At 45.6% G+C, this 72,089-nt stretch overlaps 1 protein-coding gene across 2 annotated transcripts; it reads left to right on the top strand.

The window, feature by feature from the left end:
* The first annotated feature begins 23,850 nt into the window (after positions 1 to 23,850).
* Positions 23,851 to 40,155, top strand: C2H1orf216 (chromosome 2 C1orf216 homolog). Of its 2 annotated transcripts, XM_040337315.1 has the most exons (3): positions 23,851 to 24,049; positions 31,537 to 31,602; positions 37,784 to 40,155. In XM_040337315.1, the coding sequence occupies exon 3, from the start codon at positions 37,807 to 37,809 to the stop codon at positions 38,647 to 38,649; it is 843 nt and encodes a 280-aa protein (XP_040193249.1). In that variant the 5' UTR covers positions 23,851 to 24,049; positions 31,537 to 31,602; positions 37,784 to 37,806; the 3' UTR covers positions 38,650 to 40,155. The 2 variants fall into 2 exon arrangements, with proteins under 2 accessions (XP_040193249.1, XP_040193248.1); XM_040337314.1 differs by lacking the exon at positions 31,537 to 31,602 and having other exon boundaries at positions 23,853 to 24,049.
* Positions 40,156 to 72,089: the final 31,934 nt, after the last annotated feature.

Raw genomic sequence — 72,089 nt, 5'->3', positions numbered from 1 at the left:
ACTATGGTCAGAGCATGTTAATTGTGAACACATGGGGATGTTCCTGTGTCCCAGACATGTCCCCAAACCTATGAAAAGAAAAGGCTTCCTTCAAAACTACAGATGGGGGAAGCAACTTCAGTAAGTCACTTACTACTAGGTGGTTAACTGTAAGAGGGAAGGAAAATAAAGAGAGGGGGTGTAAAGTGGCTAGGGGGAGACAGAGAAAGGGATACCGAGAGTGAAGAAAAAGGTTCAGAGGAAAGAAAGGAAGAGGACAGTAAAAAAGAGCGATAGGAAAGAAGAGTAAAATTAAATTAATTTGAGAGAAAATAGGTAAACTAGGTTCTACATTAAGGGACACAGCTTGTGGTAGATTCTGAAGAGAAAGCCCCTTAGGGCCCTTTCACATGTGCGGACCTTGGCCCGGATTCAGAAACGAGATACGACGGCGTATCTCCTGATACGCCGTCGTATCTCTGAGTGCGGGCCGTCGTACCTATGCGCCTGATTCAGAGAATCAGTTACGCATAGATTTCCCTAAGATCCGACTGGTGTAAGTGTCTTACACCGTCGTATCTTAGGCTGCATATTAACGCTGGCCGCTAGGTGGCGCTTCCGTATAGTTACGCGATGAATATGCTAATTAGGTAGATACGCCTATTCAGAAACCAACGTCCGCCCGGCGCATTTTTTTTACGTCGTTTGCGTTAGGCTTTTTCCGGCGTAAAGTAACCCCTGCTATATGAGGGGTATATGCGGCGTATCCTATGTTAAGTATGGCCGTTGTTCCCGCGTCGAATTTTGGAAATTTTACGTCGTTTGCCTAAGTCATTCGCGAATAGGGCTTTTCGTAAGTTACAATCACGTCTAAACCAATGAGGTTTTGCGGCGTAATTTCGAGCATGCGCACTCAGATTTTTTCACGAACGTCGAATACGTGGGGTCACAGTGTACTTACATAAAACACGCCCACATCATCCCCATTTGAATTAGGCGGGCTTACGCCGGACCAAATACGTTACGCCGCAAGTTCTTTCTGAATACGGAACTTGCGCCCAAATTTACGGCGGCGTAACGTATCTGAGATACGTTACGCCGGCACATAGATAGACCATTCTATCTGAATCTAGCCCCGTATGTCCGCATTTTCATCCATCTGTTTGCGGATGAAAACGGGACATACATTGGTCCCTATGTGATTGCGGGTGTCAGCGGATGAACATTCACTGACACCCGTAATCACCCGCCTCCGCAAAGCTCCGATTTTGCGGGTGAATACGGTCCGTGTTCATCCGATCCCCCCATAGGGGACAGTGTGCGGGGACCGCCCTGTCAGCCGACGGCTCAGCGGGGATCTTACGGAGGATCCCCGCTGAGCTGATGGACACACGGAGGTGGATCATTACTGATCCGCCCCGTGTGAAAGGGCCCTTAGGCCTCGTACACACGACCGAGGAACTCATCGGAAAAGACACATTGTATTCCTCGACGAGCTTGTCAAGAAACTCGACAAGTTTCTTTGCGTACACACAGTCAAGACCAAATCTCGTCGTTCTCAAACGCGGTGACGTACAACACATACAACGGCAGGGGAAGTTCGATTCCACTGGCACAACCCTTGGGGCTGCTTTTGCTAATCTCATGTTACTGCGTGTTAAGTAAAAGTTTGGTAAGAGACTATTTGCACTTTTCAGTCTGTTACAGCGTGACAAATGTGCTATCTCCATTACAAACGCTACTTTTACCGAAGGTGCGCTTTCGTCTCATACTTTATTCTGAGCATGCGCGGGTTTCTTAGCATACACACGATCGTGTTTCTCGTCGAAAACCAGCCCCACAAGGAACACGACGAGGAAATTGAGACTCCCGTTGAGGAAAAAGAGAACTTGTTCTCTTTTTTCCTCGTCGAGTTCCTCGACAGTTTTCTTGATGAAAAGCATACACACGATCGTTTTCCTCGGCAAAAAAGCTCTACCACCAAGTTTCTTGATGGATTCTGTCGAGGAAAACGGTTGTGTGTATGAGGCCATACACACTATAGCCCCATACACACTATCAGTTTTCCTGCAGGTTTTTCTCTTCAGGTTTACCAAAACTATGAAGTGCAAGGGCCTGCCTGACTGCATACAAATTGAAACTCTTATGCCGCGTACACACGATCATTTTTCGGGTTCTAAAAAACAAAGTTTTTCAGGCTCTAGAAAAAAACATATTTTTTTTCAACTTCATCATTAAAACGGCGTTGCCTACACACAATCGTTAAAAAAAATGCTCTAGCAAAAGCGCGGTGACGTACAACACGTACGACGGCACTATAAAGGGGAAGTTCCATGCGGATGGCGCCACCCTTTGGGCTGTTTTAGCTGATTCCGTGTTAGTAAAAGACGATTTGCGCTTTTCTGTCTGTTAAAGCGTGATGAATGTGCTTACTCCATTACGAACGCTGGTTTTACCAGAACGAGCGTTCCCGTCTCATAACTTGCTTCTGAGCATGCGCGGATTTTTCACGTCGTTAAAGCCCACACATGATCATTTTTTACAACACGAAAAACGACATCATTTAAAACGTCGTTAAAAAATAGAGCATGTTTGGGAAAAAATTTGCCCGTTTTTCAGAACCCGAAAAAAAGGCTCTGAAGCCCACACACGATCGTTTTAAATGACATTTTTAAAAAACTTTGTTTTTTACAACCCAAAAAATTATCGTATGTACGCGGCATTAAGGTTTGACCTCATACTAGATAGTTTTGGTAAACCTGAAGAGAAAAACCTGCAGGAAAACTAATAGTGTGTATTGGGCTTTAACCACTTGACAACTGGGCACTTAAACCCCCTTAATAACCAGACCAATTTTCAGCTTTCGGTACTCTCACATTTTGAATGACAATTACTCAGTCAAACAACATTGTACTCAAATGAAATGTTCGTCCTTTTTTTCACACAAATAGAGCTTTCTTTTGGTGGTATTTAATCATCGTTGGGTTTTTTATTTTTTGTGCTATAAGAGAAAAAAGACTGAAAATTCTGTTAAAAAAATGATTTTTTTCTTGGTTTCTGTTATAAAATTTAGCAAATTACTGTATTTGCTGGCGTATAAGACTACCTTTTACACTTAAAAAAACTGTCTAAAAAGCAGGGGTCGTCTTATACGCCGGGTCAGCTGCTTGGATGCCTGCTGGATGTGCAGTAATACTGTATGTAGCTTTGGCTACATACAGTATATACCACTAAGGGCTCGTACAGACGGACGGACTGTCCGCTCAAAACGGTCCGCCGGACCGTTTTGAGCGGACATGTCCGCCTGGAGATTTCTGTCTGATGGTTGTACACACCATCAGACAGAAATCCGCTTGTACACGATACGCGGGGACGTGGCCGCGCCGTCGCCGTGACGATGACGCGGCGACGTGCGCGGCCCTGGAAGTTCAAAACTTCCACCCATGCATCGAATCACTTCGATGCATGCGAGGGATGGCGGCCGATCAGACATGTACGGTGAGTCTGTACAGACGACCGAACATGTCCGACGGACAGGCTTCCAGCGGACATGTTTCTTAGCATGCTATGAAACATTTGTCCGCTGCAAAACGGTCAGCTGGACAAATGTCCGCTGCAAACCTGTCCGGTCGGCCGTACACACAACCGAACATGTCTGCTAAAACTGGTCCGCGGACCAGTTTCAGCAGACATGTTCGGTCGTGTGTACAAGGCCTTAGCCAATCCCGATGAGCGATGTATTCAAATAAATACAGAGCCTTCTCAGATTGGAGTAACAACCATCTACCATACATACAGTAGCCTGCTCGGATTGGCTTTGAGAGTCAGAAAGGCGTGGGCTGATGATGTTACAGCCTCTACCAATCCAAGCAGGCTTTGTATTCATTAATAGAATACATCGCTCGCCGTGATTGGCTCCAGCTGAAGCAAGAATGAAGAAGAATATGGCTCCATAAGGAAGAAATATGAAGCGTCGGAAGCCTCGGAAGGGGGGTCGTCTTATATGGTGAGTACAGGGAAAAAATCTTAAAAAACTGTAAAATTAGGGGGTCGTCTTATACGCCCGGTCGCCTTATACACCGGCAAATACGGTAGTATTTTTTCTTCATAAATGTTGTCCAAATTTTATACTGCTACATATCTTTGGTAAAAATAAGTACAAATTGGTGCATATTATGTGGTCTTTGTGAAAGTTATAGAGTCCACAAGCTATGCCAATATCTGAAAATTGATCACACCTGAAGTACTGACAGCCTATCTAATTTCTTGCAAAATCAAGATTTTTTTTCTTTTCTTTTCTTTTCACAAAATTTTCATATTAGGAGGTTATTTCTCACACACAGCATATGCATACCACAAATTACACCCCAAAACACATTCTGCTATTCCTCCTGAGTATGGCTATACCACATGTGTGAGACTTTTACACAGTGTGACCACATAGAGAGGCCCAACATGCAGGGAGCACCTTCATGCGTTCTGGAGCACCCAGGTCAATTCTGACATTTCTCTCCTACATGTAAAAATCATCCGTATGGAGCTTCCCCTGATGGAGGAGGAGGGTTGGGAGGGTTCACTGATGGGGGAGGAGGGTTGTGAGGGTCCCATGATGGGGGAGGAGGGTTGAGAGGGTTCAGGGATGGGGGAGGAGGGTTGAGAGGGTTCAGGGTAGGGTTGTCCAGATACCGATACCAGTATCGGTATCGGGACCGATACCGAGTATTTGCGGGAGTACTCGTACTCGCGCAAATACCCCCGATACCTAAATAGAATACTTTCCCCCCCCTTTCCCCCCCCGCCGCTGCATCACGCCGCCGCATCGAGGGACATGGCTAGAGGGACATTGCTGCATATGTGAGGGACATGGCTAGAGGGACATGGCTGCATATGTGAGGGACATGGCTAGAGGGACATGGCTGCATATGTGGGGGACATGGCTGCATATGGGGGGGGACATGGCTGCATTTGGGGACACATTTAAAAAAAGTATCGGTATTCGGTATCGGCGACTACTTGAAAAAAAGTATCGGTACTTGTACTCGGATCTAAAAAAGTGGTATCGGGACAACCCTAGTTCAGGGATGCTGGGATTTTCTTCAAGGATAAATATGGCATCCTCCAGGTCCCCGTGCCCCTCCTCTACTTCCTCCAGGGGAGAGGTATGGGCACTCTCAACCCTGGATGGCGTGGGTCACCCTGCAGCCGACGACGGCCCAGCTCCCTCCTGCACATCTGTGGATGACACAAAGCATTCACATGTTGGTGGACCCACACACTTGTCACATGTTCCCTTCCACCCCCTCACATGCTACACACCGTATAGGAGATAAAACACACTCACCTGTCCTCAAGGCCTGGTGTCCGGAGTCGTACCCCTCCATGCCCTCCACCTGCTCACGCTGCAGGCATTGGGCGATCATCTCGTCCTCCGGGGTCAACCGCACAGTACAGGGTGGTCCTCCTCCTGTGCCCCTGGCATGACTTGATATTGCACCCAACTTCTCACGGACCTTCCTTTTAAGATCATTGATCTTCTTTTGGATGTCTTGTGTGGTCCTGGTGGCATTGCCCATGGCACTGACCTGCAGGCTGAGCTCCGTCAGGATCTCCTTTTTACGGGCCTTGCTTGTCTGGTTACTGAGGGCACCATGGGGAAACTTATCATGTTCCAACAATAATTGCCCTCTCCTCCGGGCAATAGTTTCTCTTCCTCCGATCCTTCTTCTTGGTATTTGCACCAGCCGCCACTGCTTAGCAAAAGTACTTTCCCTATAGTGGGGGGGAAATCAGTATGTACTTTTGCGCCGGACGGGCGCATGTCTGGGCGTATTTATAGGCTCGGCGTATCCCAGGAAGTTGGGCCGGCGTAGTTGTGAGCATGCGCACAGGGGAGCGATCATACGTCCACTTCACTGCGCATGCTCCATTCAGGATACGCTGGGCGTATATCACTACTACACGTTCCGACCATCATTTGCATAAGGTCACACCCACTTACACTTACGCCGACGAAATTAAGTTACGCCGGCGCAACGTTAGGAGCAAGTGCATTGTGAATATTGTACTTGCCTCTCTGATATACGTTGGCGTATCGTCAATTGCGTACTGTGCAAGCTCTGGCCAGTGATCCATCCTCAAGACCCAGTAAGCCAGAGGATTTTCGGTGGGGAAGGTGTCCAAGTCTGATCTTGCCCCTAGGTATTCACGCACCATGTAAACCAAACGCTGGTGATGGTTGCTGGAACCGGTCATACCTTGGGGCTGCGGACTAAAAAATTGTCTGAACGCATCGGTCAGACGGCCACCTTCTCCACCGCTCCTTCTGTGACTTACCGAAGCCTCAGCAACACGTTGTCCAGGAACAGGATTTGGTAATCCCCCAGGTTCTGGGAACGCGTTGCACAGACCCTTCTGCAAGGCCTCCCGAAGATGTTTCATCTTCTGCTCCCTCTGCGACGGCAAGATAAGCTCCGCAACCTTACTCTTGTAAGGTGGATCAAGGAGAGTTGCCAGCCAGTAATGATCCCTCTCCTTGATACCACGAACACAAGGATCCTTACGCAGGCTTTGCAGGATCAGGGAGGCCATGCAGCGTAGGTTTGCTGAGGCATTTGGGGCACAGTCCTCTGGGTCACTGAGGACGACAGGATCCGCAGCCACCTCATCCCAGCCACATAAAAGTCCACGGGATCCTTGGGACTGTAAGTGATCCCTTGAAGACTGCTGCTGATGCTGAGTGCTAGGCTCCACCTCCATGCTGCTGATACAATCATCCTCCTCCTCCTTGTCCACCTCCACCTCATCCTCCTCGTGCTCTTCCTGTGTGCTAGGCGGGCATGCAGGACCACTGTCTGGATAAAGGGGGCCTTGAGAGGTAATTAAGTCCTCCTCTTCCTCCTTCTGTTCTGCCTCAAGGGCCCTGTCCATTATTCCACGTAGCGTGGAATAAGAGGGACAGTCTCACTGATGCATGCACTGTCACTGCTCACCATCCTTGTGGCCTCCTCAAATGGTGACAGGACAGTGCATGCATCCCTGATCAAGGCCCACTGGCGTGGGAAAAAAAAACAAGCTCCCCTGACCCAGTTCTGCTGCCATATTGGCACAGGTACTCATTAATGGCCCTCTGCCTCGTGTGCAGCCGCTGCAGCATGGCCAATGTAGAGTTCCATCTGGTGGGCATGTGACAGATTAGGCGGTTCTTGGGCAGGTTGTATTCCCTTTGGAGGTCTGTCAGCCGAGCAGTGGCATTGTATGACCTTCGGAAATGCACACAGACTTTCCTGGCCTGCTTCAGGACATACTGTAAGTCCGGGTACCTGCCCAAGAACTGCTGCACCACCAAATTGAGAACATGAGCAAAACAGGGCACATGGGTCAGTTTTCCCTGTCGCAGGGCACAGAGGAGGTTGGTGCCATTGTCGCTAACCACCATTCCTGGCTTAAGCTGGCGTGGTGTCAACCACCTCTGAGCCTGCCCCTGTAGAGCTGACAGAACCTCTGCCCCAGTGTGGCTCCTGTCTACCAAGCACACCAGCTCTAGCACCGCATGGCATCTCTTGGCCTGCATTCCTGTGTAGCCCCTCGTTCGCCTACGGAGCACGGCTGGTTCAGAGGAAACATCAGCACAGGAAGAGGCCACAGAGGAAGAAGAAGAGGAGGGGGTGGAGGTGAGAAGTGTGTCACAACCGGTAGGAGTGTTTTGGAGTCGTGGTGGCAGAACAACCTCCAACACTACTGTACCTTGCCTTGCGTCCTTCCCAGCTGCCAGCAGAGTCACCCAATGCGCCGTGAAAGAGAGGTAACATCCCTGTCCATGCCTGCTGGACCATGAGTCAGCGGTAAGATGCACCTTACCACTGACCGCCCTGTCCAGCGAGGCAAGGACATTGCCTTCCACATGCCGGTAGAGAGGGGAATCGCCTTCCGTGAGAAAAAGTGGCGTTTGGGTACTTGCCACTGAGGTACCGCACATTCCACAAACTCACAGAAGGGGGCAGAATCTACCAACTGCTAAGGTAGCAGTTGAAGTGCTAGCAATTTCGCTAAGCTAGAATTCAACCGCTGGTCATGTGGATGGCTGGGAGGGTACTTCTTTCGGCGCTACAGCAGCTGGGTCAGGGAAATTTGTCTGCTACCATCAGTAGATTTCCTGCATGTACTACTAGGTTGTGACACACCTATTTCTACACCTTCAGTCCTATCAGTGCAGGCTTCAGAGAGGACTGAGGGTCTAGTGGGGTTGGAGCTCCCAGCTGATGAGGGGCAAGGGGAGGTCCGCTTTGTTCTTTGGTGTGGGTCTTTCAGGTATGCTTGCCAACGAACTGCATGGCAGGTCGACATATGTCTGATTAAGCATGTGGTGCCCAAGCGGGTGATGTTTTGGCCACGTGAGATACGCTTGAGACATATGTTGCAAATAGCAACAGGGGGATCTGATGCACATGTCTCAAAAAAGGCCCACACCAAAGAACTTTTGCAGTACCGTTGAGACACAGCAGCGCCCTGCACAGGCGTAGCTCTGCGATGTAATGCAGTTGGTGTGCTGCCCTTAAGCTGTCCCCTGGAGGGCATCCTGCCTCTTTGGAGATGTGCCTGTGCCTCTTCCTCCTCCTCCTCCTCTTCCTCCTCCTCTCTCCTATCAGGCACCAATGTAGAGTCAGTGACCTCATCATCCCCTCCCTCCTCATCACTGTCGAAAACCTGGCAGTATGCTGCAGCTGGGGGAACATGAGTGCTAGATTGCTGTCCCTCTCGGGCACCCGCTCTCTCTGGGCTCACATCAATGCCTTCCTCTATCTGTGTTCCGTCATCGGAGCCTTCAAAACGCTGTGCATCTTCATGTAGCATGTACCCAACACTGTGTTGAAACAGTTCGGGGGACTCCTCAGGAGGACATGGTGGGACTAGGGAAGGATTGTGTGATGCCATTGTGCAGAGGGAAGAGGACGCCTTGGCAGCTGCTTTGCCAGATAAACTAAGCTCAGCCTGGGTGAGAGAAGATGAGGAGGATGAGGACGGCTTGGTCATCCACTCTACTAATTTCTCTGCATGTTGAGGCTCAACACGGCCAGCTCCCGAAAAGAAGGACGAGCGTGTCAGACGGCCACATCCTGAGGAGGATGCACCGTGTCCACCACCAGCGTTGCCTCTAGATGCAGAGCTTGCTTGCCCTCGTGACTCTCTGCCTTTCTTTGTTGTCCTTCCAGACATTTTAATAGCCTGCACAGGACAAAATCAGAAATAAACAGCACCTGTCCAGTAAGAGCGACTGCGTTTATGGGCAAAAACACAGCAAACATGCAGTAAGATCGACTGCGTTTATGGGCAAAAACACACCAAACGTGCAGTAAGATCGACTGCGTTTATGGGCAAAAACACACCAAACGTGCAGTAAGATCGACTGCATTTATGGGCAAAAACACAGCAAACGTGCACTAACAGGAACTGCGTTTATGGGCAAAACCACAGCAAATGTGCACTAACAGCTACTGCGTTTATGGGCAAAAACACAGCAAATGTGCACTAACAGCTACTGCGTTTATGGGCAAAAACACAGCAAACGTGCAGTAAGATCAACTGCGTTTATGGGCAAAAACACAGCAAACATGCACTAACAGCAACTGCGTTTATGGGCAAAACCACAGCAAACGTGCAGTAAGATCGACTGCGTTTATGGGCAAAAACACAGCAAACGTGCACTAACAGCAACTGCATTTATGGGCAAAAACACAGCAAACTTGCAGTATGATCGACTGCGATTATGGGCTAACACACAGCAAACGTGCACTAACAGCTACTGCGTTTATGGGCAAAAACACAGCAAACATGCAGTAAGATCGACTGCGTTTATGGGCAAAAACACACCAAACGTGCAGTAAGATTGACTGCGTTTATGGGAAAAAACACAGCAAACGTGCAGTAAGATCGACTGCATTTATGGGAAAAAACACACCAAACGTGCAGTAAGATCGACTACGTTTATGGGCAAAAACACAGCAAACGTGCACTAACAGGAACTGCGTTTATGGGCAAAAACACAGCAAACGTGCAGTAAGATCGACTGCGTTTATGGGCAAAAACACAGCAAACGTGCAGTAACAGGAACAGAGTTTATGGGCAAAAACACAGCAAACGTGCAGTAAGATCGACTGCGTTTATGGGCAAAAACACAGCAAACGTGCAGTAAGATCGACTGCGTTTATGGGCAAAAACACACCAAACGTGCAGTAAGATCGACTGCGTTTATGGGCAAAAACACAGCAAACGTGCACTAACAGGAACTGCGTTTATGGGCAAAAACACAGCAAACGTGCAGTAAGATCGACTGCGTTTATGGACAAAAACACAGCAAACGTGCACTAACAGGAACTGTGTTTATGGGCAAAAACACAGCAAACGTGCACTAACAGCAACTGCGTTTATGGGCAAAAACACAGCAAACGTGCAGTAAGATCGACTGCGTTTATGGGCAAAAACACAGCAAACGTGCACTAACAGCTACTGCGTTTATGGGCAAAAACACAGCAGACGTGCAGGAAGATCGACTGCGTTTAATGGGCAAAAACACAGCAAACGTGCAGTAAGATCGATTGCGTTTATGGGCAAAAACACAGCAAACGTGCACTAACAGGAACTGCGTTTATGGGCAAAAACACAGCAAACGTGCAGTAAGATCGACTGCGTTTATGGGCAAAAACACACCAAATGTGCAGTAAGATCGACTGTGTTTATGGGCAAAAACACAGCAAACGTGCAGTAAGATCGACTGCGTTTATGGGCAAAAACACAGCAAACGTGCACTAACAGCTACTGCGTTTATGGGCAAAAACACAGCAGACGTGCAGGAAGATCGACTGCGTTTAATGGGCAAAAACACAGCAAACGTGCAGTAAGATCGACTGCGTTTATGGGCAAAAACACAGCAAATGTGCAGTAAGATCGATTGCGTTTATGGGCAAAAACACAGCAAACGTGCACTAACAGGAACTGCGTTTATGGGCAAAAACACAGCAAACGTGCAGTAAGATCGACTGCGTTTATGGGCAAAAACACACCAAATGTGCAGTAAGATCGACTGTGTTTATGGGCAAAAACACAGCAAACGTGCAGTAAGATCGACTGCGTTTATGGGCAAAAACACACCAAACGTGCAGTAAGATCGACTGCGTTTATGGGCAAAAACACAGCAAACGTGCACTAACAGGAACTGCGTTTATGGGCAAAAACACAGCAAACGTGCAGTAAGATCGACTGCGTTTATGGGCAAAAACACAGCAAACGTGCAGTAAGATCGACTGCGTTTATGGGCAAAAACACACCAAATGTGCAGTAAGATCGACTGCGTTTATGGGCAAAAACACACCAAACGTGCACTAACAGGAACTGCGTTTATGGGCAAAAACACAGCAAACGTGCACTAACAGCTACTGCATTTATGGGCAAAAACACAGCAAACGTGCAGTAAGATCGACTGCGTTTATGGGCAAAACCACAGCAAACGTGCAGTAAGATCGACTGCGTTTATGGGCAAAAACACAGCAAACGTGCGCTAACAGCAACTGCATTTATGGGCAAAAACACAGCAAACTTGCAGTATGATCGACTGCGATTATGGGCTAACACACAGCAAACGTGCACTAACAGCAACTGCGTTTATGGGCAAAAACACAGCAAACGTGCAGTAAGATCGACTGAGTTTATGGGCAAAAACACACCAAACGTGCAGTAAGATCGACTGCGTTTATGGGAAAAAACACAGCAAACGTGCAGTAAGATCGACTGCATTTTTGGGCAAAAACACACCAAACGTGCAGTAAGATCGACTACGTTTATGGGCAAAAACACAGCAAACGTGCACTAACAGGAACTGCGTTTATGGGCAAAAACACAGCAAACGTGCAGTAAGATCGACTGCGTTTATGGGCAAAAACACAGCAAACGTGCAGTAACAGGAACAGCGTTTATGGGCAAAAACACAGCAAACGTGCAGTAAGATCGACTGCGTTTATGGGCAAAAACACAGCAAACGTGCAGTAAGATCGACTGCGTTTATGGGCAAAAACACACCCAACGTGCAGTAAGATCGACTGCGTTTATGGGCAAAAACACAGCAAACGTGCACTAACAGGAACTGCGTTTATGGGCAAAAACACAGCAAACGTGCAGTAAGATCGACTGCGTTTATGGGCAAAAACACAGCAAACATGCACTAACAGCAACTGCGTTTATGGGTAAAAACACAGCAAACTTGCAGTAAGATCGACTGCGATTATGGGCTAACACACAGCAAACGTGCACTAACAGCTACTGCGTTTATGGGCAAAAACACAGCAAACGTGCAGTAAGATCAACTGCGTTTAATGGGCAAAAACACAGCAAACGTGCAGTAAGATCGACTGCGTTTATGGGCAAAAACACAGCAAATGTGCAGTAAGATCGATTGCGTTTATGGGCAAAAACACAGCAAACGTGCACTAACAGCAACTGCATTTATGGGCAAAAACACAGCAAACTTGCAGTATGATCGACTGCGATTATGGGCTAACACACAGCAAACGTGCACTAACAGCTACTGCGTTTATGGGCAAAAACACAGCAAACATGCAGTAAGATCGACTGCGTTTATGGGCAAAAACACACCAAACGTGCAGTAAGATCGACTGCGTTTATGGGAAAAAACACAGCAAACGTGCAGTAAGATCGACTGCATTTATGGGAAAAAACACACCAAACGTGCAGTAAGATCGACTACGTTTATGGGCAAAAACACAGCAAACGTGCACTAACAGGAACTGCGTTTATGGGCAAAAACACAGCAAACGTGCAGTAAGATCGACTGCGTTTATGGGCAAAAACACAGCAAACGTGCAGTAACAGGAACAGAGTTTATGGGCAAAAACACAGCAAACGTGCAGTAAGATCGACTGCGTTTATGGGCAAAAACACAGCAAACGTGCAGTAAGATCGACTGCGTTTATGGGCAAAAACACACCAAACGTGCAGTAAGATCGACTGCGTTTATGGGCAAAAACACAGCAAACGTGCACTAACAGGAACTGCGTTTATGGGCAAAAACACAGCAAACGTGCAGTAAGATCGACTGCGTTTATGGACAAAAACACAGCAAACGTGCACTAACAGGAACTGTGTTTATGGGCAAAAACACAGCAAACGTGCACTAACAGCAACTGCGTTTATGGGCAAAAACACAGCAAACGTGCACTAACAGGAACTGCGTTTATGGGCAAAAACACACCAAACGTGCAGTAAGATCGACTGCGTTTATGGGTAAAAACACAGCAAACGTGCACTAACAGGAACTGCGTTTATGGGCAAAAACACAGCAAACGTGCAGTAAGATCGACTGCGTTTATGGGCAAAAACACAGCAAATGTGCAGTAAGATCGACTGCGTTTATGGGCAAAAACACAGCAAACGTGCAGTAAGATCGACTGCGTTTATGGGCAAAAACACAGCAAATGTGCAGTAAGATTGACTGCGTTTATGGGCAAAAACACACCAAACGTGCAGTGAGATCGACTGCGTTTATGGGCAAAAACACACCAAACGTGCACTAACAGCTACTGCATTTATGGGCAAAAACACAGCAAACGTGCAGTAAGATCGACTGCATTTATGGGCAAAAACACAGCAAACGTGCAGTAAGATCGACTGCGTTTATGGGAAAAAACACAGCAAACGTGCAGTAAGATCGACTGTGTTTATGGGCAAAACCACAGCAAACGTGCACTAACAGGAACTGCGTTTATGGGTAAAAACACAGCAAACGTGCACTAACAGCAACTGCGTTCATGGGCAAAAACACAGCAAACGTGCAGTACGATCGACTGCGTTTATGGGCAAAAACACAGCAAACGTGCACTAACAGCAACTGCGTTTATGGGCAAAAACACAGCAAACGTGCAGTAAGATCGACTGCGTTTATGGGCAAAAACACAGCAAACGTGCAGTAAGATCGACTGCGTTTATGGGCAAAAACACACCAAACGTGCAGTAAGATCGACTGCGTTTATGGGCAAAAACACACCAAACGTGCAGTAAGATCGACTGCGTTTATGGGCAAAAACACAGCAAACGTGCACTAACAGGAACTGCGTTTATGGGCAAAAACACAGCAAACGTGCAGTAAGATCGACTGCGTTTATGGGCAAAAACACAGCAAACGTGCACTTACAGGAACTGCGTTTATGGGCAAAAACACAGCAAACGTGCAGTAAGATCGACTGCGTTTATAGGCAAAAACACAGCAAACGTGCAGTAAGATCGACTGCGATTATGGGCTAACACACAGCAAGCGTGCACTAACAGCAACTGCGTTTATGGGCAAAAACACAGCAAACGTGCAGTAAGATCGACTGTGTTTATGGGCAAAAACACAGCAAACGTGCACTAATAGCAACTGCGTGTATGTGCAATTAAATAGCACACGTTCACTAACACTGAGTACTATGTTTAGGTGTAAACTAAACACTATGCAGGCAATACAACACGTTAGAGCACTGCATCTAGCACAATCTACTGCCTAACAATAGGAATAGCTGATCTAGCTAAGCTATACAGTGTATAAATATATGTACAACGCTAGGATGTATACATATCCTCTACACACTGCAAATTTAACTAAACCGACTAGCCTTCCTGCTCTATCTATCTATCTATCTATCTATCTGGTAGAAAAGACACTGTGGCCCAGATTCTTAAAGGACTTACGACGGCGCAGGCAGCGCCACGTACGCCATCGTAAGTCCTAATCCGACCCGTCGTATCTATGCGTCTGATTCTTAGAATCAGTTACGCATAGATATCCATTAGATCCGACAGGCGTAAGTCTCTTACGCCGTCGGATCTAAACTGCATTTTTTTTTTGACCGCTAGGTGGCGCTTCCGTCGAATTCTGCGTCGAGTATGCAAATTAGCTAGATACGCGAATTCCCGAACGTACGCGCGGCCGATGCAGTAAAGTTACGACGTTTATGTTAGGTTTTTCCCGGCGTATAGTTGCCCCTGCTATATGAGGCGCAGCCAATGTTAAGTATGGCCGTCGTTCCCACGTCGAAATTTGAAAAAGTTACGTCCTTTGCGTAAGTCGTCCGTGAATGGGGCTGGACGTCATTTCCGTTCACGTCGAAACCAATGACGTCCTTGCGGCGTACTTTGGAGCAATGCACACTGGGAAATTCCACGGACGGCGCATGCGCCGTTCCGCAAAAACGCCAATCACGTCGGGTCACAGTAGTTTAACATAAAACACGCCCCCCCTTCCACATTTGAATTAGGCGGGCTTACGCCAGCCGATTTACGCTACGCCGCCTCAACTTACGGAGCAAGTGCTTTGAGAATACAGCACTTGCCCGTGTAATTTGCGGAGGAGTAACGTAAATCAGATACGTTACGCCCGCACAATTTTACGCGGCTGTACGTGAATCTGCCCCTGTGTCTCTATCTATCTCTCTCTCTCTAACTGTCTGACTGACTTCCTTTCTTTAACAAAGCCGGAACACACTACACGCGGCCGCCTTGCAGGCGGCCTTATATAGTGTGGGGCGTGTACTAAACCCCCTGAGCCATAATTGGCCAAAGCCACCCTGGCTTTGGCCAATTATGGTTCTTCGTTTTTTGCGCGCTGTGATTGGCCAAGCATGCAGGGTCATGGTGCATGGTTGACCAATCATCAGCGCGCAATGCCGCAGTGAATTATGGGCCGACGCGCGTCACTCGAATTTAGCGCGAACGACCCGTTTTGTTCGAAATTCGTTGAACGTACGAACAGACGATGTTCGAGTCGAACATACGTTCGAGTCGAACACAAAGCTCATCCCTAGCCATTAGTATGTCTGGAAGGACAAAACGGAGATTTAGACAGTCACGAGCCGATAAAAGAGGGCAAGCAGGCTCTGCATCTAGAGGCAACAGTGCTGGTCGTGGACATGGTGCATCCTCATCAACACGTGCCCGTGGGACATGCTTGTCCTTTCTTTCGGCAGGTGGCCGCGTTGAGCCGCAACATACCAAAGACTTGGTAGAGTGGATGACCAAGCCGTCCATATCCTCCTTATCCTCTCTCACCCAGGCTCAGGGTACTTTGTCTGGCAAAGGAGCTGCCAACGCGGCCTCTTCCCTCTGCTCAATGGCATCAGTCACTCCTTCCCTAGCCCCACCATGTCCTCCTAAGAATTCCCCTGAACTGTTTGACCACAGTGTTGGGTACATGCTGCAGGAGGATGCGCAGCGTTTTGAAGGCTCTGTTGATGGTACCCAGCTAGAGGAAGGCAGTAACGTGAGCCCAGAGAGAGGGGGTGCCCAAGAAGGACAGCAGTCTGGACAGCAGTCATGTTCCCCCAGCTGCAGCATACTGCTAGGTTTGCTCCAGTGATGAGGAGGGAGGGAATGATGAGGTCACTGACTCCACGTGGGTGCCTGATCAGAGAGAGGAGGAGGAAGAGGCACATCTCCAACAAGGGAGGTTGCTCTCCAGGGGCCAGCTTAAGGGCAGCACACCGAGTGCATCACACCGCAGAGCTCCGCATGTGCAGGGCGCTGCTGTCTCTCCGCGTTATTCCAAAAGTTCTTTGGTATGGGCCTTTTTTGAGACAAGTGCATCAGATCGCACCGCTGCTATTTGCAACATATGTCTCAAGCGTATCTCGCGTGGCCAAAACATCACCCGCTTGGGCACCACATGCTTGATCAGTCATATGTCGACCTGCCATGCAGTTCGTTGGCAAGCGTACCTAAAAGACCCACACAAAAGAACAAAGCAGACCTCTCCTTGCTCCTCATCAGCTGGGTGTAACAGCACTGGTGAACGGAGTGAACCACAACTGCGGTTAGCAAGGACTTCAATGCGATTCTCTATGTGACAACTCAGTATTAGGCCCCAGGCGTCATTTCTCGCAACAGGAGTTTGGGGGATGATTACATCATCTCTCTGTCACATAAAGAAAGGCTTGAGCTACTAAGCATGGACGCATTACAGCATTCGACCAAAGCTTAACCTTTAAAATTAGTTCAAGGACAATATCCCAATACACCACTACATGCAGGTGATTATCAGTAAGGGACCCCAGGCGTCTCTCCTTGTAACAGGAATTTGGGGGTTCTCTACATCATATCACCTTAGCATGTAGAGATGTAAGGCCACTAGGGGAGATGCTATGGAAAAACATCATCCCCTAGCATAGAAAAGTTAGAGCGAACAAGTTCAGCAATTAGGACAAGGCCAAGGAGGATTTGTACTCATGTCGGGCATGTAGTAATAGAAGTTGTAGTAACAACTGTAGCTTGCATATAACAAGTACTTTAATTGAGTAGTAGTACTTGTATATGAGAGGCAGTATAGCTCAGGTAGTTATAGTAGCATTCTTGAGGTAAATTGATAGATGTAATACTATTGCTTATGAGAGGCAGTATAGCTCAGGTAATTATAGTAGCATACTTGAGGTATTTATTTGTAGAAGGATATGAGAGGCAGTATAGCTCAGGTAAATATAGTTGCAGACATGAGCTATAATTATAGATGTAGCAATGCACACATATGAGAGGCGGTATAACTCAGGTAATTATAGTAGCATACTTGAGGTAACTTGCTATAATGATCTAGAGGTAGCTGTCCCTTTTAGGTACTCTTTGCAATAAGCTTTAGCACATTATTATCTCCCAGAAGATATAGTAATAGTAATATAGTATAATATAGTAATATCCACACGGTATTTGTAATAGTACAATATTAATAGATTAATCATTAGCATTAGATCTTCCTATAGAACTACAAGTGAAGGAATGTCTACTTATCCATTTGTAGATCTCTATGCAGAAGATGGAAAGTCCATAGTGCAGGATGTTCATGGCATGAAGGTAGTTCCCAGCAATGCAGTTGTTGTAGGAAGTCTCAGCAGCAAAGTAGTAGTTGTTTCCTGGAGCGGTGTTCCGGCAAAGGGAGTAAGGAGAGCAGCATGGCTGCGCTGACAGGCTAATAGCTAGATTCAGAAAGAGTTAGGCCGGCGTAACAGTAGATACGTCGACCTAACTCGGAAACTGCGCCGTCCTAAGTTTAAGTGTATTCTCAAACTGAGATATACTTAAACCTAGCTAAGATACGACAGCCTGCGCCGTCGTATCATAGGGTGCAATATTTAGGCTGGCCGCTAGGTGACGCTTCCATTGAGTTTGGCGAAGAATATGTAAATCACTAGATACGCCTATTCACAAACGTACGTGCGCCCGTCGCAGTAAAGATACGCCGTTTACGTAAGACATTTTCAGGCGTAAAGTTATTCCATCAAATAGCTGGACTAGTCAATGTTAAGTATGGCCGTCGTTCCCGCGTCGAAATTTGAAAATTTTACGTTGTTTGCGTAAGTCGTCCGTGAATAGGGCTGGACGTAATTTACGTCCACGTCGAAATCAATACGTCCTTGCTGCGTACTTTGGAACAATGCACACTGGGATATGTACACGGACGGCGCATGCGCCGTTCGTAAAATACGTCAATCACGTCGGGTCACAGTTAATATGCATAAAACACGCCCCCCACATCCTCATTTGAATTAGGCGCGCTTACGCCGGCCTATTCACGATACGCCACCGTAACTTAGGAGGCAAGTACTTTGTGAATACAGTACTTGCCTCTCTGACTTACGGCGGCGTAGTGTAAATACGTCGCCGCAAAGATGCGCGCCCCTACCTGAATCCAGCTATAAGCCTGCATCTATAGCTGACACTATGGCTGGCAATAATAGAACAACGCCTGTATCTCCTATGCATGCCTTTATAGGCAGGAGATTAGGTGTAGTGCATTGCCGTGAGATTTGAATAGAGCGCCGTATAAGACGCACTTCTGTGTTCCAAGCTGGAACCCATCATGGTGTCGGGCGATGACGTCATCGCGTGAGCGCCGTAAAACATCTAATTTCTTCACGAATTTAGTCCAATATGTATTCCGCTACATATTGTACAGGTCCTGTCATATTCCTATTACAAGGAATGTTTACATTCCGTGTAATAGTAATAAAAGTGATCAAATAATTTTTTTTTTTAAAGTGTCAAAATAAAAAAAAAGAGTAAAATTAACAAAAAAAATTTTTTTTTAAATTGCCCCTGTCCCTGTGTGCTGACACGCAGAAGCAAACACATATGTAAGTCCCTCCCACATATGAAAACAGTGTTTAAACCACACATGAGTTGCCGCCGCGAATGTTAAAGCGAGAGCAATAATTCTAGACCTCCTCTGTAACTCAAAAAATGTAGCCAGTAAAAAATTTGAAAGCGTTGCCTATGAGGATTTTTAAGTACCAAAGTTTTGCGCCCCAATTTTGAAGTGTGACATGTTAGGTATCTATTTACTCGGCGTAACTTCATTCTTCACATTATGCAAACAAATGGGCTAACTTTACTGTTTTTTTTTTTAAAGCATGAAACAGTTTTTTTCCAAAATTTGCTGCGCAAATACAGTGCGAGATAAAAAGTTGCAATGACGCTACAGGGGCAGAGCAGATTGATGGTGACTGACAGTCTCTGGCTCTCTGCTCACTAAAGACTGAGAACTGAGCGATCAGCGGTCTTTGATTACCCAGTTCTTGGTCTCAGAAACAGCAGAGGACAGATGTAGCTGGGATCGGTGGTGCATCCAGCTAGATGATCATACATGTTTTTGGAATATATAGTTTAGGTAGTAATTGCACTCATCATTTTCTATAAAAACGTAATGTAGTGCAGCTTACTAGTCCTTAGATGTAAACTGCATTAGTTTTCTTTTTTCAGGCTAAGCACATTTTCAGCTGCTTCCCACCCCCTATAAATGGACAGTGAAGGAGAAGCAGCAAACTGATGAGCTCAACTCTCTGTCACCCTACTCTCATCTCCCATTGGTATGCTCCTTGCAGTGCATCACTTCGGACCGGCTCCTTTTGCTGCTTCTCCCTCCCCCTTTTTCAGTTCTGCTCAATGCTGCTTTCACGAATTAATTATGTATTTATGAAGACATGATTGCATTGATACATCTACAGTAATATATCTGCCTGCAGTTCAGTTTTAAAACCTGTTTGGTCTCTGGACCAAAAAAAAAAAATCGAGGTAAGTCCCAGATGGAACACTGGTAGCATAAAAAAAAAAACTGATTGGAGTTTTAAAGCTGAACTCCCGGTATGGTTTTGTAGCATAGCTACATTGGTCTAGCTTCGACCAATGTAAGGATATATATTATGGGCCAGATTCAGAAAGATGCGTGTATCTTTAGGCAAGCGTAGCGCATCTCATATGCGCTACGCTGCCGTAACTTAGTCAGGCGAGTAGTGTATTCAGAAAGAAGTTGCGCCCGAAGTTACAGCGGCGTAGCGTATATGGGCCGGTGTAAGCCCGCCTAATTTAAAGTAGGCTGGTAGGGGGTGTGTTGTATGCTAATGAATCGTGACCCCACGTAAATGACGCACCTAAAGGACGGCGCATGCGCGTGCATGCTCAGTATCACGTAAAATTTTCTCCGTAAATTACGCCGGCTCAATGTTTAGTCGACGTGAACGTAACCTATGCCCATCCCCATTCACGGACGACTTACGCAAACAACGTAAAATACGACGCTGTTCATACATTTCCGAATTCCATACCTAACATGACTTACCCCTGCTTTATGAGGGGGAAAGTTACGCCGGACCGACGCCTTACGTAAACGATGTATATAGATGCACCGGAAGGAAATACGTTTGTGAATCGGCGTATTTAGGTAATTTGCATATTAGACGCGGAAATCAACGGAAGCGCCACCTATCGGCCAGCGTAGATATGCACCCCAAGATACGACGGCGTAGGAGACTTACGCCGCTCGTATCTTGGCAACCGTGAGGCGTATTTGATTCTATGAATCAGGCGCGAAGATACGACGGCGCACATTCGGACTTACGAAGACGTACGTGAAGATGCGCCGTCGTAAGTCCTTTGTGAATCCGGGCCTATATGTATATATACTATATCTATGGACCAGAGGTGTAACTGAAACCTTAAGGGCCCTGTGCAAGAAACCATGAAGGGCCCCCCCTGGCCCCCTACCAGGGCCCTTCCCACTGATCCCACTGATGGGCCTTTTACTCCAATCGTGGGACCTTTTATCACAGTCCTGCAGGTGGACTGCCAGAGCTCAGTCGCAAAAGTGAAACCTTTGTGACCATGGTAGTTCCACCACTGGTGTCAGTAGTTTTTTTTTTTTCTTGTTTTTTTTTTACCATGTTATTTTTTCACAATTTTAATTGTAATTTTTTAAACATATTTTTTAGGACCCCCGCTGGGGGCTTGGAAAATATCAGGGGTCTAAACAGAACCTACCTTCAGAACAGAGGCAAAACGTTGCTCTTCCTATGTAAACAAGGCAGATCGTCGTTCTGTCACTACAGAAGACATGGATCCTGCATCTCTGCTAAGCAGGGCCACCCATTCATACCTTATAGTTCAAGCATCTCCCCCACAGTAGAAAAGCACTGATCAGACACCAGTGGCGGCACCTCCCTCCCAATCCATGCATATGGCCCCTAATCTACATGCAGGGTGCCAGATGCATGGATTCCAATGTTTTTTTTTTATTTTATTTTTTTATTTTTTTAGAAGCACATGATTAGAACCTGAGGTTCTAATTGGCTTGAAAAAAGGTGGGCTCTAATATTTTCTATTACCTCTCTGATATTCCTCCCGGCCAATCAGGAAGTGGGTCTTGTGACCCCATTGGCCGAGAGAAGAAGGGACTCTATTGGCCGCATAGGAGAAGACGCAGGGGGAAACCGCAGAGGAGAAGAAGCAGGGCTGTGTGTTGTACTGTCGTTTAACCCAGCAATGGGGGGTGTGGCTTTTTACTGACCAAGTGAACAACCGTTTGACTGATGGACCGAGCGAACAGGGGGGTCAGGCACACATTTAACCCTATGATCGACCCTGATGTTAACACCTTTCTTGCCAGTGTCATTAGTACAGTGGTAGTGCATATTTTTTAGACCCAAAAAGTGCCAAAGTGTCGGTTAGTGTCCCGACTGTCTGCCACAATATCGCATTGCCTCTATAAGTCGCTGATCACTGCCATTACTAGTAATAAGAAAATAAATTAAAATATCCCTCATTTTGTAGATGGTATAACTTTTGCACAAACTGATCCATATTATACGCTTATTGGAATTTTCTTTTACCAAAAATATGTAGCGTAATACATATTGGACTAAATTCGTGAAGAAATTAGATGTTTTACTTTTTTTTTCTTTTATTGGGTATGTTTTATAGCAGAAAGTAAAAAATATAGTTTTTTTTTTTTTAATTGTTGGTCTTTTTTTGTTTATAGCGCAAAAATTAAAAACCGCAGAGGTGATCAAATACCACCAAAAGAAAGCTCTATTTGTGGTTAAAGAAGGACATAAATTGTGTTTAGGTACAGTTGTGCACAACCATGCAATTGTATAAAAGTAACTGACAATTGCACTGGCCTGGTCATGAAGGGGGGAGTAAACCTTCCGGAGCTGAAGTGGTTTTAAAGGATATGCATCATAACAGACACAAGGAAGGGGTAGTTGATCCACGGTCCCTTGGGGACCAGGAAAGATTTTTTTCTCCCACTGGAGCCAATTAGATCATGCTTTATTGGGGTTATTTTGACTTGCTCTGGATCAACTGTGGGTATTGGATTGTGTATATGGGGGTGGGGGGTTTTAATATATTGTTCTGGTTCTCTTGAACTAGATGGGCTTGTGCCTTTTTTTTAACCTCACTTAGACCTCATACACACTATACAACTTTTTTGTTTCTGATTTCCTTTAGATTTACCAAAACCATGTAGTGCAAGGCCCTTACTGATTGCATATAAATCGAAACTCTTAGGCCCCTTTCACACTGGGGCGTTTTTCGAGCGTTATTCGAGCGAAGCCTCATCTGCAATCCCAATGTGCTGGTAAAGCACCGCTAAGACCCTAACGTTTTAGAGCGTTATTGCAGTGCCTCAGTGTGAAAGGGTAAGGCATTTTTACAGCGCTTTCAATTCATTTTAATGGAAAGGGGTGTTTTTGGAGCGTTTTTTTTTCAGCGCCCAAAAGCTGCTCCAAAGATGCTGCTTGCGGGACTTTTCTCAACGCCCCGCCAGTGCAACGCCTCAGTGTGAAAGGGTAAGGCATTTTTACAACGCTTTCATTTCATTTCAATGGAGAGGGGCATTTTTTAAGCGTTTTTTTCAGCGCCCAAAAGCTGCTCCAAAGATGCTGCTTGCGGGACTTTTCTCAACGCCCTGCCAGTGCAACGCCTCAGTGTGAAAGGGTAAGGCGTTTTTACAACGCTTTCATTTCATTTCAATGGAGAGGGGCGTTTTTGGAGCGTTTTTTTCAGCGCCCAAAAGCTGCTCCAAAGATGCTGCTTGCAGGACTCAGTGTGAAAGGGTCCATTGAGATGCATGGAGAGCGTTTTATGAGCGTTTTAATAGCGCTATTTTTAACGCTAAAACACTGTAAAAACGCTTCAGTGTGAAAGGGGTCTAAAGGTTTGATCTCATATTATAGGGTTTTGGTAAATTTAAAGGAAAAAATCGACAGAAAAAAGGTATAGCTGTATCCAGCTTAATTATGTAACTAAGACAGACACAGTTATTGGATGTGTGAAGGTAAGGAAAGGGTTTAGGTGGGACACAGGGGTTAGCTCAGTAAATGGTTAATGTACTGTACAGAATGTAAGAAAGGGGAATTACAATACAATGGGGTGGATTTCTAGAAAGAGTAGGTTCAGCACATTGTCTATTGTGAGCAGAATTAAAGCAAATGCCATGATGTAGATTCTAGAACCTGAAGCACTGTCTGTGCTAATACCAGGAGCAAACCCAGAACAATGAGTGTTCTTGTAGGAAATGAGGAGTGTTAGGAAAGCTGTCAGCTGTCAGTGTATGTACAGGAGCTGCCTCTTCCATTGCTCCAGTCCATAGGAAGTGTGTAACCATTGACGCTTTCCTGTCTGCTAAGGAAAACCTTTCCCTTCCTACAGCTGGAGCAGGAGGAGAGCAGCCTGCATTCCGAGCACAGAGGGGACACCACACAGCTAGACGGTAGGTCTGCTTATATCTCTGCCTCCGACATTGTCTGCCAGGGCACAGGGCACTCATACAGGGAAGCTGGCTCATGGACACAGATCTGGGCACTGCTGTAGCCATGCCAGTGTTTACCTGCTTACCAGGATGTGTACAATCATAGCAGTATACATTGCTTTTTTACTATCTATCTATCTATCTATCTATCTATCTATCTATCTATCTATCTATCTATCTATCTATCTATCTATCTATCTATGTATGTATGTATGTATGAATCTATCTATCTATCTATCTATCTATCTATCTATCTATCTATCTATCTATCTATCTATGTATGTATGTATGTATGTATGTATCTATCTATGTATGTATGTATGTATGTATGTATGTATGTATGTATGTATCTATCTATCTATCTATCTATGTATGTATGTATGTATGTATGTATGTATCTATCTATCTATCTATCTATCTATGTATGTATGTATGTATGTATGTATGTATGTATGTATGTATCTATCTATCTATCTATCTATCTATCTATCTATCTATCTATGATACAATGATCTATCCATCCATCTATGATACAATGATCTATCTATATCTCTCTCTCTCTGTCTATCTATTAAACAAGGATCTGTCTATCTATCTATCTAGATTTTCTGCATTTGTGTACAATTAAATCAGTGCGATGATATACTATATATCTGTCTATCTATCTATCTATCTATCTATCTATCTATCTATCTATCTATCTATCTATCTATCTATCTATCTATCTATCTATTTGCTACAACTATCTATCTATCCGATACAAGGATCCATCTATCTATCTATGATACAAGGATCTATCTATCTATCTATCTATCTATCTATCTATCTATCTATCTATCTATCTATCTATGATACAAGGATCTATCTATCTATATATCTATCTATCTATGATACAAGGATCTATCTATCTATCTATCTATCTATCTATCTATCTATCTATATCTATTAAACAAGGATCTGTCTATCTATCTATCTAGATTTTCTGCATTTGTGTAAAATTAAATCAATGTGATAATATACTATATATCTGTCTATCTATGCATCTATCTACCTATGATACAATGATCTATCTATCTATCTATCTATCTATCTATCTATCTATGATACAAGGATCCATCTATCTATCTATCTATCTATCTATCTATCTATTTATCTATCTATCTATCTATGATACGAGGATCTATCTATCTATCTATTTATATATGATACAAGTATCTATCTATCTATCTATCTATCCGATACAAGTATCTATCTCATATAAGGATCCATCTATCTATGATACAAGGATCTATCTATCTATCTATCTATCTATGATACAAGGATCCATCTATCTATCTATCTATCTATCTATCTATCTATCTATCTATCTATCTATCTATCTATCTATCTATCTATCTATCTATCTATCTATCTATCTATCTATCTATCTATGATACAAGAATCTATCTATCTATCTATTTATATATGATACAAGTATCTATCTATCTATCCGATACAAGTATCTATCTCATATAAGGATCCATCTATCTATGATACAAGGATCTATCTATCTATCTATCTATCTATCTATCTATTGATATATGATACAAGGATCTATCTATCTATCTATCTATCTATCTATCTATCTATCTATCTATCTATCTAAGGCTGGCCATACATTATACAATTTCTTTCTTCAATTTTCCTTTAGATTTACCAAAATGATATAATATGAGAGCAAACCCTTTATTTGTATGCAATCAGGTAGGCCTTTGCACTACACAGTTGAAGGTAAATCTAAAGGAAATTGAATAAGAAGATTGTATAATATATGGTCAGCTTAAGATAAAAGGATCTATCTATCTAGCTATGATACAAGGATATATCTATCTATGATACAAGGATCTATCTATCTATCTATCTATCTATCTATCTATCTATCTATCTATCTATCTATCTATCTATCTATCTATGATACAAGGATCTATCTATCTATGATACAAGGATCTATCTATCTATCTATCTATCTATCTATCTATCTATCTATCTATCTATCTATCTATGATACAAGGATCTATCTATCTATCTATGATATAATGATCTATCTATCTATCTATTTTTCTATCTATCTATCTATGATACACGGATCGATCTATCTATGATATCATGATCTATCTATCTATCTATCTATCTATCTATCTATCTATCTATCTATCTATCTATCTATCTATGATACAAGGATCTATCTATCTATGATACAAGGATCTATCTATCTATCTATCTATCTATCTATCTATCTATCTATCTATGATACAAGGATCTATCTATCTATCTATGATATAATGATCTATCTATCTATCTATTTTTCTATCTATCTATCTATCTATGATACACGGATCTATCTATCTATGATATAATGATCTATCTATCTATCTATCTATCTATCTATCTATCTATCTATCTATGATACACGGGTCTATCCAAGATACAAGAAGGTTACAGCACACAGAGAGCATACATTATTTGCTCCTATTAAAGAATGACCAAGCAGCCTGTCTTTGTAATCACTGACCTGCTCTATGCAGTAGTATATAAATACAATTTTTCTCTCAGGTTTACTGATTCAGTGCAGAAATGCAATTATCAGTGTCTGAATATATGTATTATATTATATTTCAGTTGCAGGGTACAGAATTATGGAATGCACATATGGTTTTCTGCATGTACAATGTGGAGCCTGGTTCAAGGACATCATATTGCTACCTGATTCTGTGTATGTTACACAGCTAGGCATAGCTAGGGCAGCCTTCATTCACTAATGCGGCATGGCGTGCCATCTGTGTCCATTCTTCTATAACAAGATGTGAACACCTTTGCTTAGTGCAGAAGATGAAGTGATTAGTGTATATGCAGCACATACAGCTAGGAATGCAGGAAGCTGTACATCTGCTGGTCGCTGTCCTTCAGCACCACACAATCACTACAGGAAGGAGCCACCCCTTCCTTCTGTATACAGGCAGAGCTGGGATGGAGCTTTGTAGTCACTCATAACCTACATCCTGCCTCACTGGACAACAAATCAGCCATCATACTGCTGTAGCTAACATCAAGTAGAGGCAATTATAACATACATTACAGTGTGAACCTCATGTAAAGCACTGTGCTACATAAATCCTGTATAATAATATCTGAACCTCATGTAAAGCGATGCGCAAACTGTTAGCTCTACATAAAAACTGTTTTTTAATAATAATGTAGCTGAATGTCATGTAAAGCTTTTTGCAAACTGTTACTGCTACATAAATCATAATAATATTATATTTGAACCTCATGTAACGCGCTGCACAAACTGTTGACGCTGAATAAACCCTGCATAATATTAATGTATCAGTGTGACAGTATTAAACACTGACTTTATTCGCTCATATACTACTACCGTAATCATATTTGAATGTTCAGAATGTTTTCCCACAGTGTGTTATTTTTAGGTACCATTTGGACATAGAAGCTATCATTTTTCCTTAAAGCGATACTAAAGTCTTGTTTTTTTTTCCTTTAAAAATAACAAACATGTTATACTTACCTGCTCTGTGCATTGGTTTTGTACAGAGCAGCCTGAATCCTCCTCTTCTCGGGTCCCTCGACGGCACTCCTGGCCCCTCCCTCCTGTCAAGTTTCCCCACAGCAATTTGCTTGCTATGGGGGCACCGGAGCCGAGCCGCTGCTCTGTATTTCCATTTGGACGTGGAGCCATGGCTTGGCCCCACCCTCTCTCTCTCCTCATTGGCTCAATGACTTTGATTGACAGCAGTTTAGAGCCAGTGGTATCCGCTGCTGTGTCTCAGCCAATAAGGAGGAAGAGTCCAGGACAGCTGAGTCTCTCATGCAACATTGCTGGACAAAGATGGGGCTCAGGTAACTGTTAGGGGGCTCAGGGGGACTGCTGCACACAGAAGGCTTTTTTATCTTAATGCATAAAATGCATTAAAATAAAAAAAAACCTTCTGCCTTTGGAACCATTTTAAAGTGGAAGTAAAGTCTTTTTTTCTGGTACAATGATTTTTATTGAAATATAAAAGAGATAACAGTTGTGAAATTCCGACACAGAGGATATGAACAATAGACACAATGTAGGATTTTACATAAAAACACAGACAAAACGTGCCATAGAGTTTAGACTATTAACCAACAATGACCCTTCAACCAGGACCAGGAGTCAACACGAAGTGTCTGAGCCCTAAGACTCAGGGCCTGAGGTGGGTTAGGGGAACAAACTTATCCACTTACAATTGGGGTGAACAAAACCTCAACCGAACATACAAACGAAAGGGGAAAAAAGGGGGAAATTAATTGAGGAAGGGGGTGAGAAAAGGGAAGGGGGGACAGGGTGACAGGAAGAGGAGCGAGGGGAGAGTTTTATCACCCTTTCTTCTTCTACTCTCCTTTCCATCTCCCCTGGCTCCTCTTCCTGTCACCCTGTCCAAGGAAAGGTGGAATGAAAGGAAAGGGAAGCTTCCCCAGGATGGGGGGTGAAGAAGGTTAATTAGAGAGGCCTAGACTGGTCGGGTGTAAGGTTGGAAGAGTGCAAGACCACCACAGGGCCCACAGTAAAGTATTTTTCAACTATAATAAGACTTACTTGTAGGTACAGTGAGTATTATCTTTTTAAAGGCCACGGTTTACTACCGCTTTAAAGGGTAACCTTGTGGAAAAAAGATAAATATAAACAATATAGCATATATAATTTCTAGACATGCCATTTTGTAATTTAGGCTCCATTCAAGTGTGTGCGACTCCAAAGTTGTGCGATTTCCATCGCAACTTTCCATTGCAACTTTGATGCGACTTTGGCTTTGACAATTACACAACTGTCTCATTGATAAAGTTAAGATGCGACTTTCATGTGATATTTGAGAGTTTACATTGCAGTCTACGGCGCTCAAGTCACATAAAAGTCACATCAAATTAGCGCGGGAACCTTTTTAAAGTCTTTGGAACTTTAAGTAGCTTAGATTTGAACGGCTTCCATTAAAATACATAGCTTGCAACTTGTCATGCGACTTTAAAGTATAACTAAAGGCAAAACTCTTCCTCTATCCAAAATAAAAAAAAGTTTTGCCTATAGTTCTTCTTTAAGGGGTTGATTTACAAAAGGCAAATAGACTGTGCACTTTGCAAAGTGCAGTTGCACTCTGCAAGTGCAGTTTCTCCAGAGCTTTGTAAATGAGGTAAAACTTCACGTTACAAAGAATACCCAATCACATTTAAGGAAAATAAAAATAAACAGCATTTTTGTTTGCACAGTATTGGATGATGGAAGTCAGCAGAGCTCTCTCTCAGTTACTAAGCTCTGGAGCAACTGCACTTTCAAATGTGCACAGTCTATTTTAGGGTAACCAGGCGTCCCTGGTTTCCGGGGACAGTGCCCGGATTGAGGACAGTGTCCCCAGATCTGTCCCCAAATTGGAGGGGTCATACTTCATATTTGTGATCAAATGCCTGACGAAGGGGCCCCACGTGGCTCCGAAACGTTGCACTCTCTTTGTGTTTTGATCATGCAATAAAACATCCGTTTGGACGCTATTCACATTGTTCCATGGTGTGCTGGCAAATATTTATACTCTAACGTATACCAGTATCCAACTGGTTGTTGCTACGAGCACCCAAACCCAAGGGCGGATCCAGGAAAGTGTGCGATGGGAATATGAAGTATTCCCGTTGTTCCATGGTGTGCTGGCAAATATTTCTACGAATTGGAGGGGTGGTGCCAGGTGCAGGTCGATCCTGGGCGGGTGCTGAGGCAGAGGCGGGGGGTGCCACTCACTGTGGGGTGTGTCAGGCTGCCATCTCCCACTGTGTCAACTTCAGTTTGATTCGCCCTCACACAAGTCCCGCCTCCTGTTTTTTTCCTTTGACAGACAGCACACTTGTCCAATGGACATGTGTGCTATCTATCATAGGTAGGAACTGTCCAGGAGGCGGGACCTTTGTGATGGCGGGTGCCTGGCGAATCAAATTAAAGTTCATACAGTGTGAGATGCCCAGCCTCACACACTCCCCCAGTGAATGGCACCCGGGCCGACTGCCCAGGATCTGTGTGATGATCCGGCTGTTTTCGGCAAAACACTGGCTGTCTTTTCCTATCTGATTCTGCACACGTGAGGCTGCATTGCTGGGCACACGTGAGGCCACATTGCTGGGCACATGTGAGGCTGCATTGCTGGGCACAGGTGGGGCTGCATTGCTGGGCACTGGTGGGGCTGCATTGCTGGGCACAGGTGAGACTACATTGCCTTTCACTCTGCGCTCCACCAGTTCTTCAAGCCTCACTTTTAGATTGCACTACTGCAGGGTAGTCTTCCCGGTCTCGATTGCAGAATGACAGCGGTGAGAGCTGGCGGTGCGGAGGATGGTCTATGTTGAAAGCTTTACCCCGAATGCCTGCATACTTAGATGTGCCTCTGTTAATCATCGACGATGTGAGTAGTTATAAGTTGTACCTTCATTAAATGTAACCATATTGCTACACTTAGAGACGCCTCTTTTCTCTTTTATTCTCTGCAGCTCCTGCTGGATTTTGTTTCTAATCCCCTATATGGGGGCTGCCATTTGTGGATGGACATTTTATGGTTACACAACCAATCACATTGCTATAATCTTTTTATATGGACTATAAACTGAAAGACCTATGAATAAATGGTTGTGGGACGTATCATCTGAGTTTCCATGATTTCTTATGGGGAAATTCACTTTTATATACAAGTGCTTTAGGTTACAAGCATGTTTCCTGAACGAATTATGCTTGCATCTTGCAGAAGACCATTTTCAGGCAAACAAATCAATACAACCTACCACTAATGCCCCATACACATATGCGAAATTTCCATCGGAAATCGCGAGGGGAAAGCCAAGAACCTGCTCGGGCAGTCTTTCCCCCTACACACGAGAGGTTTTCCCGACAGGAAAACTGCAATAAAGCTTTGGTCTGGAATCCCGGCCGTGTATATGCTCCATTGTAGTTTTTCCCGGCAGGAAAAAAGAGAGCTGGTTCTCTTTTTTTGTCCGGCGCTTTTTGGGCAGTTTTCCCGTCGGATAAACTGTGAGGATATTACACACGGCCGGGATTTCAGGCCAAAAGCTCTCCTCACATTTTTCCCGTCGGGAAAACCGTCAGTGTGTACGAGGCTTAAGTTTCTATCAAAGTAATTTAATTTGTTGATTGCAGGTTTCTTTGATCAGTGTGGAAATTGGTAAAAGTGGTAAAAATTGCCCATGGGCTGCCACGTACAGTATATGGTCACCAGTTCTTTTTATAGGAAAGAATGTTCTTGTTTCATACAACTGATCCCTGTAATACATCTATATTATGGAAGTGTGCATATGCAGTACTTTTTGTGTATTTAGGTTTGTGCTCTATTTTTTAAACCTTGTTTAGGGACGATACCCTCTTTTTTTTCTCTCTGCTTCAGGCATTAGCTGTGAATTCAACATTGTCAGTTCTCCACTTGGGAAAGTAACAAACATATATCTAATAGGTTAGTGCAAAGTGCATTCACCAACAGCAAACAGCTTTCAATTGTTTTGCACTGTCTTATTAATGCTTTTTATTAGAATGGCTTTCCTGTATTTACGGAAAAGCCTTAAAAGAAGCCAAACGTAAAAAGTATGAAATGTTTTACTTAGCTGTACTATAATCCATCATTGCATACTTTCACTGTGGGTACGGCTCAAACTATTTTCCATGTGGTTCAATGTGAAGCCAAAACAGGACCCTTTTTGCTCTTTTGTGTCATTCTCTTTGCAATGGTAAAGGTTTGTGTACTACTTCAATCCGACTTCTAGGCGACTTGTACCCATTGATTTCAATGGAAGTTGCCTCCAAAGTCAGATCACTGTCTTACTGTAACTGAAGCAACATTACAGGAAGAGAAAATTGTTTTCTCAGGCAAACCCCTCCCTCCCACAGAGTTGATTATTGTTTGATTAGCCACTGGAAAGTCGCCTGTCCTGGAGGCGACTTGAAGTCGCCTTGTAAGTTGCCCCAAGTCGCGCTGTGGTGAGCGCCCAGGTTGTGTCCAGGTCACCTCGCAATGTCGCGGTCAGAGTCGTGTTGCCCCTGTGTGAACCGGCTCTGACGGTATTTTGTTTTTTTAAATGGTACCCCAACACCCTAAGGCAATGAACATGCATGCTACAACATACAATTGGCCCTATTTCTTCTGTTAGGGAAAAAAAAGCAAAAGAGTGATGAAATAAAAAGATAGCTCCAAGAGTGAGGGAATAAAATTAGAAGGAGCATTTTACATTAAAATTAGAGGTCGACCGATATATCGGCAGGCCGATATATCGGCCGATATTTGGCCGTTTTGGAGAAATCGGCATCGGCCGATTTTTTTACAAATTAGGCCGATTTTTAACATGGCCGCTAGCGGTGCCATGGCTCCGGAGCTAGGCCGAAGCCGTGGCCTTTCCTGATGCTGTGACCGCGGCGGCAATCCGCCTAGCTTCGGAGCCGCGGCCATCTTGGTACACCCTGCGCGGCAGCCAACCAGAGGGCCTGTAAGAGCCAAACCGGTAACTGCCGGCCCGCGCTGCATTCTGGGGTTTGTAGGCAGAAGCAGGGCGCGCAGCATGTCAGGGGACTTTTTTTTCCAGAGTGGAGGATGTCGGCAGCGGCTGCCGCCAATTGGCTGTTACAGGCCCGCTCTGCCTTCTGGGGATTGTAGGCAGAGGCGGGGCAGCACGTCAGGGCCAGGGACATTGGAACTTTCTTGTGCTGGGAGATGGAACGGAGCCTGGAGCGCTCCGCTGGTGGCAGTGAGGTGGCAGTGAATGACATTGGGCTGTACTGGTGGGCACTGATGTGAGGCACTGATGAGGTGATGCACTGGTTGGCACTGATGAGGTGATGCACTGGTTGGCACTGATGAGGTGATGCACTGGTTGGCACTGATGAGGTAATGCCCGCTGGTGAGATGCACTGGTGGGCACTGATGAGGATATGCGCTGGTGAGATGCACTGGTGGGCACTGATGAGGTGATGCACTGGTTGGCACTGATGAGGTGATGCACTGGTGATATGCGCTGGTGGGCACTGATGAGGTGATGCACTGGTGATATGCGCTGGTGAGATGCACTGGTGGGCACTGATGAGGTGATGCACTGGTTGGCACTGATGAGGTGATGCACTGGTGATATGCGCTGGTGGGCACTGATGAGGTGATGCACTGGTGATATGCGCTGGTGAGATGCACTGGTGGGCACTGATGAGGTGATGCACTGGTGATATGCGCTGGTGAGATGCACTGGTGGGCACTGATGAGGTGATGCGCTGGTGAGATGCACTGGTGGGCACTGATGAGGTGATGCACTGGTGATATGCGCTGGTGAGAAGCACTGGTGGGCACTGATGAGGTGATGCACTGGTGGGCAATGATGGGATGCACTGGTGCATTGGAGGGCACTGATGAGGTGGCACTGGTGGGCACTGATAGACACCAATGAGGTGGCCCTGATGGACACTGATAGGCTAGGTTTTTGGAAATGAGGGGGAAAAAATAAATAAAATAAAAAAATCGGCCTAAAATATCGGCCACAAAAATCGGCAACACATATCGGCCATCGGCCGGCCCGATTTCCAAATATCGGCATCGGCCAGAGAAAAACCCATATCGGTCGACCTCTAATTAAAATACATTAAAAATACATAAATAATAATGGCAGATGATGTCATATCTAGTAAGAAGAGAACATGTTTTCCTGGGAAACATGTTACTGACATATGTATACAGCATGTGATAAATTCTTTACTATCCCCCATACAAAACGAAGGAATTTTGGAAAGAATAACATCTTTAGATAACAGAAACCCCCTTGTTGTAGGATTAGTGACCTATTCTAGTTGGGGAGCGTCAAAGATCCTTGTGGCTATGACATGAACAAAGGTCCTTTTTATAAATTTGATCAGAGATGCTATTTCTGTATCTTAATATTCATGTGACTTTCACATTAAAGGCTAAAAAGTATCTTGTGGAAAATAACTGTTTGATAGCCCTAAATAAACACATGGAACATAAAGACATTCTAATGGAAGTCAGGCGGAACAGTTCACAGATGGCAACCCCGTATATTGTAGCTCAAAATCAGCTTTAGCCAAACATTACCTGTTCATAGTAGTATTTATTATGTTTGGGTATGGTGTCGTTTAAAATTATAATTTTGTTGTAGATACAACATTTGACACAAACCTGGTAAACAATGTTGTTCAAATAAGCAAAGTATCAGTTTGTTATCTATCCTGCCAATACATTTTATAGATTGATATATATTATATGGACTAGGAAAGATGGTGCCTGAGGGACCTGCCAGCTTCAGGGAGAAAGAACCTGGATCTAAAGCCTGGGCTGAGGAAAAGCCTACCTGGGCCCTGGAGCGTGAGTTCATAACATAAATAGGGGCATTTATTAATTGTAGCAAGCAATGCCAAACGGGAGCAGAGCGACAGGTCATGTGATAGATTTATTGCTTGTTTGGCTGTACAGTGCAGATTGTTTTCCAGTCCTGTGACCTGTTGGCTGATGTCACAGAGGCGGTCCAGGCGGGGGAAAGATCGCAATCTTATGCTCGGGATCCGCTCACATGCCTGGACCAGGACTCATCTCAGCCTGAGATGGCCGCTCCCGTCCCCTCCACAGCCCAGTGTTTCAGTGAGCATGGGGGCAAAGCAGAGAGCCAGAGGCTGACAGTCACCAGCTCTTTGCTCAGGGAACACTGGGAACTGAGTGATCAACAGTGTTTGATTACTCGGTTCTCCGCCTTGCTGAGCTGGCGGGAGGACAGATGCAGCATCCACCAACGTAAGCATGATTAAAAAAAAATTCCCATACCTGACATCTCCCCTTTCCTGCTATCTGACCCACATGACATTTAGGCCTCATTCACATGAGCATATGTGTCCATGCCCAGTGGGGACTGCATGGGGATGCATGGTATTCTGTGCAGGCAGTCCATTCAAAATCTATTTGGAAGCAGCAGCTGCATGAACATAGTCGAATGTCAAAATGTAATAAGCAGACAGGAAAGGATGCATGTATCCGAACGCACAGTGTCTGCATTCGGAACTGTCCACCCACTTCTATAGGTAAAGCTCTCTGGTGGATGCAGATGCACAAAAAAGTGGCACAGCATACAGGACCTGTCTCAGCGACTGTCTGAATGAGCCCTTGGGGGAATTTATCAAAGCTAGAGCAGACAGAATTTTGAGCAGCTGTGCATGGCAACCAATCAGCTCATAGCTTTCATTTTCAAAGCTGAACAAGCTGATGATAGAAGCTGATTAGTTGCCATGCTCAGCTGTTCCAGATTCTGACTGCACCAGTTTTGATAAATTCCCTTCACTTTGTTTTACATTTCCTACTCCAGTCCTGACTGCTGCATTCTAAGTACAGCACATTCTTTGTTAAAGTGGTTGTAAAGACTCAAGCCTCTCACACACGCTCGATTTTCTCGGCAAGAACCAGCAAGAAAACTGCTGGCAGACCTTTCTTGCTGAGTATACCATTCAGGTTTCTCGTCAAGAAAACTGCATAAAATCTCGACGAGAAAAATAGAGAACCTGCTCTCTATTTTCTCGTCGTGATTCTCGGCAGTGTTTTCCTGCCGAGAAACCCGAGAGTGTGTATACTTACCTGTCTCTGTGGAAACCCGCGCATGCTTGAAATGACTTTGTCGCATGCGCGGTAGCTTCCTAGGCATAGGTAGGGTATAGCAAGATGGCGGCGGCGGCGGCATCGAATGTTACAAGCGCATGCTCGTCATAGTCGATGATGTCACAGCGTTCGTTCCATTCAAAAGAACTGTGGTTCTTTTGAATGAAGTGTCTGTACACTCGGCCGGCAAGAGATTCTTGCCAAGAATCTTGTTAGGAAAAACTAAGTTTTTTTCCTGACGAGATTCTGGGCTGTGTGTACAGGGCTTTATTCTATGCATGAAGGTAAAAAACCTTCTGTGTGCAGCAGCCCACCCAGCCCCACCTAGTACTTCCCTGAGCCCCCTCTCAATCCAGCGATGTCCATGAGAGTCTTGGCTCTCCAGGGTCTCGCACTCCTGATTGGCTTTTGGCAGCAGCGGGAGCCATTGGCTCCTGCTGCGATCAATCACAGCCAGTGAGCCAATCAGGAGACGGAGTGGGCCAGAGTGCGCCTGCTTGGATGCCCCTATAGCAAGCTGCTTGCTGTGGGGGCAGCTGGAAGGAGGGAGGGGCGAGAGACCTGAGAAGAGGAGGACCTGGGCTGCTCTGTACAAAACCAATACACAGAGCAGTATAACATGTTTGTTTTTAAAAAAAAAAACAAGACTTTAATATCTCTTTAAGGTTAGCTGTGTGTAGTAAAGGATATGCAATAAAACAGTTTTATTTTATTAAAATTAGTGTACTGAGGTTTGTACAGTCTGTTACATACTCGCTTGTGGCACAGTCATTAAAGCATATGATCATTTAAGCCCCTCCCACTGTTGAGGCAATCTGACCACACACGCAGTTTTGGCACAGCGCCGCTATTATTTTGGGCTGAAATATTTCACTTTGGAGGTTTTATTTGTAGGTAAGAATTCTGTGTTTGCCCAATGGCTTTTACTGAAAGTGGATCTTCAGCCTATTTTTAAAGTACATAAAGTTTCATACTTTTGGCTCTGTATGCCACCAGAATAAAATTAAAACAAAACATTCCAAATTAATTTGAAATGCAGACTTTCAGCTTTAATTCAATGGGTTGAAAAAAAATATCAAGTACACATTTTAGGAACTGCAACCATTTTTATACACCTTGTTTTCAGGGGCTCAAATGTAATTTAGACAAATTAATATAATCTAAATAAAATGTTAATTTTTAATATTTTGTTGAGAATCCTTTACTGGCAATGACAGTCTGAATTCTGGAACCCATGCACATGCACATTACCAAAGACTGGTTTTCTGATGCTTTGCCAGGCTCTAACTCCAGCTGTCTTCAGTTATTCTTTGTTTATGGGTCTTTCTGCCTTTAGTTTTGCCTTTAGCAAGTGAAGTGCATGAAGTGCATGCTCATTTGGGTTGAGATCGGGTAATTGACTTGGTCATTGCAGAATATTCCACTTTTCCTTCAAAAGCTCCATGCATTGCTTGAAAGCAGAAAGTAGGGGTCTGAAGGAGGACCAGAGGAGGACTGGAGCTCTCCTGAAGCTGCAGGAGAGGTGCGAGGGCCACATGAAATGGCCTGGAGGGCCAGATTTGGCCCACGGGCCTTGTGTTTGACACCTGTGCTCTAGTGGGTTGGTATGCCTGGGTTGGTATTTTCTGTTTTTTCTATTAAAACAAACTGTGAAAAACAAAACAAAGACAGCTGTATGAATTATACTCCAAAACAGATTGGGTGAATCACTGATGTTTAATGTTTTACTCATCTACTGTATACTCATTAATCTGACAAAAAGTCCAAAAACAAACAGTGAACAGGCACAACACATTGTTGAAATATCTTACAATTTCATTTATGAAGAATTATGCTAGTGTACAATACACTTAAACAAATAGAAAACAGCTTTTCTCCCCACACATCATTGGTTTGTTTAGGCATCATTCAATTGTATTTTTGTCTGCAACTATAATGTACTCATTTTTGGGACATGCAGTTTTTCATGATGAAACAACTAACTTCCATAAATTTGTTGTTTGCCCAGGTAAAAGAACGGACTTGTCTGAGATGTTTGCCATACAGAAATCTGAGGCCAGTGCTCATCAGTCTCCATTTTATGAGCCAAAATCTTTGGGAAGCCTTCCATTCGCCAATGTGAAGGACAGGAAGCAGGATACCAACTTTAATATTCTGGAGGAGGCCTACGATAAGAATGAAAACTGGAGGAAGGATAAGAGGGAAGGAGATGACAGAGAAGAAAAATGTAATGAGGAAGAGGACAAACTAGCTGTAGAAGACAATAGGACACATCAAAAGAAAATAGTGATGGCACAGTTGAAAGTTGCTAGATCTGAAGGGATTAGTTTGTCTTCATCAGAGGAAGAGGTTAGGAGCCCACCTGAAGGTGCAGAAATTATGCAGCTGGGAGGGGATACACCTAAAGATAAACCAATTGGCTGTAATGAATGGGCCAGTTCACCACTAGAAGACAATGGTTATGCTAGCAGTTCACTTAGCATTGATAGTCCTGACAGTATCACCAATGACGCATGGGATGAAGTTAATACACCAGTCCCAACATCCACACAGCAAGAAGCTCCTGAAATAGAGAACTCTGATGATGAGTCCTCAACAGATTCGGAATCTATTACACAAACACTAACTGAAGCCTTCCAAAGTCTGCAGGACAAGGAAAAACTAAAGGAGTTAGAAAAGGAAAAACACCATGCACAGTTAACTATGTATAGACGGCTGGCTCTCCTAAGATGGATCAGAGGCCTCCAACAACGGGTTAAGGATCAGCAGAACAGGCTTCAAGAAAGCTTTGACACTATTCTTGACAACCGCAAAGAGATCTTGAGATACATCCAGCATGGCTACAATAAATCACCTACTAAAGAAGCAGCATGAGCATTTTAAGAAGATAACACCATGCCTCTTCTATATCAGTTAAACTACATCTTTCATCCCAAAGTTCTTTTGACCTTCAGACAGAGAACAGAAAGAAGACCACAGGAATGAAGGAAAACAAAGAATAGAAGGATCTTTGTCATCCTGTTAAAATATGAATGTCTTCTATGATAGCTTACAACTGTTTCATCTAGAAATAACACTAGTTGTGTTTATTCATTTGTGTTGCAATTTGCAGTACATAATGAACTGTAAAGTGGTAAAGAGTCCTAATTGTCAAAATTGTTTAATTTGTATTGACGAATACATGTAAAAAGAGTAAAATTAGCAGTGAATTCACACATGGGATCTATCATTCAAAAAGGCATGTATTGTCTCCAGACAAAGTTTTTCAGTGTGTGAAACATCTTGTCCAAAAGTGTTCTAAGCATAGTTGGTGTTTATCTGCCTACTGTTCATTAAAAGAAAAGTCTTGATCTAAGTATTAAGTAAAATATGTTAGCAAGATCCAACAGACAAATGTATGCTTTTGATCATTTTATATGTGATATAATTTTGAATATTTTATATGTTTTGGTCTAGTACATGGCCGTGATCTTGTTCAAATACAGGAAAAGTTAGCACAGAGGAGGAATCACAGAATCAGACAAGCAGATTTGATCTTTTAACTTGGGTTCTTTACTTATTATTATTGTATTGAGGAGCAGTAGTACCCAAAAAGTTTGCCTTATCTCCAGGAGAAAATGACTGTTATAGACATGAACCTAAATATTTTAGAGCTTAGATCTCTAACAACCTTTTATTTTGGGCCCTGTCCCTCCTGTTTAAAAAAAAAAGCTACGTCCATATCCCAGAAGGCTTCAAAGTACTGGTGACAACCTTCTCGCCTTGGCCTTAGTAAAAATGCTAGCTAGGGGACAGGTTGGGCTTAAAAAAAAAGGGACTAGAAAAGAAAAAAAAAATTACTTGCCATTTTACATTGCATGGGTGAAGGTGGGGGAGTAACTTTAAACATTTACCCTTCTAGTCCTGGCACTTCCTTTTACATATGACAAAACTCACCCACTGCTTTACATTGAAGTGGTGGCATTGTCAACCTGCTGTATAGCTTCAGGCTGCCCAAAAGACTGTTTAGCTAACAGGAGGGGAGAAGATTGGAAAGTGACATTACTGGAAGCAACACCCTTATTAACACTATCACCAACATACCACTCCCCAGTTCCCAGAAAGACATTATCATTCTTATCATGGTAAAAATATACATTAGACTATCTAATTTAACCAGTTGATATATATTTTACTGGATGGCTGTAAACATCCAGATGCTGCTCCTGTCCATACCCTATGGACAGGACTATGGCTGGTGTTGAATGCTTGTTATTCATTATCTCTCACAAAAAAAGTTGAAGCTTGTTAGGAAGTCTCTGTGCAAGCTATTTAATCTATACCTCTTCAAATTCTCTCTTCCATCTTCATAGTAAGGTAAAAGGATCTTCAATTATTTTATCAATTGCATTCACATTTAACCGTGGAAGAAACCAAATAACTATAGTTTGAAAAAGCATACAAAACCAAAATATATTAATTCATCTTCCATTACATTCATCTTCCGGAAATACAAAAGTCCCTGACTATGCTAGCAATGATATTGCCTTTCTGCTAATTTATTTTAAATGAGATTCTGTTCATTAGCTACAAATATCTATAACAATTTAAAATGCCTGGAAGGAGAACTATGGGCCAGATTCAGGTACATTTACGTTGCGCAGCAGCGGCGTAACTTATCCCATTTACGTTACACCGCCGCAAATTTACAGCTTAAGTGCCTGATTCACAAAGCACTTACCTGTAAACTTGCGGCGGTGTAACGTAAATCCCGACTAATTCAAATGGGGCGGGCACCATTTAAATTAGGCGCATTCCCGCGCCGAACGTACTGCGCATGCTCCGTCCGTCAAATTACCCGACGTGCATTGCGCTAAATAACTTCGCAAGGACGTCATTGGTTTCAACGTTAACGTAAATCGCGTCCAGCGCCATTTACGGACGACTTACGCAAACGACGTGATTTTTCAAATTTCGACGCGGGAACGACAGGCATACTTAACATTGGCTAGTCCACCTAGAGGGCAGCCTTAATTTTACGCGGCGTATCTCGACGGAAACGACGTAAAGTTAGAGCGACGGGTAAAGCGTAGGTTCGTGAATCGCCGTAACTAGTCATTTGCATATTCTACGCCGACCGCAATGGAATCGCCACCTAGCGGCCGGCCTAGAATTGCATCCTAAGATCCGACGGTGTAAGTCAATTACACCTGTCGGATCTTAGGGCTATCTATGCGGAACTGATTCTATGAATCAGCCGCATAGATACGACAAGCGTATCTCAGAGATACGACAGCGTATCAGGAGATACGCCGTCGTATCTCTTCTGTGAATCTGGCCCTATGTTACTATTTACAACAAATCTAACATTTATTTTTATGTATGTCGAGAGATATGGGAACATACAGTAAAGGAAATGCAATAGGTATCACAGACAATTACAGTTTGTGTTTCTGTTTTTCTTTTTTTCCAAAAATGCTGAATAATATGTCTATGTGTTATTTTTGCTGTCAAATAAATCACAGATTTACCCTATGATCAAATAAATCCAAGATTTCCATTACCCTATAATATCACTGGGGAGTGACATTATTTTATCTTTTGCAATTGTTAAAATTTAACATATTAAAACATTTAAATTATTTTAAATTATTTTATGTACATCATTTGTAAATGCAGTAAAAATATTAAAGTATATTCATGTGTCTTGGATAGTAATAATAAATAAATTATGATCAAAAATGGTAGCAACTATGTGGAATCAATATATCTAAATAATAGGTTAAGGTATAGCCTAAATATCATAATCAATCCGAGACATTTTAGACAAGCCTTTTAATTTGTTTGTTTTTTGACAAGGTAGTAGACAGCAAGACCTGACCATAAATTAGGAAAAACTATGCAAAAAGAGTATATATTTAATTTAAGGTAACAATAGCTGTCAGGCCTCGTACACACGGCCGAGGAACTCGACGTGCCAAACACGTCGAGTTCCTCGACGAGTTCAGCCCTGAAGCTGCCGAGGAGCTCGGCGGGCCGAGTTCTCCCATAGAACAACGAGAAAATAGAGAACATGTTCTCTATTTTCTCGACGAGTTCCTCGGCGGCTCCATCGGGCCGAAAGTGTACACACGACAGAGTTTCTCGGCAGAATCCGGCTCTGACCGAGTTTCTCGCTGAATTCTGCCGAGAAACTCTGTCGTGTGTACGAGGCCTTAGATGTCCTTTGTCCAATACCTGCAATTTAAAGAAATGTTTGGACTGTCTGTGGAGTAAAAATTACTAAAAAAAGGCTCAGAGAATCTAAGTTAAAATAAATGTTATTTGCTGGATTGGCTTTTTTAAATCTATTGCCAATATTTCTCAGCATATTGGGCCAAATTCTCAAAAACGCCGCCTAACTTAACTTTCAGCAGTTAAGTTACACAGGCGTTAAATTTCTACCTAAGTGCCCGATCTTCAAAGCACTTACCTAGAAATTACACGCCGTGTAACTTAAGTGCCTCCGTCGCAAGGCGGTCGTCTTCTCGAGGGGGCGATTACAACTTAAATGAGGCGCGCTCCCGCGCCGGCCGTACTGCGCATGCGTGTGACGTAATTTTCCCGACGTGCAGCGCGCGAACGTAATTTACGCCGGGCTTTGTGGATTGCGACGGGACAATAAAGTTGCAACGGGTAAAAAAAAAAATACGCGCCGGGAAAAAAAATTCAAATTTAAAAAAAAAAGCGCGGCGATCGAAAAAAAGGTCTGGTTTTACATGGTGGACTAACTTTCCACATTGTAAAACCAGCCCTAATTTTGCGCAAGCAAATCGGAACTTACGCAGAAACCACAATGCTTAAAAGCTTTGTGGATCTGCTTAAGTCCTCATTTGCATACGCAAAGCGGCATTTCAATGAGAAATGCCCCCAGCGGCGGATGCGGTACTGCATCCTAAGATCTGACAGTGTAAGTGTCTTACAGATGTCAGATCTTCTGCTTAACTTTGGAAAAATCCTTTTGAGGATCGTTTCCAAAGTTAGGCACAGAGATACGCAGGCTGAACAGCAGTTCCGCCTGCGTATCTCTTTTGAGAATTTGGCCCATTGTACACAGCCCAATGCATGCATCTGGGATATATTCACATAGGGTTTCTTTGCATACTAAGTTTAAGTATATATTGTGGCAGCTCTTTCCCAACAACCACCATCAAATGTTTTTGGGTACCACTGAGCTTTTGAGGGAACCCAACACAAAATGATGATCTAATGTATTTCTTGTTTTTTTCAGATAGTAGTCACCTCAAGGCATGGATGTACTTTACATCTGTTGACAACTTTTTTTTCTTGGTTGCTAAAGTGGTTCTAAAGGCAGAAGTTGTTTTACCTTAATGCATTTTTTTGCATTAAGGTAAAAAACCTCCTGCAAGCAGCTTCTCCCTCCAGCCCCCCTTATACTAACCTGATCCCGATCCAGTGAGGTGCACGTAATGAAATGGCTACCTCGGCTCTCTCCCTCTTGATTGGCTCAGAGACAACAGAGGGAGCCATTGGCTCCTGCTGCTGTCAATCAAAGCCAGTGAAGAGGGAACAGGGATAGGGCCGAGCCACACATCTGTGTGTCTGTGATGAACTCAGAACTAGGTCAATGCTTCCTCTGTCCAGAAATAGCACTATCCAAGACTCTTTAGCCTACCCAGTCACCAGACAACACCAGTCTTGGAGTGGCAAACTACAAACTGCCTTTATTATCATACATGGACACACAGATAAAATAACTCAGAGACTCCCCCCCCCCCCCACCCTTGGAAAAAAGGCGGGTTAAACTGTCCAATGACAATGGACACACAGGCCAGGTGTGTTCAAACTTCTCATCAGTAAACAGTCTTATCAGCAGGGGCTACTGGAGGAGTTCCCTTCCCTCTTTCCTCACAGCAAACACAATTACACATCCCATAAGAGTTGAGGCAGACAGCCACAATATAACAATATAATACAGTCACACCCCAAACTATCACAGCAAGTAGTACACAACAGAATGAGACAACACACACTATATACATATATACAACACTGAGTCTGACTAGCACATATCATAGTGGGGTTCTCATTCACCCTGTGCCCCTATTAGAGACACAGGGTGATGTACACATAAGAGGGTCAGGGGAAGCTGGACATGGAGTTTCCAGAGCTCTCCAGGGTAAGCCCCCCCACCCAAAGTGACCCCTGTCACAGTGTCAATGACACTCGTGAGCACCCTAGAGCAAGCAGCTTTGTTATGGGTGCACTCAGCAGGGGGAAGAGCCAGGAGCTCCAGGGGTTACCCAAGAAAAGGATGATTGGTGCTGCTATGTGCAAAACCATTGCACAGAGTAGGTAGGTATAACATGTTTGTTACTTTTGTAGCACTACCCCCGCAGGGGCTGCTGGTAACTGGCCCTCCTACTCCTGCACAGCCAGGCAACATGCATTCTCCACTTGCATCCAGACACAAGAAGGAAGTCCCTTGGCTTTGTTTTATTAGGGATAACAGCTTGAATGGGTGAAGAAATTCAAGCGATGCCCAACTTGAATCAAAAACTACAACAGGGGACAACTTCCTTCCTCTATGCAGAAGATCCTGGACCACTTTCCTTCCTGTATATACATGCAGTCCTTCGTGTATTTAGTTGCAAAAGTCCATTATAGACTAGGAACTCTCAGCCCTTCTTGGATATAGCACATGAACACGTGAGGCAAACTGCATGCAGGAGTGTATCCCCTAATTGGGTAGATATGCTCTCAGCTACACTGCTTGCAGGCACTACCATCCCCCCTGGCTGCTCTGAAGATCTCACAGGGCAAGGTAATATAAGGGCTTAGCTCAGCAATGTCCTTTTGGAAAGCTTGCTACATATGGCAGACTCTCCCCTTGAATGTCCCTGGGTGTGCTGATGTCCTTCTTGTTCCCACTGATTTTCAGGAAAGATTCCATCTCAAACTGCTCTGCTGAATGGATCCCCCTGAGTCCGCCCCATGCCAGCCTAGACCTAGGAGACCCCTCCTAGGCCACCAACAGTCTCCTCAGCACTCCATCTTCCAGCCGACTTCCCTGCTGCCAAGACTCATGCAAATTTAAAAACAGCTGCCGATCGATATCTAATCGGAACTTGCAGATAATGACTGCGAGTGATGACCGATGCATTCTGGAGGGAGACCACAATAGCACAGCAGGGAGACTATGCAATGTTAGTACAACGAGCTCCTCATCGCCAACATCTTCCCACCAGGTGCCGGTCTTCAGGCAACTCCTTTGGCTGGCACTGAATAAATTACCTCCTGTGCATGAACAGGGGCCATGCATGTTCAGCTTACATGTCATTCTCACAAAAGACTGCGTGCAGGCAGGTAGATGTATTTTACTGCAGAAGAGACATTGCCTGTTCTCAGTCTGTTGTAAAATACCTTCAGTTCCACTTTAATGCATGTCTGTAAAAGAATGTTAAAAGCGGGCAAAAGAATTGAGGCCCGCTTTTTTGGGACTAGGTGGGCCACCTGGCCCCTGTTTGGTGTTCAAGTGGGGCTTAGGTGGTAAAGGGTGTGGTGCAGCCTATTAATTAATGGTGCAGGTGGGAGCGGTCCAATGGGGGTCCAGGGAAGGTTCTGGTTCCCCAGGAAAGGATATTTAAGGACAGCTTAGGGCCCAATTCATCCTCTGCAGCGGTCCCAGAAGAACAGTGTGAAGATCTGCGCTTACCGTGATGGAAGAGCTGATTCGGGGGTTCGTGGAGCGGGCGGAGGGCCGTGGGGGTGAGGCCTGGTTACGACGCTGCCTGGAGATGCCTGTGGAAGAAGACATCCAGCGGGAAGTGGTGGCAGCAGCAGGAGGAGACACACATGGCAGTGGCGGAGCAGCGTGGCCTTCTCCCGGGTGTGTTACACGCCGAAGCATTCCCCCTGAATGGCCAGCAAGAGAGGAGGAGGGCTGACCTATGTCCGGAGTCGGTACGGAGGCGGTCGAAGGTGAGGCGGAGCCCGGCAGTCGGCCGTGGCAGAAGAGGAGGCTCTGTTCGCATGTGCGTGGAGGAAGAATGGCGCTGCCTGCCTTGGCGGGCGCTGGACTTCAGGCGGCGGTTTCCCCTCAGCTGCAGGCTCTGCACAATGACCGGGTGCCGGGCGCTTTGTTTCACAGAATCCCCGCTGGTCCGGCAAGTCAGTCCCCAGCTACTGCGGCGGTGCCGGTGGCAGTGGTAGCAGCTCCAGTCCCAGGTTCCAGGTCTCAGCACCAGTACTGGGTCCGGCTCCGCTAGTCCCGGGTCCAGCACCAATTTCAACACCGGCTCCAGCTGGGCAGGGTGAGTTATTGATGAATACTGTCATGCCTGATATTTTGGTTTACCTGTCTGCTATCTCTGCTGCTCTCAATTCTGTAGGTATTCCTCTCTCTGTGGGTTTGCCTACTTCTAATGCTGCTTCCTCTTCTGTCTCCTGTGCTTTTCCTGCTTCTACTTCCCCTATTGGTGATCTCACTGCTCCCATTTTACAGGGTTTGGTAGGTAGCACTTTGGGCGCAGCGGATGTGTGGTTGACTAGGGAGACGGCGAAGCTGTCGGTACCTGAGATGAGTATGAAAGAGGTTTTGCCATGTGGGTTATCATTTAGAGGGGTCAGTAAAGGATAAGATTTGGGCAGGGGAGATTGTGGATATGTTGTCCCATCTAAGGATTTTCTTTTTAAGACTGAACGGAAAGGGGAGGATAGGCTGGAGGAGGATAGGCGCAGGCTTATTGCTCGCTCGTTTAACAATTGGTTGCAGGCATTTTTTGTTTTTGCCAGCGTACTAGTTGAGAAACGGCCTGAGCTCTGAGCGGGGCCTTTTTCAACACATGGATCATGTGTTGGAGGCCTATAAAAGTTTTGGCGGTTTGGGCTGGTATTTTTATGATGAGTCCTTTTGCCAGAAACTGACAGTGCATCCGTCACTTAGGTGGGGGATGAACGATGTGGGCCTGTGGCTTAATTACATTGTGCCCCAGAAACCGCCTGTGGGTAAGGTGGGCCAGGTTGGCCCAGCTGCTGCGGGGTTGTTGCTTTGCGTTCAACGAGAGTTCTTGTCGTTTTAACGCAACATGCAAGTATAGGCACGAATGCTCAGTTTGCGGAGGGCCCCATCCAATGGTGAAATGTCTCAGGAAGACGGTACCACAGTCTTCGCGGGATATTTTTCCTAAAAGCCTGCATGCCAGTGAGGCTGGAAAACATGCGCCTTTGGTTGGAGTTGTACCCAAACAGGGAGAAGGCGCGTTTATTGACTAAGGTTTTTCGGACGGTTTTCCCCTTTTTTTCAGGAGCAGGGTGTTTGGTAGTGGATAATTTAAAATCCGTGCACCGTTTTCCGGAGGTGGTACGGGAAAAGGTTTTTAAGGGAATAGCAGAGGGGCGGATGGCAGGTCCTTTTTCTGCGCCGCCTTTCCAAGATTTCCAGATTTCCCCAATTGGGTTGGTGCCAAAGAAGGAGCCGAACACCTTCCGTTTGATTCAGCACCTCTCTTTTCCTAATAAGGGTTTGTTGAATGATGACGTTGACGGTGCTTCTTGTTTAGGTGGTTTATGCGTCTGTCATGGTCTTACCTCTCTCCTGTCTCCTTCGTTTGACATGTGCTGGCGGCCATCTTGGTTTCTGGGTCTCTTGTAGCCTTCCACCCTGAGGCTCCTCCTTCCCACTGGGAGGAGCTGGATGCCTGGCTCATATATATAGGAGGTCTGTGGCTTCAGTTCCTTGCTTGGTCCTCCTGTGTTCACATGCTTCTAAGACTGCTGCTGCTTCTGGTTCCGATCCTGGCTTCGTCTGACTTCCCTGCTGGTGTCTGATCCTGGCTTCGTCTGACTTCCCTGCTGGTTCCTGATCCTGGCTTCGTCTGACTACCCTTCTGATTCCTGACCTCTGGCTTCGCAAGACTCTGCTTCGGTTTAACCATCCGTTTGGACTTTTGCTTTACAGCTTGATTTTCAATAAAGCCTTCTTATTTTCACTTATCTCTTGTTGTACGTCTGGTTCATGGTTCCGTAACATTAGGACCAAGCCATGAATTTTGACGGTACAGGGCCATCCTCGCTACCCACGCTGGTTGCCAGACTTGATCAGCAGGATTACCTGTTGGGTCAGTTCGCCGTGGCGTTGCAAACCCTGCTTGAACGCACGGCTCATTTCGCTCCCTTTGCCGATGGGTCGGTTGTCGCTCCTGGGGCCGCTCCTACTGCCGCTCCGGTTGTTGCGCCAGAGTCTACCCCGACACCTGTTGTTGCGCCTGCAGTGTTTCGGGGTATGACCGGTTCTGCCCCCCTTCCACAGCGATTTGGGGGAGAGCCAACTCAGTGCCGAGGTTTCCTTAACCAAGTGGGCATTTATTTCGAGTTGCTGCCACATGCCTTTCCCACTGAGAGATCAAAGGTGGGCTTCTTGATCTCGCTGCTCTCGGACAAGGCCTTGGCCTGGGCCAGTCCTTTATGGGAGAACAACAATCCGGTGGTTGCCGAGTTTTCCGGTTTTGTTGCTTCTCTTCGGAAGGTATTCGATGTGCCGGCTCGCGCCGCCTCTGCTGCGAAGCTCCTTATGTCCGTCAGACAGGGTTCACGATCCGTAGCCGAATACGCCATTGAGTTTCGTACCCTGGCAGCAGAGGTGGGCTGGAATAATGAGGCTCTGGTCGCTGCTTTCTCTCATGGTCTCTCGGATGCCTTGAAGGATGAGGTTGCAGCTAAGGACCTACCAGTGGAGCTCGAGGCTCTTATTTCTTTCCTGATTTTGATTGACACCAGACTCAGGGAGAGACCTTCCTTTAGGGAGAGCCTGCGGAGGCCTCCTAACAGTTTGGCGCCTACGTTTGCTGTCCCACCCATGCCTCCCTCTCCTCCCACGCCTCCTGGGGTTGACTTGTCTGGGGGTGAACCCATGCAGCTGGGGTTTGCTCGCCTGTCCGAGGGGGAGAGGGTACTCCGGAGACGTGAGGGCCGATGCATGTACTGTGGTCTCGGTGGGCATTTTCGGTTGGCATGTCCGAACCGTCCGGGAAACGCTCGCACCTGAGATCCTGTCGGGGGCAGATCTTGGGTGGAGTCTCCTCGTCCCCGGTTTCCCGTGTTGATAAACCACTGATCACTGTTGTCCTCTCCTGGGTCGGGGGCTCGGTGACGACCCAGGCGTTGGTGGACTCTGGTGCTGGTGGTTTTTTCATTGATAGTGAGTTTGCTGGCGCCAATTCCATTCCTCTGCAGGCTCGAGGTTCCCCGCTGGCTCTAGAGGCGATAGACGGCAGACCCCTCCAGCCGTCACACGTGACTCATGAGACCCTTCCAGTGGGGATAGCCATTGGTGCCGTTCACAGAGAGTCGGTCTGCTTCCAGGTTATTTCGTCTCCACACTACTCGGTGGTCTTGGGGTACCCCTGGCTCTAGAAGCATAATCCGACTTTCGACTGGAGATCGGCCGAGATCCTCTCATGGTCACCACAGTGTGGGGCTAGTTGCATCCATGGGCCTGTCAAGTTGTTGTGTACTTCCTCGGACTCTCTGTTGCCTCCTGAATACGAGGAGTACCGGGATGTATTCGATAAGGTGCGCGCAGTTGCCCTACCTCCGCACCGCCCATACGATTGTGCCATAGAGTTACAACCTGGTGCCGTTCCTCCTCGCGGCAGGGTCTATCCACTGTCGGTTGCGGAGAATGAGGCCATGGAGGAGTACGTGATGGAGGCGCTGTCCCGTGGTCACATTCGCAAATCCTCGTCCCCGGCAGGGGCTGGATTTTTCTTTGTGAAAAAGAAGGGCGGTGAGTTGAGGCCTTGCATCGATTACAGGGGCCTTAATCGCATCACGATCAAGAACGCTTACCCGATACCCTTGATTTCCGAGCTGTTCGATCGCCTTAAGGGGGCCACGGTCTTTACCAAACTCGACCTGAGGGCGGCATATAACCTGGTAAGGATCAAGGCGGGCGATGAGTGGAAGACCGCGTTTAACACCAGGACCGGTCATTATGAATCCTTGGTTATGCCCTTTGGGTTGTGCAATGCGCCCGCAGTCTTTCAGGAATTCATCAACGATGTTTTCCGTGACCTGTTGCAGCAGTGTGTGGTGGTCTATTTGGATGACATCTTGGTATACTCTGAATCCATGGAGGCCCACATTCTGGATGTCAAGCGAGTGTTGCAACGGTTACGAGAGAACAAGCTGTTCGGTAAGCTTGAGAAATGCGAATTTCACCGATCCCAGGTAACCTTCTTAGGTTACATAATTTCCGCTGAGGGGTTCTCCATGGACCCTGAGAAGGTTTCGGCTGTCTTACAGTGGCCTCAGCCCAGTGGTCTTCGTTCCTTGCAGCGCTTTTTGGGCTTCGCCAATTATTATCGGAAGTTCATCAGGGACTTTTCCATGCTGGCCAAGCCTCTCACGGATCTGACCAGGAAGGGCAGTAATTCCCAGGTCTGGCCGCTCGAGGCCATCCGGGCTTTTGAGGCCCTAAAATCCGCCTTTGTGTCGGCTCCGATTCTGTCTCATCCCAACCCTGGGTTGCCCTTTGTCCTCGAGGTGGACGCGTCTGAGACGGGAGTAGGCGCCCTTCTGTCTCAGCGTAGAACACCAGAGGGTCCGCTGCTTCCTTGTGGGTTTTACTCCCGGAAACTGTCACCCGCGGAGTGCAACTATCAGATTGGTGACAGGGAGTTATTGGCCATAGTGCAGGCTCTCAAAGAGTGGAGGCACTTGCTCGAGGGCTTGGTGGTTCCGGTTCTCATCCTGACGGACCACAAGAATCTGACCTACCTTTCTGAGGCCAAGAGATTGACACCACGTCAGGCCAGATGGGCTCTGTTCTTGTCACGTTTTAATTACGTGGTCTCCTACCTACCCGGTTCCAAGAACATCAGGGCGGATGCCTTATCACGGCAGTACTCCGAGCTGTCCAGGGAGGAATCTATACCGACTTCGGTCATACCTCCGAATCAGATCCTGGCCGCCATTCGCACCAGCCTGACCTCTCCCCTTGGTGAGCAGATTTTGGCGGCTCAGTCTGGTGCTCCCTCTGGGAGACCCAACGGCAGGTGTTTTGTGCCTGAGGAGTTGCGCACTCGGTTGTTGCGAACCTACCATAACTCCAAGACCGCGGGGCATCCTGGTAAGAATCAGCTGTCCTGGGCTGTTTCACGTCTGTTCTGGTGGCCTTCCCTACGTTCCGACATCGCCGCATATGTAGCGGCATGCTCCGTTTGTGCCCAAAGTAAGTCCCCTCGGCACCTTCCGTTGGGCCTGCTGCAACCCATAGCCACCGGGGAGCGCCCATGGTCACACCTGGGGATGGATTTCATTGTGGACCTCCCTGCATCCCGAGGCCATACGGTCATTCTCATGATTGTGGATCGGTTTTCCAAAATGTGCCACTGTGTTCCTCTCAAGAAGTTACCCTCTGCACAAGAGTTGGCCACGATTTTTGCCTGGGAGGTCTTCCGGTTGCACGGTTTGCCCAAGGAGATAGTGTCGGATCGGGGGAGTCAGTTTGTGTCCAGGTTCTGGCGCGCCTTTTGCTCCCAGTTGGGGATTCATCTCTCCTTCTCCTCGGCCTACCACCCTCAGTCCAATGGGGCCGCAGAACGATCCAATCAGGCCTTGGAGCAATTCCTTCGTTGCTATGTCTCCGATCACCAGGACAATTGGGTTGACCTCCTGCCTTGGGCTGAGTTTGCCAGGAACATGGCGGTGAACTCTTTCTCTGGGACGTCTCCCTTCATGGCCAATTATGGGTTCCAACCTGCCGTGTTACCGGAGGCATTCTCTCCCCAGGATATTCCGGCTGTGGAGGATCACCTTTCCGTCCTACGCGCCTCTTGGGTTCAGATCCAGAAGTCCCTTGAGGTCTCTGCGCAGCGCCAGAAACTCCAGGCTGATCGCAGGCGAGCGCCTGCTCCTTCCTACCAGGTCGGAGACCGTGTATGGTTGTCCACTCGCAACCTCAACCTTCGAGTGCCCACTCCCAAGCTGGCCCCTCGCTTTGTTGGTCCCTTCCGAGTGCTTCGCAGGGTAAACCCGGTAGCCTATGCCCTTGCGCTTCCTCCTGGCATGCGGATCTCCAACGTGTTTCATGTCTCCCTGTTGAAGCCACTGGTGTGCAATCGCTTCACTTCCTCGGTTCCTCGGCCTCGTCCGGTCCAAGTGGGCAATCATGAGGAGTATGAGGTGAGCAATATCCTGGACTCACGCCTGGTCCGCGGTCGGGTGCAGTTTTTGGTCCACTGGCGTGGTTATGGTCCAGAGGAGCGTTCCTGGGTTCCCTCCGCAGATGTCCATGCTCCTGCCTTGCTCCGAGCCTTCCACGCACGCTTCCCTCAGAAACCGTTTTTTGCACCGCGGAGGAGGGGCCCTTGAGGGGGAGGTACTGTCATGGTCTTACCTCTCTCCTGTCTCCTTCGTTTGACATGTGCTGGCGGCCATCTTGGTTTCTGGGTCTCTTGTAGCCTCCCACCCTGCGGCTCCTCCTTCCCACTGGGAGGAGCTGGATGCCTGGCTCATATATATAGGAGGTCTGTGGCTTCAGTTCCTTGCTTGGTCCTCCTGTGTTCACATGCTTCTAAGACTGCTGCTGCTTCTGGTTCCGATCCTGGCTTCGTCTGACTTCCCTGCTGGTGTCTGATCCTGGCTTCGTCTGACTTCCCTGCTGGTTCCTGATCCTGGCTTCGTCTGACTACCCTTCTGGTTCCTGACCTCTGGCTTCGCAAGACTCTGCTTCGGTTTCACCATCCGTTTGGACTTTTGCTTTACAGCTTGATTTTCTATAAAGTCTTCTTATTTTCACTTATCTCTTGTTGTACGTCTGGTTCATGGTTCCGTAACAGCGTCCTTCGACGGCGCATATCAAGTCGGCCTTCCAGCTTTTGCCCATTGCCCCAGATGCTTTCAGCTCGTTGGGTTTTTGTTTTGAAGGTGCATATTATTTTGACAATGGGGTGCTCTTTGTCGTGTACATATTTTGAAATGTTTTCAACTTTTCTGCAATGGGTCATGTGTTTCGAGGCCGGTCAGGACGCAGTAGTGCATTATTTGGACGAATTTTTGTTTGTGGGTCCCGCTGAGTCAGATCTCTGTTCCCGGTTGTTGCAGTTATTTGAGGTGGTGGCAGGACATTTTGTGGTTCCCTTGGCAGGTGAAAAAACTTGTCTGCTGGCGATGTGAATGGAGTTTTTGGGAACTCAGATAGACACGGAGGCCATGGAGTTTAGTCTGCCTGGGGCCAAGGTGGAGAGAATGCGGAACTTTATCACGTTCTTTTTACGCAGGCGGAAGATTCTGTTGAAGGAAATGCAATCCTTACTGGGCCTTCTGGCTTTCGCTTGTAAAGTGATGCCGGTAGGTAGAATTTTTTTGCGGCGTTTGTATCTCGCCATGTCCGGGTTGAAATCCCCATTCACACACATTCGTTTGACAACGGCACTGAAAGAGGATCTGGGGGTATAGGCCGATTTTTTGGGCAGATTTTAATAGGAGGTCCAATTTTCAGTCGGATTTTATCTTCGCACCGGATTTTTATTTATTCACAGACGCCACGGGTTCCAGGGGATTTGGTGCAATTTGGGGGTCTCACTGGAGTTGTGGGGCCTGGACGGAGGCGTGGGTCCTCAAGAAGGCTACCAGAAACATCGTGCTCTTGTAGCTTTTTACCGTACTGGTGGCGGTCGCGCTGTGGTGACAGTTTTTTGCTAATAAGCAGATTTTGGTAGAGACCGATAATAAAGGGGTCCTTTTCGCAGTCAACTGTCTCTCCTCAGGTTCCTTGTTTGTGGTAAAAATCCTGCGTCATTTGTTTTTTTTATGCATAAGTATTAAGTATAACATTTGGAATAAAGCACGGTATACGCCAGGGGTGCTGAAGGTAATAGCTGACTCTCTTTCCTGTTTCCAGATGCAGCGTTTCCGACAGTTGCTTCCGGAGGCGGACGTGGAGGGCACGCGATGCCCAGACTACCTGTGAGAGTTGATTTAACACCGATTTGTGAGGTCATCAGACTATCGGTGGCCCCTCATACATGGGTGGAATATTCTGCCGCATGGAGGAGGTGGGTGTCGTTTGCTGGTAGTGCTGGTTTCACTTGGGACGCGCCCTCTGAAGCGCTATCTTGTCTTTTTTGGTTTCCATGATGGAGCAGTGTTTTTCCTATAGCTACCTGGCAAAGACGTTAGCAGGGGTATCTTTTTTCTTTCGACTAAGGCGGCTCCAGGGTTGCCAACTTTCAGTAAATTTATGAACAGTTTGTAAAATCTGTACATTTTGCATCTGTCCATGAATGTCCATTACAGACATGTAGACTGCATGTCCATAACTGACATTTCATAGACATATGCAACAATTATGGATTTTACAAACTGTTTGCAAATTTTCTAAAAGTTGGCAACCCTGGGCGGCTCCCGCCTTGTTCTAGTTTTTTCTCTGTAAAACCGGCTCTCAAGGGTTACAGGAGGCAGCATTTCGCCCCGGACGGGAGGAGGCCCATTAGTCGGGTGTTACTACGGCGGGTTTGCGAAGCCACGACCGGGGTGTGTTTTACGGAATATGAGGCCGTGCTGTTCCAAACAGCCTTTGTGTTGGCGTACTTTGGAGCCTTCCGGGTCTTGGAATTGCTTCCCGGGTTCCAGAACATGCCCTAGGGGGATGTTGGCTGAGCATGTGCTAGTGGAACAAGCAAAGATCGAAAAGGGACCAATTGGGGCGTGGGAAATGGATTTCGTTATCTGCGGATGCAGATAGTGCATTGTGCCCGGTAGGGGTGGTCAGCCGGTTTTTGTCAGTTCGTCCAAGGGGAGGTGGGCATTTGTTACTGCATTTAAATTTGTCCCCGGTCACTACGTATCAGTTCTCATATGTACTGAAGGGTTGTATGGCACATCTAGGTTTGGGCAATTTGAAATTTTCATCTCCCTCCTTCAGAATCAGGGCGGCGTCTGACGCAGCCGCTCAGGGTCTCCCAGCTTCGGCCATTATGGGTTTGGGTAGGTGGAAGTCCGGTTGTTTCAAACGTTACCTCAGACCTAACCTTCTGTTTTGATTTTTTAGGTTTTCTTCATTATGTATGGATTCTGGGTCACTCTTACATTCACTGGGCACGGAAGCGTGCGGCTCAACTGAGTTATTCCATCAATCTATCGTTACGAATCCTTAACGGTATACTGGAAAGGTGTGCGGGGTATGAAGTGGCACCAGCTGTATTTCCAGTTATCGCAATTGTGTCAGGTTTGGCAGCTTCCCTCGATTCTGGTAGTACATTTGGGTGGGTATGATTTAGGGACCACCAGTACGCTGGACTTATTGTCGGCAGTTAGGAGGGACCTTTATCGGTTTCATTTAACTTCCCCGGGTACAGTCATTATATTCTCAGAGATCATACTTCGCCTGAGTTGGTTATCTTCTCCTCTGCGTATGGTGATGGAGAAAATGAGGAAGAGGGTTAATCGGGCTATTGCAAATTTTTTCCCATCCTTGGGAGGTTTTTCGTATCGGCACGTGGATCTAGAGGGGGGATCCTGGGGTTGTATAGACAGGACGGGGTCCACCTTTCAGATGTGGGTTCCGATATCTTTAACCTAGGGCTGCAGTACAGTATTGAAATGGCCGCGTATGTGGGGTAGGCCGGGCTTGTTGCTCAAGCCCGACTGGTGGGGACGTGTTGGTGATAATACTGTGAAGCTGCCCGAGTTCCAAAAACTGGGCAGAGTTATGTGATTTTATGGTATTATGGTTTAAGAATCACAGTTATGTTGGTTGTTTAAATATGAGTTAAACCAATAAAGTGTCGCGGCCATTTCTGCCAAATAAACTGGTGTGGTTTTCTTGTGTCGTTATGCTGGTATATGGGGATTAAGGTTGGGGGCCGGTGTGGCCTATAGTCCCATGATTGGCTCACATGCGCACATGTTACTTTTGGTAAAATTGGAACATTTGTACACTTGAACAATAGATATGTTTAATATTAACTATAACAATAATGGACAGCCGTATGTATAAGGCCACTCCACCTACCCCAAATAATAATCAACCTGGCTCGCCAGGCACTAGCAAATTGAATTAACCTGTAGAAGGGTAATACGGAAATAACTTAAATCATCCAAGAAGTCAAAGATGGTGTATTAAAGGCAAAAAGGGCATATCTATGTATAAAATAAAAGCAGCAGTAAGTGCTTTGACATTCTAATGCACCAAACCTGCTTCCATCAAGTCAATAATAGACAGTTTGGCATTTGTCATTTTGTATACACCCAGTTATAAACCCTTCCATACACCCAGTGAAGTGACTGGCCTCAGGTGATACATAGAGATGAAACAATTTCTCCTACATAAGTTGTACCTGTTTATCTACAGCTTTCTTACCACTACATCCATTTAAAGTACAGAATGTACATAGGATCTCTAAGCTTTGAAAAGCAGGGGGCAGGGAGCTAAACTTATATCAGTGAGGAGAACTCTGAGATCTGATTGGAGGGATCCCTTACCATTCACACAGCACACAGAAACTGAGCTGAGGTTGTCAATCACAGACTATGCCCTCCCTTGTCACCATTTTCCTCTTGGTGTCGAGAAAACATCAGAAGTGACTCCTACTTTTAACAAAGGAACGAGGCAGCAGACAGAAATGACACTTGGTGCTTTTGACTGAGACAAGCACACACTATAGAGGGATGTGCTTTGTTCATATTTCATGTCTGAGGTTTACAGCCACTTTAAGAAAGTTTATTGTAATCCCAGAATATATGGTTGTCTGTAACAGAGGATAAACCACCACACTGACAAGGGTCACACTAAAGTAAACTCTTTGGCCTGGATTCTTAAAGCACTTACGCCGACGTATCTACTGATACGCCGCGTAAGTGCACGGATGCGCCGTCGTATCTATGCGCCTGATTCTGCAAGTAAGATACGCCTGAATTTTGGCTTCATACGACCGACATAAGTTTCCTACGTCGTCGTATCTTGGGCGCATATTTACGCTGGCCGCAAGGGGCGCTTCCATTGATTTACGCGTCGAATATGTAAATGAGCGAAATACGCCAATTCACGAACGTACTACGCCGTTTACGTAAGGCGTACGTCCGGCGTAACGTTAAGCCTCATAAAGCAGGTGTAAGTCATGTTAGGGTATGGACGTTGGAACAGCCGTCGTATTTTACGTCGTTTACGTAAGTCGTACGTGAATGGGGCTGGGCGTAGGTTACGTTCACGTCGTAGGCATTGAGCCGTCGTATCTTAGGGAGTAAATTCGACGTGATTCTGAGCATGCGCGCGAATGCGCTGTTCGTTCGGCCCATCATTTGCATGGGGTCAAGCTTCATTTAAATGGATCACGCCCACTTCCTTCCTACTTTGAATTAGGCGGGCTTACGCCGGACAATTTACGTTACGCCGGCGCAATGTTGGGAGCGAGTGCTTTGTGAATACTATTCTTGCCTCTCAATGTTACGTCGGCGTAGCGCATATGAGATGCGCTACGCCCGCACAAATATACGCCGCTCTACGTGAATCCGGGCCTTTGTATACAAATGATATAGTGCATAGTAAAAGTATGAAGTTTTTTTTAAGTGAATGTTTCCCTTTTGCATAATGAATGCCACAGTAACTATTTTAGTATACAGTATCTCACAAAAGTAAGTACACCCCTCACATTTCTGTAAATATTTTATTCTATCTTTTCATGTGACAACACTGAAGAAATTACACTTTGCTATAATGTAAAGTAGTGCTTTCCCTCAAAAAAACTCAACACACAGCCATTACTGTCTAAACAGCTGGCAACAAAAGTGAGTACACTCCTAAGTGAAAATTTCTAAATTGGGCCCAAAGTGTCAATATTTTTTGTGGCCAACATTATTTTCCAGCAGTGTCTTAACCCTCTTCAGAGAGTTAAGAGTTCACCAGAGCTTCACAGGTTGCCACTGAAGTCCTCTACCACTCCTCCATGACGACATCACGTTGCTGGTGGATGTTAGAGGCCTTGCGCTCCTCCACGATCCGTTTGAGGATGCCTCAAAGATGCCCAATAGGATTTAGATCTGTAGACATGCTTGGCCAGTCCATCACCTTTATCCTCAGCTTCTTTAGCAAGGCAGTGGTCGTCTTGGAGGTGTATTTGAGGTGATAAACAAGTTGGAATACTGCCCTGCGGCCCAGTCTCCGAAGGGCAGCGCATCACGCTCAGTACATGTTGGCATTCATGGTTCCCTCAATGAACTGCAGCTCTCCAGTGCCAGCAGCACTCATGCAGCCCCAGACCTTGACACTCCCACCACCATGCTTGACTGTAGGCAAGACACACTTGTCTTTGTACTCCTCACCTGATTGCCGCCACACACGCTTGACACCATATGAACCAAATAAGTTTATCTTGGTCTCATCAGATCACAGAACATGGTTCCAGTAATCCATGTGCTTAGTCTGCTTGTCTTCAGCAAACTATTTGCAGGCTTTCTTGTGCATTATCTTTAGAAGAGGCTTCTTTCTGGGACGACAACCATGCAGACCAATTTGATGCAGTGCGCGGCGTATGGTCTGAATACTGACAGGCTGACCCCTCCACCCCTTCAACCTCTGCAGCAATGCTGACAGCACTCAAATGTCTATTTCTCAAAGACAACCTCTGGATATGACACTGAGCATGTGCACTCAACTTCTTTTGTCGACCATGGTGAGGCCTGTTCTGAGTGGAACTTTTCCTGTTAAACCGCTGCATAGTCTTGGCCACCGTGCTGCAGCTAAGTTTCAGGATCTTGGCAATCTTCTTATAGCCTAGGCCATCTTTATGTAGAGGAAACAATTCTATTTTTCAGATCTTCAGAGAGTTCTTTGCCATGAGATGCCATGTTGAACTTCCAGTGACCAGTATGAGAGAGTGAGAGCGATAACACCAAATTTAACAAACCTGCTCCCCATTCACACCTGAGACTTGTAACACTAAGGCCTCGTACACACGGCCGAACATGTCCTCTGAAACTGGTCCGCGGACATGTTCGGTCGTGTGTAGGGCCGACCGGACAATTTTCCGGCCGACCGGACAGGTTTCCAGCGGACAAAAGTGTCTTAGCATGCTGGTCAGTACGACTCATCGGACATGTCCACTGGCCCGAGAACTCGCGCATGGCAAATTTACACTGTTATACAAGCTGTACACTCACTACTTTACATTGTAGAAAAGTGTAATTTCTTCAGTGTTGTCACATGAAAAGATATAATAAAAATTTGCAAAAAAGGGGTGAAATACTGTATATAAAAGAAAATTAAGTAACTATATGACCAAATCAGATTTAATTTTTACCAAGTTGGTTATGAGATGATTTTTAATTGTTTGCTGCACATCATCATTGTTCTTTGTGGTCCCGTTTTAACATGCCTATATAATAATAATAAAAATAAAAAAAATGATTTCCAACTGTCCACAGCATGGTTGTTAAGAGCCTATGATGATATTAAAGGGTTAACAAAGAGTCCAGTTTATTGGCAGAGAGGATTTGGGTGTCTGCTAAATGAATTTCTAGGCACAATAAGTGTTTAATCTGTGCTGCACTGATTGCTATACAGCAATAAGATTTAGCAGCCATATTGATAGCCACAGGGCGAATATGTAGTCTCCCACCCCAGAAGCTGCAAGGGGCTGAAGCTGCTGTGATAACCTTCTTCAGGCAGGGGAGAGGAGCAGGTTCAGTGAAAGAGGACTACAAGCAGAAAAGAGCAGTGTTAGCTGACGCTGCCTCAGGCTCCACGCCTGCATTTTATCCCATTGATAAGGAACTCTGAAGGGCTGATGGCCCAAGGCAGGAGACAAGCTTAAACCTCTCTTTATATGTATGGCTGTGGGAATAGGAAATCAGGGAGGGTGGCGGAAGTAACGCCTCAGGTGATTTGGAAGGTAGCCCCTCGTTCACATTTTTGTTTCCTTTCTCTCAGTGAAATGTTTTTTCTTTTTTTCACAATTATCTTTTCAACCCATATGGAATGTTATTATGAATGACGTGTATTTATAAGAATACCACAATAGGCCTAATACATAATAAACTTGTATACACAATCAAGGCTGTATTATGAAGCGATGCTGCCTTAGGCGCTATGAGCTAATATGTCCGAAGATTAGTAACAAGCTCATTCTCTTCTATCAAACTCTACTTTTCTTCTATTTTATATTACATAGAAGAAATTAATAGTTAGTAAACAGCAAAATACAAACCGGCTAATTGAATTAAAGCAATAAAATGATGATAAATCATATTCATTTAAACAGCCATGGCAGTGTTATAACTGCGAAATATTCCCTTTGTGGAATCTATTTCACATTTATTTTCTGAACCTTCCAGTTTCCTTTTTTTTTGTGGTGATCAGCCTATCACAATCCATAAACCATGCAAAGGGCACAAAATGGGAGCAGATAAAAAGTAAAGGAAAAAGTTCCCCTGTTGACCACAGGATTTCCATCTGTGTTGTAAGCTTTGGTTTGTTACTTTGAAGGGTCTGTGTTTGTAGATGTCCACTTTCACAAGCCTAAGGCTGGGTTCACACCTAATCCGGATGTGGCTCACAGCAGTGGATCAGCTTCATTGAGAGTCTCCTGTCATGCAATTTGCAATGTGGGGAAACCCGCATCAAGGAAGGATGGGCAGTGTATCGTCAGAGCCTGTGACAGGCACGCTGCAGCTTAACTGTTCCAGTCCGGCATCTGCAGTGATGGAAAACGGCCTTTCCTTTTTCTTTTTCTAGTTTCACTGGAACCCGCTTCTGGTCTTCCTGGTGGCAGCCCTGACAGACTCACCTATATATATTTTTTTCCCCTGATACCTGCCCTTTGGACTATTAAAGCAGAGGTCCCACTTAAAAAATGTTTTATTAAAAGCCAGCATCTACAAATACAGCAGCTACTGACTTTTACTATATGGACACTTACCTGTCCATGATGCCCGCGATGTCAGCAGCCGAGGCCGAGCAATCGCTCGGCTCTTGGCTGCCCCCGCCGCCATCCTTGTGAGGGAATCAGGAAATGAAGCGTTGCAGCTTCACTCCCCGGGTCCCTAGTGCACAAGTGCGAGTCGCGCTGTGCTTCTTCACTGGTCCCTGCTGTGTTCTGGGAGCTGTGGGTCTCCCAGAAGACAGCGGGGGGTGCAGAGTAGGCGCCGGAAGTGGCGTAGATCACCAAGGCAGGGCTGTCTTAATGAGAGGGCACACCTGGGCACACCCAGGGGCCCCAGCTGCATGGGGGCCCTGCACTTTCCCCAAAGCAGCTGGTTCTTGAGCCCACGCTGCCCCGAAATTGGGGGGGGGGGCGTGATGGCACTGAGAGTGATGGAAACACAGGGGAGGCAGGCTGGCAGCAGTGCACCATGCTGTGCAGAACGATACCTATCATTTCACAGCCTGCAGGGAGGGACAGGGCCGGAGTACCAGTGATGCTCTGACCCCACCCCATGCAGCTTGAATGCTCCGAACTCAAAGGCTGCGGGGTAGGAGCTGCTGAGTCGGCAGCACTAAGAGCCCACCTGCGAAAGTAGCATTGTGGATGGTGTTATGGTGAGTCAGCACTGTTTGCACCGAAGTGCTTGGAATACCCAGAGGAATACTCAATCCTCTGCCCATCCCCCCTGTTTGCTTGATTGGTATAGGTGAGTGCAGTGCTGGAGGTGGGCACAGAGCCAAAAGTTTACATCGTGCACTGTATCTCCACTGGAAAAGGGGTTACTACATGGATGGAATAATGGTGCTGGGGATATCAAGGGTGTTGGGGGAAAACAATGCTGCAGGGGGATCTGGGGTATATAGGAGGTAGCAATGCTTGGGGTAGCTTGGGTGGTTATAGTGCTAGAGGTATCAGGGATGTAGAGAGACCACAGTGTAGGAGGTATCAGGGATGTAGTAGGGTCACAATGCAAGGGGTATCTTATGGTATATGGTAACAGTGCTGGGGGGATATCTGGGGTGTAGAGGGGTCAGAGTGCTGGGGAGATATCTGGGGGGTAGAGGGGTCAGAGCGTTGGGGGGATATCTGGGATGTAGAGGGGTCAGAGCGCTGGGGGGATATCTGGGATGTAGAGGGGTCAGAGTGCTGGGGAGATATCTGGGGTGTAGAGGGGTCAGAGTGCTGGGGAGATATCTGGGGTGTAGAGGGGTCAGAGTGCTGGGGAGATATCTGGGGTGTAGAGGGGTCAGAGCGCTGGGGGGATATCTGGGATGTAGAGGGGTCAGAGTGCTGGGGGAATATCTGGGATATAGAGGGGTCAGAGTGCTGGGGGGATATCTGGGATGTAGAGGGGTCAGAGTGCTGGGGGGATATCTGGGATGTAGAGGGGTCAGAGTGCTGGGGGGATATCTGGGGTGTAGAGGGGTCAGAGTGCTGGGGGATATCTGGGGTATAGAGGGGTCAGAGTGCTGGGGAAATATCTGAAGTGTAGAGGGGTCAGAGCGCCTGGGGGGATATCTGGGATTTACAGGGGTCAGAGTGCTGGGGGGGGGGGGTTATCTGGGGTGAAGAGGGGCCAGAGTGCTGGGTTGTAGAGGGGCCAGAGTGCTGGGGAGACATCAATCTAGCAGATATATTATGTGCACAGGACAGCTTTGGTACTTTATGTATGTAGTATTTCCCTGTTTCTTTGCTGTACAGAATGAATGTTCATGTAGTTAATGCGGAGCTTCACCCAAAATAACTGTATTAGACAGGTATCTGCTCCCCCCCCCCCCCCCAGAGGTGCCAAATGTGACACCAGAGGGGGGAAGGGTTCCAAAAAGTGGAAGTTTCATTTTTGGGTGGAACTCCACTTTAAGGACTACATATTGTCATATTGAGGTATCTAAGCATTGTGCCTTTTTACTTCATAATGGCCCGGATTCAGAGAGCAGTTATGACGGCGTATCTCCGGATATGCCGTCGTAACTCTGAGTTGCGGCATCGTATCTATGCACCTGATTCATAGAATCAGTTCCGCATAGATTTCCCTAAGATCCGACCGGCGTAAGTGTCTTACACCGTCGTATCTTAGGCTGCATATTTACGATGGCCGCTAGGTGGCGCTTCCGTATATTTACGCAAGGAAAATTTAAATTAGGTAGATACGCCGATTCAGAAATGTACATCCTCCCAGCGCATTTTTTTTCGTAGTTTACGTTAGGCTTTTTCCGGCGTAAAGTTACCCCTGCTACATGAGGGGTATCCTATGTTAAGTATAGACGTCGTTCCTGCGTCTAATTTTGAAAATTTTACATAGTTTGCGTAAGTCGTTCGCGAATAAGGCTGTACGTAAGTTACGTTCACGTCTAAAGCAATGACGATTTGCGGCGTAATTTCGAGCAACGCGCACTGGGATTCTTTCACGAACGGCACATACGCCGTTCGAAAAAAACATCAAATACGCGGGGTCACACTAAATTTAAATAAAACACGCTCACATCATCCACATTTGAATTAGGCGGGCTTACGCGGGACAACATACGTTACGCCGCCGTAACATAGGGCGCAAGTTCTTTCTGAATACGGAACTTGCGCCCTAATTTACGGCGGCGTAACGTATCTGAGATACGTTACGCCCGCGGATAGATACTCCATTGTATCTGAATCCGGGCTAATCTCTTTATGCGTACTTACATGTTTATAAAGGCATACATGTGTTTGAATGCCTAAACACATAAAATGCATGTTCTCTGATGATGCTTGGATTTTGTGTTATGGATCTGCACGCAGTGCGTGTTAGTGCACCTGTGTGAATGGCTCCATTGAAAACGCAACTGTGTTCAGATCAGAAATTAAAAAATGCTTATATATGCGCTTTTACGGCTGTGTGAAAGACCTTAAAGCAGAAGTTCACCCTAAAAGAGAAGGGCTGCTTTATGTCCCCCGCCTTCCTTCACGACGTTTGGCACATTTTTTTTTGGGGGGGGGGGGAGCAGGCATCAAATTTCTCAGGTACTTGTCCCCATTGTCAATGAAATTGATTAGGCAATTTCACTGAAAGTTCTCCCTCCCTGCCCATAACTTCCTGGGAAACAAGACAGGTCCCAGGAGAGACCGTGCGGCTCATGCATGCGCAGTGGGAATCTGCCTGTAAAGCCGCAAGCATTCTCAGCAGGCTTCCCATAGTTAACATGCCAGTACCGGGGACTGAAAGACTAGTGAATAAAAATGGCCCTGGTGAGGACGGAACTGGATCCTTGGACAACTAAGGCCCCGTACACACGATAGAATCCATCCGCAGATAAATCCCAGCAAATGGGTTTCTGCGGATAGATCCTATGGTGTGTACACGCCAGCGGATCTGTTTCCGCGGAGAAATCTCCTCTGGGATGGATTCCAGCAGATCGGATATTTGTTGTGCTGCACAACATATCCATCTGCTGGAATCCATTCCAACGGATGGATCCGCTCGTCTGTACAGACTTACCGGATCCATTCGTCCAAAGGGATTCCCCGCACGCGTCGTAATGATTTGACGCATGCGTGGAATTCCTTATATGACAGCGTCGCGCCCGTCGCCGCGTCATAATCGCGGCGACGGCGCGACACGTCATCGGCAGAGGATTTCCGCGCGGATTTCAATGCGATGGTGTGTACACTCCATCCCATCGAAATCAGCGGAAATCTTTGAGAGGATTTATCCGTGGAAACGGTCCGCTGGACCGTATCTGCGGATAAATCCTCTCGTGTGTATGGGGCCTTAGTGTCCTTTTATTAAAAGTCAGTAGCTACAGTATTTTTTTTTCTAAGGCCCCGTACACACGACCGAACATGTCCGCTGAAACTGGTCCGCGGACCAGTTTCAGCGGACATGTTCGGTCGTGTGTACGGCCGATCGGACAATTGTCCGGCGGATCGGACAGGTTTCCAGCGGACAAATGTTTCTTAGCATGCTAAGAAACATGTCCGCTGGAAGCCTGTCCGTCGGACATGTTCGGTCATCTGTACAGACTCACCGGACATGTCCGCTCGGCCGAAAGCCCTCGCATGCGTCGAAGTGATTCGACGCATGCGTGGAAGCATTGACCTTCCAGGGCCGCGCACGTCGCCGCGTAATGGGCGCGGCGATGGCGCGGCCACGTCACCGCGTATCGTGTCCGCGCAGATTTCTGTTTGATGGTGTGTACAACCATCAGACAGAAATCCGGCAGCGGACAGTCCGTCCGTGTGTACGAGGCCTAACAGACTGAAGAACAGCTTTAATTGTCTTTAGATGGTGTCCCTGGTAAAAAGTTTTATCATGTGTTTAGTCAAGCATCACAATGTCTGTTTAGTCTATGAGAAGATTTTACAGTCATAAACACTTTGGTAACAGAAAAAAAAAATCTTAGTGAATTGAACTCTGAGGTCAGTCCAGTAATGCCACATACACACAATTGGAATTTCCGACAAGAAAAGTTTCATATGAGCTATTTAGTCGGAAATTCCGACCGTGTGTAGGCTCCATCGGACATTTTCTGTCGGAATTTTGGACAGCAAAAATTTGAGAGCTGGTTCTCAAATTTACAGACGGAAAAAGTTCTTGTCGGAAATTCCTATCATCTGTATGCAATTCCGACGCACAAATATCCTACGCATGCTCGGAATCATTGAACTTCTTTTTTCTCGGCTCATCGTAGTGTAGTACGTCACCGCGTTCTTGACGTTCGGAATTTCCGACAACATTTGTGTGACCGTGTGTATGCAACACAAGTTTGAGCCAACATTCCGTCAGGATAAAAATCCACGGTTTTCTTGTCGGAAATTCCGATTGTGTGTACGCGGCATTAGAAATAAATACTGCGTGAATTAAATTTTTTTTTATTTTTTTGCAGACTAACATTGCACCAGAATGCACACAGCAATATTGTGAAACTATCAAAACATTCCAGGGTGCTTTCATTCCCAAGACTGTCTCCCACTGATGAAATGTTACAATGTATTTTCATTCCTGAGCTCAGAGCAGAACATTTTCACACGGATACATTGCATACTTTTTACTTCTTGGCCAGTGTTAATTTCGTCAACGAAAAGGTTTTCGTCATGATTTTCATCAGCGTAATTTTTACAGTGAGGAAAATGAAATTAAACGTACACCACATTTTTGTCCACTGATAAAAACTATGAGGAAAATCTATTTCGTCTTCGTTGACGAACGAAAATGTGAGGCAGGGATGTTTACCCTCGGAACTTCAGGTTTTTACAGAGCTCCGCCTGCTTCCTCTGGATAGAGCACGGCATTTGTAGATAGGAGGCTGTCCAATCAGATGGTTAATTAGTCCATTAATGGCTGTTACCTGCAGCCTGAAGGGGGATGTTCTATTAGGATGGCGAAAACTTGGCTGTGTAGTTAGCCCTCTCACACACTGCCTCTGTAGATACACGCCTGAAGTGCTGATTGGATCTCTATTAGTCCAGTGAGGTGAAGGCTGTGTGTCCCAGAAAATGGAGTGCTCTGATCACACTGATCCTTTAAAGAGGAAGTAAACCCTAATGGGTTTTACTTCCTCTTTTGCTACCTGAAAAACCTGCAAATTTAAAGTATAATGGGCTAGTATGCATCCATTATGTGACACTTACCTGCAAAAGAATCCAGCGATGTCTCCTGTGTAGGCATTGTCCATCTTCTGTCTCCACTTCCTTCCGGGCTGCGGACTCCGGCTCTGTGATTTGCCGGAGCCGCGTGACGTCACTCCTGCACATGCGCACGAGAGCCGCCATTAACGGCACAGGCTGGGGAAGAAACGGCACAGAGTTTAATTTCTTCCCCTGCGCCTGCGCCGTTAACATTTTTGGCGGACTACAAGGGGCAATATCTCCTAAACAGCGCACGTTTAGGAGATATTTCCACTACCTATAGGTAAGCCTATAGTCAAAAGGAGTTTACAACCACTTTAAGGACTGTGGGCTCTCCTCTGTCTGTGGACACACTCAAACTTCATACTGATATATAGAGGCCACCCGAAGGAGACCTGCTCCTTGTCCATAGGCTTCACAGCTTGTCCACTATGGGAGAGCAGCACACTGTCTGATCTCTACAGGATTAACCCTTTTGCTGCCAGAGCTGTTTTGGCAACCATGCTTAAAAAATCTATTTTGGCCTGAAGATTACATAAACACCCCCCTCCCAAAAATATATATATATATTTTCTGAAAGCAGACAAATTCATGTAAATGTGCACTGCATGGTGGCATCATCACATAAAGAGTTTTTATTTTCATCTTTTATTTTTTAATTTTAACGTTACATTTCTGTTAAAAAAGCAATAAACTTGGTTTATCTTAAAGACGTTATATAACGACGAAATCTGTGTCTGTAGTGCATGTTCAAATGCTATGAGGAAGGCTTTGGCCGAAACACGTTAGCACTTTAGATATAGCACCACTGTTAGTGACAAATAAAAAGGAGAAGCAATCATGTTGTCGGAATTTCTTGCTATTTTGATATTCATGGGACACAACAAGCCTGACCACCGATATTTAGTTTATTACTTTACGATTGTACGGTAGAGCTTGGGTGAGTTTTTGTTTATATCAGTGCATGTTGAAACATTAATACCACAAATAACAACACATTAATTTTTTTACTCCAGGAGTATATAATGAGTTTTGAAATGGTAGAGAAATACTTAGATAATGCATTACAATTTAACTCAACCCATTAGATTTTAGATGACTAAAATGAGTTTTAGTCGACAAAAAGGTACTGGAGGTTTTAGTCAACTAAATATGACTAAAACAAAAAAAATTGCAGATGACTAAAATGGGACTAAAACTAAAATGGCATTTTAATTTAAAAGACTAAATTGAACTTCCCCTGGCCTGGCCATTTGGCCAGTGCAGAGTCCCTCTAATGCCTCGTACACACGACCAGTTTTCCCGACAGAAAAAACGCTGGGAATTGCAGGAAGAAAAATGAGAACATGTTCCCGGCGGTCTTTTTCCCGGCAGTTTCCCTATGGGAAACACTTTGGTGGAGCATACACACAGCCGAGATTCCCGGCCAAAGCTCTCACTGCAGTTTTCCCGACAGGAAAACCTCTGGTCAGTACACAGGGAAAGTGACCGAGCAGGTTCTCGTGTTTTTCCCCCGGGATTCCCGGCGGACTTTTTACCGCCGGGAATCCCGATCATGTGTATGGGGCATCATTGTTATTTTGTACTTTTCTAAAATACCACAAGCAAACACCAGGTGATAAATAATGAACGTGTGTTTTTTTTTGTAAAATAATGATTTATCAATTTTTTTATATATTTTTTGCGGTATTTACCTCACTATTTTAACAAATGTGTGGTATTTGCCATCACATTATCTCATGTGATATTAACCCAAAAAAGTGAGTCACGTGACCTTCATATCACATGCCGTAACTTTTAGTGAATTGACCCCTTTATGTTTAAAAATTTGGATAGTTGGGACTCAATTGCAAGCAGGATATAATATTTACGGGTTTTCGGTATCCCATTAAAAACATTGATGCTTCCAATTAAAAAAGCGTATTCTGCCAGGTCAAAATCTGAAGAGGGAAAATCAATACTGAGTAGAATCTACAAATTATATTGCTAATGTTGATAACACTTAGAAATAATTTCCTCAATATTCAGCTTGGTTTTAAGTTTGGTTTAAATCAATTAACTGTCTTGGTTGCTATTGGCAACTATATCACTTATACTGGTATTTGTGTATTTGTGCATGAGAGCACACTGGATAAAACATCTGTTCCCCATGGCTGCACAATGTGTGTTGGATACTATTACTAGGTTAAGGCTCAGTCATTTGGACCTGTTCTATGCATTTGAGGCCCATAAACACAGACCCTTAGGCTTGTACAATGTCCAAATGCTTCTTTACATAAACAAACACGGATGAATATTCAGTGAACAGGCAGGCCTGGTTTCATACTCATGATACAGAGCAGAGAACCTTTCTATTTCATGTATATTAGTCAAATAAATCTTAAAGGCTTTTCCTTAAAGCAGTATTAAACTCAAAAGCAAACATTTATTATATTGCAGTTTACCCATCCTCAGATGTGACGGTTGCATTAGTTTTGTTTTTTAGGCTTTATTTCTTCTTTCTTTCTTCTTTTTTCAACTGGTGATCCAGTCAGTAATCTGTTGTTTTTCAACAGAACATGCCCTCCTACAAATGTAATAGTTACAGGATTGAGACAAACCATTTACCACTGACAGGGGTGCTTACAGCGGCGGCTGGAGGTAATTTCTTTGGGGGGTGGAAAACAGTAACACAGCCCCCCCATCAGTTGGTCAGATCTGGAGCACTTACCCCATCTATGGTGGGCAATGCTTCTCCCGGGCTTCACCAGGACTCTTCTCTTTTGGCCAATCAAAAAATGTGTCTCAGACCTGCTTCTGACTGGGTGGATTGAGGATCAGTGTTTCAATAGCGAATATTCATTCGCTGTTGTAACACCTGGGTGGGCTCATGGCGCAATGCTCTGCGCCACAAACCCACCCTATTTTGAAGCCTATTAGAGACTGTGCCCTTCTCTGTACTCGCTCCATTTCCAGTACATCCTTCCTGGTGCCCAGAACTGGACAGCAAATATAGGTGTGGCCAGACCAGAGTCTTGTAGAGTGGGAGAATTATCGTTTGATCCCCTTTTTTAATGCATGCCAATATTTTGATGGCTTTGTTAGCAGCAGCTTGGCATTGCAAGTGTTATGCCGCGTACACACGGTCAGAATTTCTGACAACAAATGTTCGATGTGAGCTTGTTGTCGGAAAATCCGACCGTGTGTATGCTCCATCGGACATTTGCTGCCAGAATTTACAACAACAAATGTTTGAGAGCTGGTTCTCAAATTTTCCGACAACAAGCATTGTTGTCGGAAATTCCGTTTGTGTGTACACAATTCCGACGCACAAAATTCCACACATGCTCGGAATCAAGCAGAAGAGCCACACTGGCTATTGAACTTAATTTTTCTCGGCTCGTCATACACCTTGTACGTCACTGTGTTCTTGACGTTCGGAATTTCCGACAACATTTGTGTGACCGTGTGTATGCAAGACAAGTTTGAGCCAACATCTATCAGAAAACATACACGGTTTTGTTGTCGGAATGTCCGATCGTCTGGACGCGGCATTAGTCTGCCTGTAAGAGATAATTGAAAAGGGAGGGAAGCAGCCAGCAAGTGTCCATGAGGTGTTGAGGGGAACAGGACACAGTTGTGAGGTAACTGTGAACTCTCTGACTTCTGAGATGCTGCTGGGCTCTTGTGATTTTTCTGGACCTCCAGAGCAGGCAGGGGCCAAAACCCTGTTGTGGAACAAGTATATGCTGGTGGTGAGCCAAAGTTTTATTTTGTGTACCAGAGTGATAAATTATTTTGTTTGTTTAAGACTGAAAATAAGATGTTGTCATTTACCTTTTTTTTAAATAAAGAGTGAATGTTTTGATCATGCACAGCTGGCTAGTGATCTGGACCCTCAAGTATCATAAAGGGTGAGGGGATACATAGAGGGTATTTGTCCCTAAAAACGGGACAGCTGGCAGCAATATATTGCAGTATGTGGTCAGTGTGGATAGGTAGTTGAGAGCAGTTCTCCGGCTCGGTGGTGGGGATACAGAAAAGGCCAAACTCCTACCTTTCACCTGTACATCACACAGCATCCTAAATCCCCCCTTCTCCCATCACACATAGTACCCCTGATGTGTTCCCCTCACACAGAGCCCCTGAAAATTCTCATGTATACCCCTCACACATCCACTTCCCTACTGCTAGCACTCTCACCCTCAAAGAGGGGCGAGATACACAGTAGGAAGTAATGACCGTCTCATATGCACTGTCGGAGAAGCCTTGCACTTATGACTGGGACTGGGAGTAGCGCCCTTTCCTATCCCTTGCATTACAATTCACACCAAATGGATCCGGAGAGCAAGAAAGCTTCTGGCCAAGCTTCCTCTGACACCCACCCACTGCTGCACACTCGCTAATTGGTCATCTACATTGCCAGGGATACAGATGTCACAGAACAGATAACTAAAGAGCAGAGCTGTCTCTGAAAATCAGGAGCAGTTGCCAAGTAAGAATTTGGTTTGCTGAAGCACTGATTATCAAACAATTTAAATTTTTTATTATTTTTGAAAATACTGTTATCACCTTTTTTTTGCATCTCATTGTTGTTGAACTTCTGCAGCCTCCTTCAACCACTTGATATATACTGTACATGCTTATGCTACAGTGTCAGCTGCACTTTATTGCTCTAGACTGGCATCTGATAGTGACAGCAGCGGAACCTGCCTGTGCAGTGAACATTGGCATGGCCCTTAAGGTATCTTCCAGATGTACATGTGACAGGACGATAGCACATGAGAGCTACTGGAAGACAGAGACTGAGGGTTGTCACCCTGTAAGGCCCCTTTCAAACTGGGGCGTTTTTAGAGCATTATTCAATTATTTTTCGATCGTTATTACAGCGTTATTCAAGCGTTTTTCAAGCGTTATTGCAGCGTTATTCAAGCGAAGCCTCATCTGCAATCCCAATGTGCTGGTAAAGCACCGCTAAGACCCTAAAGATTTAGGGCGTTTTTGCAGTGCCTCGGTGTGAAAGGGTAAGGCGTTTTTACAGCGCCTTTCAATTCATTTAAATGGAGAGGGGCGTTTTTGGAGCGTTTTTTTCAGCGCTCAAAAGCTGCTCCAAAGATGCTGCTTGCAGGACTCAGTGTGAAAGGGTCTATTGAGATGCATGAAGAGTGTTTTATGAGCGTTTTAAGAGCGCTATTTTTAAAGCTAAAACTCTGTAAAAACGCTTCAGTGTGAAAGGGGTCAAAAAGGAAGTACTTGAACAAAGACCTACATTGCAGAATTACTAGGTATTGTTGGTTGAAAAAGACTGAACATAATTTTTGAAACGGCATATTAAAGATTATATGAGATGTTTGCAATACAGCTTACATGTTCTTTAAGGAAAGCTTCCATCAATATAACTAGATAGGGCGTAGAATAAATGTCAGGTGCTTAGCACTAAGGTGACACCAATTTTGGCATCCCATTGTTCTTCGTAAGTGGTCAGCTACAGAAGAGGAATTCATAGATACATAGGGCCAGATTCACATAGAATTGCCCTGGCGCAGCGTATCAGAGATACGCTACGCCGCCGTATCTTACCTGGCTCTAAGTCGAATCCAGGAAGATTTTGCGCCGTAAGTTACGGCGGCATAGTGTATTTCTCGGCGCGTATTTCAAATTGGGCAGGTAGGGGGCGTGATTCATTTAAATGAAGCGCGTCCCCGCGCCGATTGAACTGCGCATGCTCTGTTTTGAAATTTCCCGCCGTGCTTTGCGCGAAATGACGTCGCACCAACGTCATTTTTTTTTTAACTTAGACGAGAGTTACGTACTTTCCTATTCACGGACGAC

The sequence above is a fragment of the Rana temporaria genome, chromosome 2, assembly GCF_905171775.1.
Source record: "Rana temporaria chromosome 2, aRanTem1.1, whole genome shotgun sequence".
Lineage (NCBI taxonomy): Eukaryota > Metazoa > Chordata > Amphibia > Anura > Ranidae > Rana > Rana temporaria.
Note: the sequence above shows the minus strand (reverse complement) of the source record. Positions and strands in the feature narration are given on the sequence as shown.

What these genes read in the sequence shown, in the direction of transcription:
- C2H1orf216 (XM_040337315.1), top strand. Translation starts at nt 37,807, where the DNA reads ATGTTTGCCATACAGAAATCTGAGGCCAGTGCTCATCAGTCTCCATTT.